This window comes from Lynx rufus, unplaced genomic scaffold (genome assembly GCF_022079265.1).
Source record: "Lynx rufus isolate CCGP_SWC_20201006 ecotype Redwood Valley unplaced genomic scaffold, mLynRuf1.p SCAF_39, whole genome shotgun sequence".
Taxonomy (NCBI): domain Eukaryota; kingdom Metazoa; phylum Chordata; class Mammalia; order Carnivora; family Felidae; genus Lynx; species Lynx rufus.
Genome location: NW_025814855.1, coordinates 941,938 through 1,014,026, shown reverse-complemented (window position 1 = coordinate 1,014,026; position 72,089 = coordinate 941,938). Strand labels below are relative to the sequence as shown.

Genomic DNA, 72,089 nt, shown 5'->3' with positions numbered 1-72,089 from the left:
CAGTATTCTGAGTTGGCTGAAATGCCTTTGTATCCCTGGAGTTTGTAACTTCCTTGTAGAGGAGAGACGTTTCTGGAAAATACATTCGACCTGGTTGTGTTGAAATCTGTGGCATTGGCAAAGACTTCCCAAATCCCAGATGGGAAAAGAAAAGTTTCTAAGTCATTTATTCTTCTCCTGTGTAAACATTCTCCAGGAATCAGACTATCTTTTGATTGAGCCAAGAGATGCAAAAACTGGTTGGAAAGAGGCCAGTAGACCTGAGTTAAAAATATTTCAAGATTAATGAAATTTTATTGTTTAAAAAACAAAAGAACTGAAAATGTTTTGAAACCTTTACAAAGGATACTTGATAATGTAAGAGAAAATTATTGTGCAAATGTAGCATAAAGGAAAGATAAATATTAATCTTCTAATGTTTTGAAAATGGTTGGCTCTTTATATTACTAAACATAACCATGCTCAAAGCAGTTTTAAAAAAAAAAATTGCTAAATTGTGATTTTGAATAATGACCTTGACCCCTAAGTTACCAAATAAGAAACAGGAGACCCTCAGAGCCTTTGTATAATATCAAGTGATTTTATACATTGGTTAATGTATGTAGATGTTTACAAATTATATATTTTTAAAAGTTCAGGGGCGCCTGGGTGGCTCAGTCGGTTAAGCGACCAACTTCGGCTCAGCTATGATCTCACGATTCCTAAGTTCGAGCCCTGCATCGGGCTCTGTGCTGACAGCTCAGAGCCTGGAGTCTGCTTTCGATTCTGGGTCTCCCCCTCTCTCTGCACCTCCCCTGCTTGTGCTCTGTCTCTCTCTGTCTCTCAAAAAATAAATAAATGTTAAAAAAAATTTTTTTTAAAGTTCATATATCCATATCAATTTGACTTTTTGAATCAATTAAACTGATTTAAAATTTTTATTTTTAGAAAAGGAACTACATGGGGCGCCTAGATGGCTCAGTCGGTTAAGCATCTGACTTTGGCTTGGGTCATGATCTCACGGTTCATGAATTCAAGCCCCACATTGGGCTCTGTGCTGGCAATGGAGCTTGGTTGGGGTTCTCTCTTATCATTCTCTCTACTTCTCCCCCATGTTCTCTCTCTTTAAAAATAAATAAACTTAAAAAAAAAAGAAAAGGAACTACATCTTTTCACTGATTTTTTACCAGGTAAAAAGTGTCACTGTATTGCAATCTATAATAAGATAAAGTTTAATTACTAATGATTTCAAATATATAAATTACATCCACTGGGTTTAGGAGTCAATAAGTTATCATTCTCACAAAGTAGTCTATCCTTCCAGTTCAGTGTCTGCAGATGAAGTATACTTCATTCTGTTCAGGCTTTTCTGTTTCCTGAATGGAAAACATGGAAAACATTTCCTCACATGGATTCCCAGGACCATTCCTGGTCAGACACTCCTGGAATACTCTTCCCAACACTCTACACTTAGTAAATCACTGCATAATAATCATTCCAGTCATAAAAATATATCCTCAAGGAATGTTTCCTTGAACCCTCAGACTAAGTCGAGTACACTGGTTGTACTTTATCATATTCACCTAGTTGACCTTCCAGCATTCATAGTAATTTAAATTTTGTATTGATGTATGCGTATAGACTGTGTACTAGCTAAACTATCTTTTTTGTTTGTTTTATTTTTTAATTTACATCCAAATTAGTTAGCATATAGTGCTATAATGATTTCAGGAGTACATTCCAGTGATTCATCCCCTATGTATAATACTCAGTGCTCATCCCAACAAGTGTCCTCCCTAAGGCCCTTACCCATTTAGCCAATCCCCCACTGAAAACCCCTCCAGCAACCCTCACTTTGTTCTCTGTATTTAAGAGTCTCTTATGTTTTGTCCCCCTCCCTGTTTTTATATTATTTTTGCTTCGCTTCCCTTATGTTCATCTGTTTTGTATCTTACATTCCTCATATGAGTGAAGTCATATGACATTGTCTTTCTCTGACTAATTTCGTTAGCATAATACCCTCTAGTTCCATCCATGTAGTTGCAAAAGGCAATCTTTCATTCCTTTCGATTGCCGAGTAATACTCCATTGTGTGTGTGTGTGTGTGTATGTGTGTATATATATATATATATATATATATATATATATATATATATATATCACATCTTCTTTATCCATTCATCCATTGATGGACATTTGGGCTCTTTCCATACTTTGGCTATTGTTGATAGTGCTGCTATAAACCATGGGGTGTATGTGCCCCTTCAAAACAGCACACCTGTATCCCGTGGATAAATGCCTAGTACAGCAATTGCTGGGTCGTAGGGTAGTTCTATTTTTAGTTTTTTGAGGAACCTCCATACTGTTTTCCAGAGTGGCTGCACCCGTTTGCATTCCCACCAGCAATGCAAAAGAGATCCTCTCTCTCTGCATCCTCACCAACATCTGTTGTTGCCTGAGTTGTTAATGTTAGCCATTCTGACAGGTGTGAGGTGATATCTCACTGTGGTTTTGATTTGTATTTCCCTGATGATGAGTAATGTTGAGCATTTTTTCATGTGTCAGTTGGCCATATGGATGTCTTCTTTGGAGAAGTGTCTATTCATGTCTTTAGCCCATTTCGTCACTGGATTACTTGGTTTTTGGGTGTTGAGTTTGATAAATTCTTTATAGATTTTGGATACTAACCCTCTATCTGATACGCCATTTGTAAATATCTTCTCCCATTCTATTGGTTGCCTTTTAGTTTTGCTGATTGTTTCCTTCACTGTGCAGAAGCTTTTTGTCTTGATGAGGTCCCAATAGTTAATTTTTGCTTTTGTTTCCCTTGTCTTAGGAAATGTGTTGAGTAAGAAGTTGCTGCAGCCGAGGTCATTGAGGTTGTTGCCTGTTTTCTCCTCTAGGATTTTGATGGGTTCCTGTCTTCCATTTAGGTCTTTCATCCATTTTGAGTTTATTTTTGTGTATGGTGTAAGAAAGTGGTCCAGGTTCATTCTTCTGCATGTCACTGTCCAGTTTTCCCAGCACCACTTGCTGAAGGGACTGTCTTTATTCCACTGGATATTCTTTCCTGTTTTGTCAAAGATGAGTTGGCCATATGTCTGTAGGTCCATTTCTGGGTTCTCTATTCTGTTCCACTGATCTGAGTGTCTGTTCTTGTGCCAGTACCATACCGTCTTGATGATTGCAGCTTTGTAGTATAGCTTGAAGTCCAGGACTCTGATGCCTCCTGCTTTGGTTTTCTTTTTCAAGATTGCTTTGTCTATTTGGGGTCATTTCTGGTTCTATACAAATTTTCAGATTATTTGTTCTAGCTCTGTAAAGAATGCTGGTGTTATTTTGATAGGGAGTGCATTGAATATGTAGATTGCTTTGGGTAGTATCGACATTTTAACAATATTTGTTCTTCACATCCATGAGGATGGGATATTTTTCCATTTTTTTGTGTCTTCTTCAATTTCTTTCATAAGTTTCTGTAGTTTTCAGTATATAGATTTTTCACCTCTTTGGTTAGGTTCATTCCTAGGTATTTTGTGGTTTTTGGTGCAATTGTAAATGCGATCAATTCCTTGATTTCTTTTTCTGTTGCTTTATTACTGGTGTATAGGAGTGCAACTGATTTCTGTGCATTGACGGGATATCCTGTGACTTTGCTGAGTTCATGGATCAGTTCTAGGAGTTGTTTGGGATGAATGTTTTGGGTTTTCCATATAAAGTATCATGTTGTCTGCAAAGAGTCAAAGTTTGCCTTTCAACTTGACAATTTGGATGCCTTTTATTCCCTTGTGTTCTCTGATTGCTGAGGCTAGGACTTCCAATACTATGTTAAACAACAGTGGTGAGAGTGGACATCCCTGTCGTCTTCCTGAACTAGGAGGAAAGCTCTCAGTTTTTCCCCCTTGAGGCTGATATGAGCGGTGGGTCTTTCATATATGGCTTTTATCATCTTGAGCTACGATCCTTCTATGCCTACTTTCTTGAGGGTTTTTAACCAAAAACGATGCTGTATTTTGTCAAATGATTTCTCTCATCTATTGAGAGGATCTTGTGATTCTTTTCCTTTCTTTTATTGATGTGATGTATCACATTGATTATTTTATGGATATTGAACCAACCCTGCATCCTGGGTATAAATCCCACTTGGTCGTGGTGAATAATTCTTTTAATGTATTGTTGGATTCGGTTGGCTAGTATCTTGTTGAGGATTTTTACATCCATGTTCATCAGGGAAATTGGTCTGTAGTTCTCTTTTTCAGTGGGGTCTTTGTCTAGTTTTGGAATCAAGGTTAGGCTGGCCTCATAGAGTGAGTTTGGAAGTTTTCCTTCCATTTCTATTTTTTGGAACAGCTTCAAAACATAGGTGTTGGGGCGCCTGGGTGGCTCAGTCAGTTAAGCGTCTGACTTAGGCTCAGGTCATGATCTCACAGCTTGTGGTTTTGAGCCCCAAGTCGGGCTCTGTGCTGACAGCTCAGAGCCTGAGCCTGCTTCGGATTCTGTGTCTCCCTCTGTCTCTGCCTCTCCCCTGCTCACACTATCTCTCTCTCTCAAAAAATAAATAAACATAAAAAAAAAAACATAGGTGTTAAATCTTCTTTTTTTTTTTTTTTTTTTTTTTTTAAATTTTTTTTTTTTCTTTTCTCAACGTTTTTATTTTATTTTTATTTTTGGGACAGAGAGAGACAGAGCATGAACGGGGGAGGGGCAGAGAGAGAGGGAGACACAGAATCAGAAACAGGCTCCAGGCTCTGAGCCATCAGCCCAGAGCCTGACGCGGGGCTCGAACTCACGGACCGCGAGATCGTGACCTGGCTGAAGTCGGACGCTTAACCGACTGCGCCACCCAGGCGCCCCTGTTAAATCTTCTTTAAATGTCTGGCAGAATTCCCCCAGAAAGCCATCCAACCCTGGATTCTTGTTTTTTGGGAGATTTTTTCATTACTAATGTGATTTCTTTACTGGTTATGGGTCTGTTCAAATTTTCTATGTCTTATTGTCTCAGTTCTGGTAGTTTATATGTTTCTAGGAATTTGTCCATTTCTTCCAGATTGCCCAATTTATTGGCATGTAATTGCTCATAATATTCTCTTATTATTGTTTGTATTTCTGCAGTGTTGGTTGTGATCTCTCCACTTTCATTCTTGATTTTATTTATTTGGGTCCTTTCCTTCTTCTTTTTGATCAAACTGGCTAGGGGGGTCATCAATTTTGTTAATTCTTTCAAAGAACCAGCTCCTGGTTTCATTGATATGTCATACTGTTCTTGTTTTTGTTTGTTTGTTTGTTTGCTTGCTTGCTTGCTTATTTTCGATCACATTGATTTCTGCTCTAATCTTTATTATTTCCTGTCTTCTGCTGGTTTGGGTTTTATTTGCTGTTTTTTTTCCAGTTCTTTAAGATGTAAGGTTGGGTTGTGTATCTGAGATCTTTTTTCTTTGTTTAGGAAGGCCTGGATTGCTATATACTTCTGTCTTATGACTGCCTTTGCTGTGTCCCAGAGGTTTGGGGCTGTGGTTTTATCATTTTCATTAGCTTCCATGGACTTTTTAATTTCCTCTTTAACTCTTGGTTAGCCCATTCATTTTCTAATAGGATGTTCTTTAGTTTCCAAGTATTTGTTATCTTTGCAAAGTTTTTCTTCTGGTTAATTCTGAGTTTCATAGCATTGTGGTCTGAAAACGTGCATGGTATGATCTCATTCTTTTTGTACTTGTTGAGGGCCACTCACTCAATTGGTGTCCCACTATGTGATCAGTTCTGGAGAATGTTCCATATGCACTGGAGAAGAATGTGTATTCTGCTGCTTTAGGGTGAAATGTTCTGAATGTATCTATTAAGTCCATCCGGTCCTGTGTGTCATTCAAGGCCGTTGTTTCCTTGTCGATTTTCTGTTTAGATGATCTGTCTATTGCTGTAAGTGGGGTGTTGAAGTCCCCCACTATCATGATATTATTGTCAATGAGTTTCTGTATGTTTGTGACTAATTGATTTATATATTTGGGTGTTACACGTTTGGAGCATAAATGTTTACAGTTGTTAGATCTTTTTGGTGGATAGACCCCTTAAGTGTGATATAATGCCATTCTTCATCTCTTGTTACAGTCTATATTTTAACATCTAGATTGTCTGATATGTCTACTCCAGCTTTCTTTGATGACTATTAGCATGATAGATGGTCCTCCATCCCCTTACTTTCAATCTGAAGGTGTCTTTAGGTCTAAAATAGGTCTCTTGTAAACAGCATATAGCTGGGTCTTGTTTTCTTGTCCATTCTGTTATGCTGTGTCTTTTTATTATAATGTTTAGTCCATTAACACATATAGTGAGTACTGAAAGATAAGAATTTATTGCCATTATGATCCTTGTAGAGTTGGAGTTTCTGGTGGTGTTTCCTGGTCCTTTCTAGTCTTCGTTGCTTTTGGTCTTTTAATTTTTTTTATTTTCTCCCCTCTGAGAGTTCCCCTTAACATTTCTTGCAGGGCTGGTTTAGTGGTCATGAACTCCTTTAGTTTTTGTTTGGGAAAATTTTAATCTCTCCTATTTTGAATAACAGCCTTGCTGGATAAAGAATTCTTGACTGCATATTTTTCCAATTCAACACCTTTAATATATCCTGCCACTCCCTTTCTGGCCTGCCAAGTGTCTGTGGGTATGTCTGCTCTGAACCTGATCTGTCTTCCCTTGTAGTTTAAGGACTTTTTTTCCCCTTGCTGCTTTCATGATTCTTTCCTTGCCTGAGTATTTTGTGAATTTGACTATGATATGCCTTGTTGGTGGTTGGGTTTTGTTGAATCTAATGGGAGTTGTCTGTGCTTCCTGGATTTTGATGTCTGTGTCTTTCCCCAGGTTAGGAAAGTTTTCTGCTATGATTTGCTCACATAAACCTTCTACCCCTTTTTCTCTCTTTTCATCTTCTGGGACCCCTATGATTTGGATGTTATTCCTTTTTTAATGAGTCACCGAGTTCTCCAATTCTTATATTGTGCTCTTTTGCCTCTTTTTTCTGCTTCATTATTCTCCATAATTTTGTCCTCTATGTCACTGATTGACTGCCCTGCTTCATCGATCAAGCCGCCATGCCATTATAGTATTTTTAATTTTATCCTGAGTAGATTTTACTTCTCATATATCCACAGAGAGGGATTCTATGCTTTTTTTCCAACCCCAGCTAGTATTCTTATTATCATGATTCTAAATTCTGGTTCAGACACCTTGCATGTATCTGTTTTGATTAAGTCCCTGGCTGTGATTTCTTCCTGTTGTTTCTTTTGGGGTGAATTCCATCATTTCATCATTTTGTTTTTTAAATTTTTTTTTTCAACGTTTATTTATTTTTGGGACAGAGAGAGACAGAGCATGAACGGGGGAGGGGCAGAGAGAGAGGGAGACACAGAATTGGAAACAGGCTCCAGGCTCCGAGCCATCAGCCCAGAGCCTGACGCGGGGCTCGAACTCACGGACTGTGAGATCGTGACCTGGCTGAAGTCGGACGCTTAACCGACTGCGCCACCCAGGCGCCCCCATTTCATCATTTTGAAGGAAGATAAAGAATTTTTAAAAAATGAAAGTTAAAAACAAAACACACAAAAAAATCAAATAAAGGATACTAGCTCCCAGGTGTGTTTTGGTCTGGTTGTTGAAGGAAGCTTGATAGAGTAGAGAAAAAAGGGAAAGAAAAGAAAAGGGTGGAAAAGAGGAAAAAAAGGAAAAGGTTTGAAAAATTTTAAAAATGAATACAATAAAAACAATAAAATGTAATTATGAAACTAAAATAGAATTTAAAACATTTACAAACAAGTTTAAAAATATAGTAGGAAAAATTATGTCTTTTTTAAATAAAAACAGACGATGAAAATAAAATTTTTCTCTTTATGTATTCAAGAATAAGAAAAGGAAAAGAAAAAAATTGAATAGATGGACCAGTGAACAGACTGAAATACCATTGAAATTACATCGATTTCTCCTAGAAGTCAAACTGTGAAGTACTTTATAGTCCGTAAACTAAGCAGGTGGAGAGACTCGTGTTCTTGAAGAGCTCGGTTGGCCCAATTGGGTGGGGCTGAGTGTAACAGCTTCATTCTCCCCACTAGATGGCGCTGCTTAGCTGATTTTTGTGGCGGACGTAGGCGTGTGCGTGCGCGCACCCGCGCGCATGCCCGGGAGGGGCGAAAATGGCGTTACCCAGATTTCCAGTCTCTAGTTTCAGAAGTCTGTGCTTTCGCCTCCTGGCAATTAAGTACTCCTTTGTTTCCTGCATCCGTCCGCTGCCCGCTTTTACGTTGTTCGTGACCAAGCCATCAGGCTGCCAGGCGGTACTTCCCTCCTGAGTTTTATCTCAGATGCAGCTTTTTCCCGACCCCTCACTTCTGAGGGACTGTGGCTTTGACCCGCTCAAACCTTCTGGGGGAGCGTCTCACCGAGCAATGGCCAGTGCCGGCCACACCCAAGAACATTCGGGGGACGTGCCACTGCCAATGCCCAGAGACTGTGGCCTGGTGCCAGGCCGCCCCAGAAAAAGTTGCCGTGCTTGTGCAGCAGCAACGTTTCAGGGACTATGGGAACTTACAACACACACCTGGCACCAGGCTTCATTCACCCTTAACGGCCTTGTTGCAGCACCAGCAAATGTGGCTGTTCTCCCGGGTCTGCGGGCACCTTTGCCTGTGGGGAGTGCTTCCAGCAGGGGAAACGTCTCCCATGTGGCCTGAGGACCCTCCTGGATCTCACTCTGCTCCTGGGGATTCACCCTTCCCACCAGAACACCACCAGGTAACGAGCTGATGAGTTTCACTCTGCTCCCCTGTTTATAGCATCTTAATGGAATTTAAGTCCTCTCCTTTCTCCTTTTTTGCTTCAGTCCCTTGCAGTCCCTTTCTCCTTTCTCTCTCTTTTTTTTTTTTTCAGTCCACTCTTTCTCTTTCCGTCCACCTGCTTTTTAGGGGGGGGGAGTGCTTTTCCTGTACTCCCTCCCTGTCTCTGTCCTCTCTCCACAAAAATAGCTCCCTACCCTCCGCGGCTTCTCTCTCCCCCAGTTCACCTCTCCACACCACGTACCTGTTGAATTCAAGTTGTGCAAGTTGTGTTAATCCTCACATCAGTTTTGTAGGTGTGCAAGATGGTTTGGTGTGGATCTAGTTGCATTTCGGGGAGGAGAGATGCAAAAACAAGTTCCACACTGCTCCGCCATCTTGGCCCACTCGTGTTGCACTTTCATACTTGGTTAAGATTTAAACTATCATTTTAAAAATTAATACAGGGATGCCATGCTGGCTCAGTCAGTGGAGCATGTGACTCTTGATATCAGGGTTGTGAGTTCGAGCCCCATATTGGGTGTATAAATTACTTAAAATAAATGAAGAAAATGTTTAAAAAAATTTTAATGTATTTATTTTATTTATTTTTAATTTATCTACTAATATACATCCGAGTTAGCATATAGTACAGCAATGATTTCAGGAGTAGATTCCTTAATGCCCCTTACCCACTTAGCCCATTCCCCCTCCCGCAACCCCTCCAGTAACCCTCTGTTTGTTCTCTATATTTAAGACTCTCTTATGTTTTGTCCCCCTCCCTGTTTTTATATTATTTTTGCTTCGCTTCCCTTATGTTCACCTGTTTTGTATCTTAAACTCCTCATGTGAATGAAATCATATGATATTAGTCTTTCTCTGACTAATTTAGCTTAGCATAATACCTCCACCTCCATCCACGTGGTTGCAAATGGCAAGATTTCATCCTTTTTGATTGCTGAGTAATACTCCATTGTATATATATACTACATCTTCTTTATTCACTCACCTGTCGATGGATATATGGGTTCTTTCCATACTTTGGCTATTGTTGATAATGCTGCTATAAACATGGGGGTGTATGTGCCCCTTTGAAACAGCACACTTGTATCCTGTGGATAAATATCTAGTAGTGCAATTGCTGGGTTGTAGGATAGTTCTATTTTTAATTTTTTGAGGAACCTCCATACTGTTTTGCAGAGTGGCTGCACCTGTTTGCATTCTCACCAGCAGTGCAAATGAGATCCTTTTTCTCCGCATCCTCACCAACATCTGTTGTTGCCTGAGTTGTTAATGTTAGCCATTCTTACAGGTGTAAGGTGGTATCTCATTGTGGTTTTGATTTGTATTTCCTGGATGATGAGTGATGTTGAGCATTTTTCATGTGTCTGTTGACTATCTGGATGTCTTCTTTGGAGAAGTGTCTATTCATGTCTTTTGCCCATTTATTCACTGGATTATTTGTTTTTTGGGTGTTGAGTTTGATAAGTTCTTTATAGATTTTAACCCTTTATCTGATATGTCATTTGCAAGTATCTTCTCCCACTCTGTCTGTTGCCCTTTAGTTGTGCTGATTGTTTTCTTTGCTGTGCAGAAAATTTTATCTTGATGAGGTCCCAATAGTTGATTTTTGCTTTTGTTTCCCTTGCCTCCAGAGATGTGTTGAGTAAGAAATTGCTGTGGCCATGATCAAAGAGGTTGTTGCCTGTTTTCTCCTCTAGGATTTTGATGGCTTCCTGTCTTATGTTTAGGTCTTTCATTGATTTTGAGGGGTGTGTGTGTGTGTGGTATAAGAAAACGGTCCGTGTTCATTTTTCTGCATGTCACTGTCCAGTTTTCCCAGCACCATTTGCTGAAGAGACTGTCTTTATTCTATTGGATATTCTTTCGTGCTTTGTCAAAGATGAGTTGGCCATCCAATTGCGGGTCCAATTCTGGGTTCTCTATTCTGTTCCGTTGATCTGTCTTTTTTTGTGCCTGTACCATACTGTCTTGATGATCATAGCTTTGTACTACAGCTTGAAGTTCCAGATTGTGATGCCTCCTGCTTTGGTTTTCTTTTTCAAGATTACTTTGGCTATTTGGGGTCTTTTGTAATTCCATACAAATTTTAGGATTGTTCCTTTTAGCTCTGTGAAGAATGCTGGTGTTATTTTGATAGGGATTGCTAAAAAATTGTTTTAATTAATCCGGGGCTCAGATGCCACCAATTATAAAAGAGACCATTATTTTATAGGAAACTCAGAAAGAAAATTGCTGTGATGAGGTGTCTTCATGATAGTTTTACTAATGCAGAAATCAGCTACAGTCTAACGTTACTTTCAGATTGCTTACTTTTTTAAGGACTTGACAATTTCTCCCTTTGTCATGTGTCTCACATGGAGCAAAGGACTGAGTCAAAACTCAGCCACAAGTGCAAGATGCTATTTGGTATATGATGCAGCCCAATTTCTGAGTTGTTAGACTATGTGTGTGTCCTAAGATCATTGCAATGTATGTCAACCCCTGGAAAGACTGGGGCCCCTGGTCAGTCAAATGTATTGCACCATTGAATTACCTAGAAGTCCCTGTTCACAGTAGAGGCTTAGCCTTACATAATGGGTGAATGGACATATGCATGTGTTGCAGAGAATCCAAACCACCGGACCTCATGAGAAATGTAGAGAAATTACCTTTTGCCCCAGCAGGGAACAGCCAGGGTTGTTGTTCCTGATGAGCACAAAGAGGCTAACCATGTGGAGGAACATGTTTCCTTAAGTGCAGTGGTGTTTATCAACCAAACTTTGGGTTATCAAATAGCCCCTTATAAACTACCAAGATGGAAGAAAGGGGGAAGGTGACAGAGATGCACGCCAGCATCCAGATGGTTTGGTTGGCTGTGGTGTCAGGGGAGTGTCAGGTGGCATGAATACTTTATTCTTGCCTCTTGTGCCCATAGTGGGGCTCGCCATGGAGCCACTAGCCCAGGCCATGAGACCCAAAGACACAACATCAATGAAGCAGAGCATGAACACATAATGTATTTTTATATAATAAGGAAAGAACCATTTTCCCTGTCGAAGGAGGGAACCAAAGTGTTTCACCCTAAAACAAGCCACTTTGGCATATTGAATTTTTTAAAATTCTTCTAACGTTTTCTTTATCTTTGAGGGAAGAGACAAAGTGTGAGTGGGGGAGGGGCAGAGAGAGAGAGGGAGACACAGAATCCGAAGCAGGTTGTCAGCACAGAGCCTGAAGCGGGGCTCAGACCCATGAACCATGAGATCATGACATGAGCTGAAGTCTGACACTTAACCGACCAAGCCACCCAGGCGCCCTGGTATATTGATTATTTTTCATTCAAAGCACTTAAGAAACAATGGGCACAAGGACACTGACTCTTCTGTTAATTCCCTGAAAGAAGGTAAAACTCCCACGCAGAAGGTGCCCTCTCTGGACCAGGAAGAAAGAAGACATTCTCATCGACCCAGAGAAGGCACCAGAACACCTACCCACAAGACTTCACTACATTAGTCTCCTCCCATGTTTCCTTTCTCACAAATGCCAGCCCTGGAACCCTAAGACTGCTCCTTTTTCTCTCATCATTTCACTACAGCATTTTCATTCTTTGTTGATGCTATAGAAGCTGGAATTTGAGCTGCCATTTTGAGTTACTTCTGGTTTAGATTTCCTCTGGCAATGTGCTCTGAATGCTGTAATAAATTTACCTGTCTCCCTCTCCCCCTCTCCCCACTCCCCACCCTGTCTGTCTCCCACTTCCTCTCCCTCTCTCTCCCTCTCCCTTCCTCCCTCAGATCTGTTCCATGGATCTCATCTGAGAACACAGGAGAGGAATAGAGGGAGCATCGTTTTTCTTTCCCTACACCTGCTGAGTGCAGACATACACACCAGAAGTCTTCCCCACCCCGTCACCCTTTCTGTACATCCTCGGACACACACAGCCCACCTCCATGAGCCCTGACCAAAGACTGGACGGCAGCTTTGGTTGCTCTGCAATGTTTTGATGCACTGTGTTATTCTGCAAAGAAATTACACATAATTTATAATGTAAATGCAGTGAAAGGTGATGGAGTATGCTTTTAAATGTCAGAAATTCTCCCTGCCTTTCCTTTTCAATTACAGGAACTACACCTACTGTCATTCACAGTTTTAATTCACTTTGAGAGGAAGAAAATTTTCCACGTTGCTGAACCCTGGTTTCTCACACTGACAGTGACCCTCTCTGAGAGGACTCCAGAACTCCCTTACTCCAGGTCAAAGAGAGGGTGTTCTTTTGGCTTTTAAAATTGTGGTAAGAATAGATATCACATACAATTTATCATTTTAGCCGTTTGTAAGCATTCAGTTCAGTGTCATTAAGTAAATTCACATCCTTCTTGTATTAACTCTTTTATTTTTTAAAAAAAAAATTTTTTTTTTAACGTTTATTTATTTTTGGGACAGAGAGAGACAGAGCATGAACGGGGGAGGGGCAGAGAGAGAGGGAGACACAGAATCGGAAACAGGCTCCAGGCTCTGAGCCATCAGCCCAGAGCCCGACGCGGGGCTCGAACTCACGGACCGCGAGATCGTGACCTGGCTGAAGTCGGACGCTTAACCGACTGCGCCACCCAGGCGCCCCAAGTATTAACTCTTTTAAACAACTGTTACAGTTAAAACAGCCCTTAGAGTCACAATTTGCCCAATGAGTGTCCTCTCTTCATTTGGAAGTTCCACATATGGGGATTCAATAAAGAAACCAAAGTATTTATTGAACTATAGACACTTAAAAAAGCCCCCCCAAACATCAGGTGCCTGAATGGTGCACTCACCTCCCCCTTTTTCCTTCCTGAAAACAGGAGATACCACCCTTTCTATGGAAGATGTCCTCCCTATGCCAGATGGAGAGTGACATTCTTGTCAAGGACAGGAAGCTGAGGATAAAAAAAATTCTGTACAGATTTTGTTATAAGTAATTATCATCTTCTTATAGTCTCTGCACAGTTTAGTTACTTTCCCCCAACCCCACTCTGTTCCACCCAATATAAATGCATTTAGGTTTTGCCACTTCTTTGGGTCTTTGTTTCCTTAGGAGGGCTCCCATGTCATGTAAAAGTTATAGGAAATAAATGTGTACGTTTATCTCTTAATCAGTCTTGTGTCCATATAGTTCTCAGACCCAGCTATAACCTTAAGAGGATTGAGGAACGGTTTCTCTGCAATGACATCTTCTTTAAGAGGGTTGAGGTACGGTTTTTCTGCAATGACATCTTCTTTTTTGGCATCTTGGAATTCTACCTCCTTCATTGGCTTGATTCCTCCATCTGCTGACGTGGTCTCAGCGACCATCTTAAGAAAGTCTATGAATATTTGCAGTGTCTTTCGAAATATAACATACTCTTACCATAGGATCCGACAATAAATCGGTATTTATTGACGCAAATGAGTCAAAAAATTATGTGCACACAGAAAGCTGAACGCTGATGCTTACCACAACTTTATTCATAACTGCCAGACCTTGGTTGGAGGCAACCAAGATGTCCTTCAGGAGGAACCAACACTGCTCTGGTGCAGGATGTTGATAGGATGGGGGGGGCAGGGTTCTCAGTGCCTCTATGTCTGTGTGTGTGTGTGTGTGAGTGTGTGTGTGTATGCTTGCGGTGGGCAGGGAGCAGTAAAGGCAGAGCAGAGGGCATATGGGAAATCCCTGTACTCCACTCAGTTTTGCTCTAAACCCCAAACTCTTAAAACACACACACACACACACACACACACACACACACACACACACACACAGCCCTATTTTTTTAAAGAATATATTCTTCTGTGACTAACTTGTCTTTTCAACACGCATCCTTCCAACCTCTTCACCTGACATCTGCTCTTTACTTCACTGCAGTCTTAAATCATCCCCCAGATTGCTCCAAAAACTACTCTCTCTTGCTGTGGACACCGGTGAGTTCTGTGGTGAACATCTAATGCCCACTTTCTATCTTCCATCTTCCTGCACATTCTGGCACCCGTGGGCGAGGAAAATGTCTCCTCTGCCCTCTTGGACTTTGGCTGGACCTGAGATAGAAACTGACTTAAGACAGATTAACAGGAGAACACATTTTGTTGAGTGTTTACAGGTACACAGGAGCCTTCACAAAGGAATGAAGACCTCAAGAAGTGACCAGAGCAGGAAAGAATCAATAAATTTGTGAGGAGATGACAAGACAAGGGGTTTGGGTTGGAGTAGTTCATGGTGAAGAAGTAACTAGGAAGATAGAGGTTAGTTTAGTAAAGTTTGTTGGTGTGGATTGCTTGGCCCCCCTGTTCCTGCTCCCATCTCCCATCTCTGGTGACTAAAATGTCTTCTTGTGGTATATGGAGGGCCCCTGATCAGAGCATTCTTCTTGCATCTGCTGTGTCTTAAGGGTCATGAATGTGAAATAGTCAATGTGCCAGGGGCACTTGGGTGGCTTAGTTGGTTGAGCATCTGACTCTTTTTTTGTTTAATATAATTTAAACAAATTGGTTTCCATACAGCACCCAGTGCTTATCCCAACAAGTGCCTTTCTCCCTGCCCATCATCCACTTTCCCCTCTCCCCCACCCTCATCAACCCTCAGTTTGTTCTCTGCATTTAAGAGTCTCCTATGGTTTGCCTCCCTCTCTCTCTGTTTGTAACTTTTTTTCCCTTCTTCCCTTCCCCCATGGTCTTCTGTTCAGTTTCTCAAGATCCACATATGAGTGAAAACATATGGTATCTGTCTTTCTCTGACTGACTTATTTCACTTTGCATAATACCCTCCAGTTCCATCCACATTGCTGCAAATGGCATGATTGCACTCTTTCTCATTGCCAAGTAGTATTCCATTGTAGGTATAAACCACATCTTCTTTATCCATTCATCAGTTGATGGACATTTAGGCTCTTTCCATAATTTGGCTATTGTTGAAAGCACTGCTGTAAACATTGGGGTACATATGCCCCTATGCATCAGCATTCTTATATCCCTTGGGTAAACTCCTAGTAGTGCTATTGTTGTGTCATAGGGTAGTTCTATTTTTAATTTTTTGAGGAACCTCCACACTGTTTTCCAGAGCGGCTGCACCAGTTTGCATTCCCACCAACAGTGCAAGAGGGTTCCCGTTTCTCCACATCCTCGCCAGCATCTATAGTCTCCTGATTTGTTTCTTTTAGCCACTCTGACTGGTGTGAGGTGGTATCTCAGTGTGGCTTTAATTTGTATTTCCCTGATGATGAGTGACATTGAGCATCGTTTCATGTGTCTGTTGGCCATCTGGATGTCTTCTTTGGAAAAGTGTCTGTTCATGTCTGTTGCCTATTTATTCACTGGGTTATTTGTTTTTTTGGGTGTGGAGTTTGGTGAGTTCTTTATAGATTTTCAATATTAGCCCTTTATCCAATATGTCATTTGCAAATATCTTTTCCCATTCCATTGGTTGCCTTTTAGTTTTATTGATTGTTTCCTTTGCAGTGCAGAAGCTTTTTATCCTGATGAGGTCCCAATAGTTCATTTTCACTTTTAATTCCCTTGCCTTTGGAAGATGTGTCAAGTAAGAAATTGCTGCAGCCGAGGTCAAAGAAGTTTCTTCTCCTGCTTTCTCCTCTAGGGTTTTGATGGTTTCCTGTCTCACATTCAGGTCTTTCATCCATTTTCAATTTATTTTTGTGTATGGTGTAAGCAAGTGGTCTAGTTTCATTCTGCATGTTGCTGTCCAGTTCTCCCAGCACCATTTATTAGAGACTGTTTTTTTTTTTTTTTCCATTGGATACTCTTTCCTGCTTTGTCAAAGAGTAGTTGGCCATACATTGGTGGGTCCAATTCTGGGTTCTCTATTCTATTCCATTGGTCTGTGTGTCTGTTTTTGTGCCAATACCATACTGTCTTGATGATTACAGTTTTGTAGTAGAGGCTAAAGTCTGGGATTTTGATGACTCCTGCTTTGGTTTGCTTCTTCAATATTACTTTGGCTATTCATGGTCTTTTGTGGTTCCATACACATTTTGGGGTTGTTTGTTACAGCTTTGAGAAGAATGCCAGTGTAATTTTGATTGGGATTGCATTGAATGTGTAGATTGCTTTGGGTAGTATTGACATTTTAACAATGTTTATTCTTCCAATCCATGAGCATGGAATGTTTTTCCATTTCTTTGTGTCTTCTTCAATTTCCTTCATAAGCTTTCTATAGTTTTCAGCATACGGATCTTTTACATCTTTGGTTACGTTTATTCCTAGGTATTTTATGCTTCTTGGTGCAACTGTAAATGGGATCAGTTCTTGATTTCTCTTTCTGTTGCTTCATTATTGGTGTATAAAAATGCAACTGATTTCTGTATGTTGATATTGTACCCTGGAACTTTGTTAAATTCATGTATCAGTTCTAGCAGTCTTTTGGTGGAGTCTGTTGGGTTTTCTATGTAGAGTATCATGTCATCTGGGAAAAGTGAAAGTTTGACTTCTTCTTTGCCCATTTTGATGCCTTTTATTACATTTTGTTGTCCCATTGCTGATGCTAGGACTTCCAACACTATGTTAAACAGCAGTGGTGGGAGTGGACATCCCTGTGGTGTTCCTGATCCCAGGGGGGAAAGCTCTCAGTTTTTCCCCATTGAGGATGATATTAGCTGTGGGCTTTTCATAAATGGATTTTATGATATTTAACTATGTTCCTTCTAAGATGATGTTTAAGTATCTTCCTTCCCGACTTTCTTGATGGTTTTTATTAAGAAAGGATGCTGTATTTTGTCAAATGCTTTTTCTGCATCTGTTGACAGGATACTATGGTTCTTATCCTTTCTTTTATTAATGTGATGTATCACATTGATTTGCAAATATTGAACCAGCCCTGAAGCCCAGGAATGAATCCCACTTGATTATGATGAATAATTGTTTTTATATGCTGTTGAATTCAATTTGCTAGTATCTTGTTGAGAATTTTTTCATCCATGTTCATCAGGGATATTGGCTTGTAGTTCTTTTTTTGCTGGGTCTCTGTCTGGTTGGGAATCAAAGTAATGCTGGCTTCATAGAATGAGTCCGGAAGTTTTCCTTCCATTTCTATTTTTTGGAACAGCTTGAGAAGGATAGGTATTAACTCTGCTTTAAATGTCTGGTAGAATTCCCCAAGGAAGCCATCTGGTCCAGGACTCTTATTTGTTGGGAGATTTTTGATAACTGATTCAATTTCTTCACTAGTTTTGGGTCTGTGCAAATTTTCTATTTCTTCTTGTTTGAGTTTTGGTAGTGTGTGAGTGTTTAAGAATTTGTCCATTTCTTCCAGATTGTCCAATTTGTTGGCATATAATTTTTCATAGTATTCCCTGATATTTGCTTGTATTTCTGAGGGATTGGTTGTAATGAATCCATTTTCATTCATGATTTTATCTATTTGGGTCCTCTCTTTTCTTTTTGAGAAGCCTGGCTAGAGGTTTATCCATTTTGCTTATTTTTTAAAAACAACAACTCTTAGTTTCATTGATCTGTTCCACTGTTTGTTTGTTTGTTTTTTGGATTCTATATTGTTTATTTCTGCTCTGATCTTTATTATTTCTCTTCTTCTGCTGGGTTTGGGGTGTCTTTGCTGTTCTGCTTCTATTTCCTAATCTTCTGTTTGAGTTTGTATTTGGTATTTTTCTTGTTTCTTGAGATAGGCCTGGATTGCAATATATTTTCCTCTTAGGACTGCCTTCACTGTATCCCAAAGGGTTTGGATTGTTGTGTTTTCATTTTCATTTGTTTCCATATATTTTTTAATTTCTTTTTTAATTGTCTGGTTGACTCATTCATTCTTTTTTTTTTTAATTTTTTTTAACGTTTATTTTATTTTTGAGACAGAGAGAGACAGAGCATGAACGGGGAGGGGCAGAGAGAGAGGGAGACACAGAATCGGAAGCAGGCTCCAGGCTCTGAGCCATCAGCCCAGAGCCCGACGCGGGGCTCGAACCCATGGACCATGAGATCGTGACCCGAGCTGAAGTCGGACGCTTAACCGACTGAGCCACCCAGGCGCCCCCATTCATTCTTTAGTAGGATGTTCTTTAACCTCCATGCATTTGGAGGTTTTCCAAACTTTTTCCTGTGGTTGATTTTAAGTTTCATAGCATTGTGATCTGAAAGTGTACATGGTATGATCTCAACTCTTTTATATTTATTGAGAGCTGTTTTGTGACCAAGTATGTGATCTATTTTAGAGAATTTTCCATGTGCACTTGAGAAGAAAGTATATTCTGCTGCTTTAGGGTGAAAAGTTCTAAATAAATCTGTCAAGTCCATCTGGTCCAATGTATCATTCAGGGCCATTGTTTCTTTACTGATTCTGTGTCTAGATGATCTGTCCATTGTTGTAAGTGGAGCATTAAAGTCCCCTGCAATTACCACATTCTTACCAATAAGATTGCTTATGTTTGTGATTAATTGTTTTATATATTTGGGTGCTTCCAAATTCGGTGCATAGACATTTATAATTGTTAGCTCTTCCTGATGGATCGACCCCGTAATTATTATATAATGCCCTTCTTCATCTCTTGTTACAACCTTTAATTTAAAGTCTAGTTTGTCTGATATAAGTGTGGCTACTCCAGCGTTCTTTTGACTTCCAGTAGCATGATAGATAGTTTTCCATCCCATCACTGTCAATCTGAAGGTGTCCTCAGGTGTAAAATGGTTCTCTTGTAGACACCAAATAGATTGGTCTTGTTTTGTTTTTATATCCATTCTGATACCCTATGTCTTTTGATTGGAGCATTTAGTCCATTTACATTCAGTGTTATTATTGAAAAATACGGGTTTAGAGTCATTGTGTTATCTTAGATGTCATGCTTGTAGTGGTGTCTCTGGTATTTGTGGTCCTTGCAACATTTCATTCACAGAATCCCCCTTAGGATCTCTTGTAGGGCTGGTTTAGTGGTGATGAATTCCTTCAGTTTTTGTTTGTTTGGAAAAACCTTTATTTCTCCTTCTACTGTGAATGACAGGCTTGATACATAAAGGATTCTTGGCTGCATATTTTTTCTGTTCATCACATTGAAGATTTTCTGCCATTCCTTCTGGCCTGCCAAGTTTCAGTAGGTAGGTCTGCTACTACCCTTATGTGTCTACCTTTGTATGTTAAGGCCCATTTATCCCTAGAAGCTGTCAGAGTTCTCTCTTTATCCTTGTATTTTGCCAGTTTTACTGTGATACGTCGTGCAGAAGATTGATTCAAGTTATGTCTGAAGGGAGTTCTCTGTGTTTCTTGGATTTCAGTGTCTGTTTCCTTCCCCAGATTGAGGAAGTTTTCAGCTATGATTTGTTCAAGTACACGTTCAGCCCCTTTCTCTCTCTTCTTCTTCTTCTTCTAGAACTCCTACAATACAGATATTGTTCTGTTTAATTGAGTCACTTAGTTCTCTAATTCTCCTCTCATGATCCAGAATGTTTTTGTCTCTCTTTTTCTCAGCTTCCTCATTTTCCATAATTTTATCTTCTAATTCACCTATTCTCCCCCCTGCCTCTTTAATCTGTGCTGTGACTGCCTCCATTTTATTTTGCACCTCATTTATAGGATTTTAAAATTCATCATTACTATTTTTAGTTCCTTGATCTCTGCAGCAATAGACTCTCTGCTGTCTTCTATGCTTTCTTCAAGTCCAGTGATTAATCTTATGACTATTATTCTAAATTCTTGTTCAGTTAGGGGCACCTGGGTGGCTCAGTCGGTTGGGCGTCCAACTTCGGCTCAGGTCATGATCTCACAGTCCGTGAGTTCGAGCCCCACGTCGGGCTCTGTGCTGACAGCTCAGAGCCTGAGCCTGCTTCGGATTCTGTGTCTCCCTCTCTCTGACCCCCCCCCCCATTCATGCTCTGTCTCTATCTCATAAATAAACATTAAAGTCTCGTTCAGTTATATTGCTTATATCTGTTTTGATCAATTCTTTAGCTGTCATTTCTTCCTGGAATTTCTTTTGAGGAGAATTCTTCTGTTTCATCATTTTGGCTAGTTTTCTGTCCCTTATGTGTTTTAAAAGCTTGTTATGTGTCCTGCACCTGCGAACACTGCTATATGAAAGAGGGGCCATACACTGTCCAGGGCCTGGCCCTTCAGGAGGTGTTTTTTGGACAGTGTTACTTGCTCTCTGTTGTTGTGATTTTGGTTATTTTATTTCCCTACTCATAGTGATGTTTTGGACCCTCCACCAGGTGTGCTTTCCTTTGTTCCTTGAAGTAGCCTGGGAAAGGAAAACAAACAAACAGAAAACAAAAACACGCAAACACACAAACAAATAAAAAAAGAAAAAAGAAACAAACTAAAAGCAAAAAACCAGAAGCATCAGCTACAAGTAAAGAACCAGGCAGAAGCAGTGCTGATGAAGCTGGCGTATGCTGAGCATACAAAGAGAGAAATGACAGGGGCGGGGGAAAAAGAAAAAATAAATATTGACCAGGCAGAGAGACTAAATGACTTAATCCAGAGAGAGAGAAAGGAAATTAAAGGAGGCAGGGAAAAAGAAAATAAGATAAAGTTGCCCAGACAGAGAAACTGTATGGCTTGATTATTCCGGAAAAAGAGAAAGGAATGTGAAGGAGGAGGTGTAGAACATGTATGAAGAGAATGGATTAAATATGTCTGTTTAAACAAACCAATAAACAGAGTAACCAGCCTTGAGTTGAAAAGAGATAAGGAGGAGAAATGGGGGGAGAATATATCTACATAGCAAGAATTGTCCTAGAATTAATCCAGGCAATGCAGCAGCGCTGGTCAAGCAGAGGGGTCTGCCTGGTTCCACAGAGTCTATTCTGCTCCAGTAGATACACATTTACCCGGTGCGGAGGGGCGTGGTTTGGTGTATGTGGGTCCCGACTCCACTGTGGGCCCTGCGGACCCATCCCTGAGGCCCTGCCTTGGTGGTGGTGGGGACAAAAACGGCGACCCCCCAGTCTCTCCTCCACGGACCGGTGTCCCAAATCACTCTGTCTGAGCCCTCCTCACTGTGCCACAGGCACAGATGAGGAGGTCTGTCTCACTCCACCGACTCCCATGCCCCGGTGCTTGGCCGGGATTCAGACTCCCGCTCCGTGCACCCTGGTACCAGGGAAGTGCAGTTCCACACGCCCAATATGTGGTCCAGCTGGTTTTGTCCTATCTTGCAGCACTCCAGGAAGGGGAGCGCTTTGCCTGCAGACTGAGCCCCCGACCTAGCCACCAAGCCCAGGGCTGGCTCCCCTCCTCTCCGGGTGTGCGATCCGGCAAGCTGGCCCCGGTCCAGAGAAAGCCCTGCAGTTAGAGACTGGGTCTTTTTTCATCCCAGTCGGAGGTTTTCCTCTTGTCCAGACATAGTCCTGTGCTTCCCCAGCTGCTCTTTCTCTTTCCTTTGTCTCCGCAGAACGGGATCCCTCATTTTCTCTCTCCCAGTTCGCAGTCACGCACCTATGGCCCGTCAGGTTGTCTCGGTGTATCCCTGGTAGCTGAGTCGTCTCTTTTCCTCCCAGACTTTTGGGATTCAAAGTCCTTTGGCTTCAACGCTTCTGTGTTTAAGAGACGTGGGAAGTTCGGATTCCCCTTCTTCTCTGCCATGTTCTGTGTCTTATACTGAGCATCTGACTCTTGATCTCAGCCTGCGTCTTGATCTCAGAGTCGTGGCTTCAGGCCCTGCACTGGGCTCTGTGCTGGGCATGAAGCCTACTGAAAAAAACACAAAGCCACATACCAAAGAGGCATCTTTTTGGGGTGTCATGTTCTGGTTTCCTTCAGAGGAGGCCAGGTAAGTGGCCTCCTTATCATTGTTCCACAAGACACTCTCATCTCTGGCTCCTGACAACCAGAAGGTTCTCCCTTCATTCCTACTTTTCCTGACGGCCTCCACGGCACCGTTTGCTGGCACAGGCTCCACTGCCTGGGTGTTAAACTTTGAAGCGCACCCTTTGCACAACCCAGGGCCCTTCAGAGTCCGCCATTGTTAATGATTTTTTAAACCAACCTCTGTGTGATCTAGTCCCCTTGTAAGACGTTAATTGTGAACTCTATAAACACTAGACTTCATCTCCATCCAGATTTGGATATACAGCCACCTAGTTGGTTTTCTGAATCGGATGTCTCATAGTACATCATACTAAAAATGGTTTGGCCATAAAATCTTGACCTTCTTCCTTCCTTGCGTTGGCTGTGCCCACAGACTTCCCACGTGAATGGATTTTATCATAATTTACCTACTGCCCCTGTTCCAAACTCTGGAAGCATTTCCTTATCCTGTATCACCCTGCACAATAGACAGTTCGTTGTCCAGTCATGGCCATTCTCTCCCTTGATACGTGCATCCACACGCTTTATTTCCATTTCCGTAACCATTCTCCCCACTGTTTAACCACGTGTTCCTTAAAGGACATCGTTGTTGATTCCAGTTCAGGGTTATGATGACCAGAGCTGCTAACAAGATTCATGTCCAGGATTTTCTCGGAACATGTGTCATCGGGCCCAGGGAGGGGTCCTCCCGTCCACTCTTGGGTTTGATGCCTCACTTCCTAGAAGGACTTACAGGACTCTACAAAAGCTGACTTCCTGGAAGTCAAACTGGTACATGGCCCAGGGCCCCCCACCCTAAAATCACATTGTTAGCCTTAACTACCCAAGGGCTTAGAGGTTTCCTCTCTAAGAGGAGTGAGATCAGACCTTTCTTTGGAATATGTAGGTTCTGAGTATTCTAGACCTGCTCAGTCAACCCTTCACTGTACAACGTGTTTTCATTTGTCTGGGACAGAAGCCCAGGTTGAGGTTCTGGGTTGTAAGTTATTTACAAGTTTGTCGTTTTTGTTTTCGTCGCGTGTCCAAGACTGCCACACTTTCCAGAGCAGGCGTGCCATTTTACATCACTAGCGATGCATGAATGGCCCAGTTTCTCTACGAGCCCGCAAGCATTTGGATGCTGTTCCCCACCTATCCTGATACCTGCTGGGATTTACTTGCGTTCCCAGGAAACAGCTCTCAGCTTTTCAAGTGCTTACTTGGCATCCAGCGGCGTCTCTCCCCCTCCGTGAAACGTTCTGCGCCTTTTGTCTCTTTCGCTTTTGGGTGATTTTGTGTACTGGAGGTAACATTGTTGCATTCTGAGAGCTCTTTACACATTCCTCTTGGATGTTTGGCCTTTGTCCTTTGTGGTTTTGTCTCTTTGGCGGTGTTTTATGGGGGGTGGGGAAGGGCGGGGGAGCGCCTTTTCCCGGCAGCACAGTTGCATTCCAATTGTTCCTGCCTGGCCTTTCCGCGTTGCACCGTGCTCTCCGAGCTGCCCTGCCGGTCCCTGCGCGCACTTTCCAAGCACGCCAGACCGAGCAGCCCCGCCTGCTGCCGGAGCCAGTTCTGCCACACGGGTGTCGGCCCAGCCCCCCCCCCCCCCCCCCCCCGCTGTCGGTGTCCCAGGTGCAGGCACCCTGCCCGCGCTGCAGACCAGGGGCGGCCGGGCGTGGGCGGTTGTGGGGGCGGAGCCTCAACCGGGACAGGGTCGTCAAAGGCCGGTGGGCGTTCTGGGTTCCTGGGGTGTCTTCTCCTGGCCGCCAACTTGCAGCCAAGATGTCCCCGACCCCTCGCCGCACCCAAGGTCCCTTGCTGCCCCTGCCGTGTGGTGCCCACCCCGTCATGCTGTCAACCTGGGGCCGCGCTCACCAGGCCCCTGTGGCTCCCTCCGTGTCCAAGCTGCGGCTCCACAGCAGTGGTGTGTGTGGGCAAAGGTGTGTCCCGGGCTGCTCCTTATTCTGACACCAGAACCTGGGTCAGGTCCCGTCTAACCTGACCTGTGGCCCTGCTCTTCCAGGAGCAATTGCTGTGATGATGGGGACCCCAGGGGTTGGGCAATCTGGGTACAGTTCCGGAAAGGGAGCCTGAGAAAGGACTACCAGGTCCAGGGAAGGCAGCAGGCACCCAAAGCACCAGCTGGGGCCACAGACCATGGTGAGAAGTGATACAGGATGCTCCCCGGGGCCCTGGCCTCAGAACGAGTCCACTCCAAGTCCTTAGCGCGGACCCACTGGAGGGTGAATCTGGTGCCAGCAGCCGTGGGAACCCCAGCTCCAGGAGAGGGTATTGTTGAGAAGTTGGCGCTTGGGAGCAGGTGGTCACTTGGCCCTGGGGGTGGCTGCTGCTGCTGCCCTCAACAGTTGAGTGTCCTTACTGGCCTGGAAGCAGTTACTTTGAAATTGGATACCACAGCTGGGTATTCATGAGCTGTGGGACCATGGCTCTGTGTGGTTCGTTTGCTGGTTCTTTATTTAAGTAGGCTTCACGTCCACCTGACCCTCAGATCAAGACCTGAGTGTGAGGTCCAGTCGGTCGCTTAAGTAACTGAGCCCCCAGGCTCCCCCGTGTGGTTCTTTTCTGGACTTGAGGCCATGACTCGGGAGGGACGGATTGGGGCCCTCCTCCTCTGCGGGCGGAGGTGGGCTTCTTGGACGCGTGCAGGTCAGCGGTTTGAGGAGCTGGTGCCCTCTGTGCTAGGTCTACCGCATGCTACCCCCTGACCACGCGGGGGAAGCTGCGTACATGGAGTCTGCTCTCGGAGGCGCGCGGCCACTCAGCTGGAATTGGGACCAGAGCAGTGCCGGGAGCGGAACCTGCAGGGTCATCGGTGAGGGCGGCGGCAGCTCCGAGCGAGCGCTGGGTCGTCCCCGAGGTCACCGTGTGAGGGGGTGCTCCGTGCCTACCCACCGCCTGTGGCGTCCCCCTCCCACCATGCGTGTCACGGGTCCCACCTTTGCTTCCGCGCAGAGCTACCTTCGCCCTCGTGGTGCAGGGTCTTTGGCCCTGTGCCCAGATCCCGCCCCCGAGGCTCTTCCCCCCACACCCCACCCCGGCCCCGAGCCTTGTGTCTGGCTTCCCGCCCCGAGCCCTGTGCGCCCTCGGTGGTGAGGGGAGCAGGTGCGGAGAGGGACTGGGGGTCGGACCCCAGAAGCTCTGGCATGGTTCGGAGGGGAGGCCCGGGCAGCTCGTACTGGCGTGGAGACTTAAAGGCCCTTGGGGATGCCCTGTCCACCTCGGGTTGCGGTGCCCGCGGACAGTCGGGAGGCCCCGTCCTCTGCCGGACTGTCCCCCAGGTCAGGGGTGACACCACTGAGCACACGGACACTGCGCTCTGCGGAGGGGGGGGGGGGGTGCTTCCGAGCTCGGGCTCCTGGTTAAGCCTTCTGACCTCTGGGGTCTGATCTCGGCGGGGGGAGGGGGCTGCCAATGAAACTCCCGCAGCTGTTAGGGTGCAGCGGAGGGTGGAGTGAGTTGCAGGCCACGTTGATCGTGGACCCTTAGAACGTACTCCCGCCCCGGGCTGCACCCCCTCTACTCCCGGCCCTGCTGGAGAGCTATGTCCGTGGCCGAGTCGTGCGTGGGCCTGCGCCTGGGTATGTGCGTCCTGCGCCCGCGGTGGTGGCGCGGCAGGGTCCGCTGGCCATGGGGACCCCTGGCGCACGTGTCGGGGCGGATGGGCGGGAGGCCGGAGTCCTGCTCCACACCGTGTATGGTGCCGTCCTCTTTCCCCCGCAGGAACTCCGGTCCGGCCGGCTCGTGACCGCCTGTGTCCCCTTCTCCCTCAGGGCATGGGGGGGTGAAGATGGGCGTAGACGGTGGCTCTCTGCGGCGTCTCTCCCTGCACTGCCGGCAGTTGATCACGGTGGCCCGGCCTCCCAAGGGAAGTGGTAACCCGCTGAATTTGAAGCACGAAGTCGGTCTAACGATGAGAGACCAGGGAGGAGCCTGCCTCCGGGTGGGGCGCGGCGAGTGTGGCGTCGGGAGGCCCAGTCCCGGGGCCGCCGCTGGGGCCTCCTGGCCAGTGGGGCCTTCCCGGTGTCGGGTCGCTTGGGACGCAGAGCGCCTGGTTAGGGTCCACTTGAGGCTCAAGCCGGCGTGAGGCCGACCGCGGAAAACAGGTGCGCAAGTTGAAAAGCACTCGGGAAGGGCACCGGAGAGGACCCGAAGCGCGGCGCAGGGAAGCGGGAGAGTGCACAGCCCGCCCGGCGCACCCCTCCCGCCCAGGGGCTCCGCGGTAGCCCAGGTGCGCCCCGCCCTGGTGGTGGCTGAACCGCGCGGGCTGTCGCGCTGTTCCCCGAGGGGCGCCCGAGGCGATTGGTGCCACGTGGAACAGGGAAAACTCTAGAGGCGAGTTTTCGGCTGCTCTGGTTCCTGTGTTTTGGTGTTGGTGTGGCTGTCTGTGAAAAAGACTTTGCTGTGTGTAATTAATAAGGACCGATGAGAGCCAAGAAGGTTTAGCAGTAAAGGTCATCCTCGATTGGGTTAGGGTTAGATGTGCCATCTCAGTATGAATACATGCGGCAATCCCTACTTAATCCAGACGTCCCCTTCCTTGGGGACAGGTTTAATAAAGCTGTCCAAGGGGTGCCTGGGTGGCTCAGTTGGTTGGGAGTCCAAGTCCTGATTTTGGCTCAGGAGCCTGTTGGGGATTCGTTCCCTCCCCTGCTCTCCATCTCTTAAAACAGACTTTTAAAAGAATAAAAGTGATCTGTCCGAAAGTAAAAAGGGAAAGGGTGACGTACTGAGCGTGAACCACCCATGTTAACCCAGCGCTTGGGGCCAAGACCAACTCCTTTTGTGATTTCACTTCAAAAAGAAGTATGTACACCTCCGTGGACGTAATCTTGTGGAGGGGCATTTAAGTTCCAAGTGCATATTCAATTATGTTCAGAATTTGTTAAAAGTGGGTGTGCGCTGTGAGTCCATTCTTAACACACTGCCTAATTTATAGTTGTGATACCTCTGGCCTGGTGGTTCTTTATGATCTTGTGATGCGCTCACCCAAAAACCATTGGCGGGGGGGGGGAGGTTAGAATAGGATTTGTATGACTCAGTGTGACTCGTGGGATGGCTCACAGCATAGCGGCAGGGCTCTGAGGGGGGTCTTGGGTTTGGTGGGTTTCACTTGTCACTGGTAATTTCAGGGAGAAGACGGGGTATCTGCCCACCAGAAGTGGGCGTGTGGGTCTGTGGGTCGTCAAGGTGTTTGCCGGCAGAAAGGATGCTATCGACAGATTTTATACAGGGGTAGCAACTTAAAAAGTAAGCATTAAAGATTTTGTACCTAAGTATTACGATTGCAAGAAAGAAGGTATGCCTTATTGGTTGTTCTTGCCACTGTTGGAAACAAGCAAAATCGGCCTCAGAATTCGAATTGAAGGTTATAATCACACTGTGTGAACAATCCGGTGAAGACAAACAGGGGAAGAACTTGCTGCTGTGAAGGGGCTGAATTTAGGAACCAGTAACAGATCATAAGCTTCTAGTTTTGGAATCCTCTCCACATTGTTCCTGAGTTGATGAATCCCATTTTGAGTGCGATTTTCCTGGTGTGAAGGAAGGGAGTGAGGCAGGCAGGCAGTCTGCTGCAATGTTATTTTTCTTAGTTTTAGAAAGGCCATCGTGTATACAGAAATCCCAGTGGGAAACCAAATGCTAATGCGTTTCTTGCAAGAATTCCCCGGTGTGTGTGAAATTTTTTTCTTGAACATGCTTACCAGTCTTCCATTTCATGGTTTGGGGATAAGAATTTCTCGGGGCGCCTGGGTGGCTCATTCAGTTGAGTGTCAGACTTTGGCTCTGGTCTGGATGGATCTCACTGCTCGTGGGTTTGAGCCCTGTTTTGGGCTCTGTGTTGTCAGCTGGGAGCCTGCAGCCTACTTCGGATTCTGTCTCTCTCAAATACATATAAACGTTAAAATTTTTTGTTAAGAATTTCAGGTTTTTACCTAAGACAGTAGTAGTTCTGTGGGTAATCTGTTAAAGTCTACAGTATTTTCAGTGGCAACATTGCTGCACAGAGTCTCCACTGACTTTGAAATGATTTTTTCGTGGTGGTAATGGGCTGCAGGGTCAGTAATATAGTAGGAGCAAGGCAATAAACAACGAATGGGGAAGGTTCAAAGAGGTTCAGCAAAACGTACATTTGAAGTTTTATTTGTGGTGATCAGCAAGCGCATAGGTAAGTGGGGTGTAAGCAAAATCATGGTACATCCATACAGAATAGCATTCAGCAATAAAAAAATGTGCTCTCTCAAAATTATTCAGCATAAAGGAAACCACAATTTAAAAAAGTAAAACATTTGACTCTAATCATGTAAAAAATACAAAATAATTTACTGTGCAGGGTAGAGGTTTAAAAAGGGCACAAAATAAAAGGAGTTATATAGATTTATAACCACCCATGGTTTTGTATACAATTTAAATATGTGCAGTTTTACAGCATGTTAATTATACCTCAATAAAGCTTTTTTTAAAAATCAAATAGAGGTCTGGGTCCCCTATATTTTTGCACAAGAGTCCGCCATCCTTCCTCATGCCTGGGGAAGGGATGCCCTGCATCAAAGAAGAGTTTCAAGGTCATTTCTATCTGGGTCAGCAACTGGTCAGAAAAGCTACAGATCTCAGTGGGATTTTCTAATCCTATTGCCATTTTCTTGCCTACGCAGCAAATATCTGTGAGATGGGCTAAAAATTAAGATTGGCACGATGGCCTCGATTTCCACAACTATAGGAGGAACACTGGTGTGGAGTGTACAAACCAGCATGTCAGTGGACGCAAGTTTTGTTAGATGTTTATATATCCTAAGTCCTGCCATCTTCTGTTTCTGTACAATCACGGGTTTTCAACCTGGCTCCTATCGTAGTTTTACAACCAGCCAATGACACCAGAAAGTGAACTTTACACATGAAGGCACATGATTCCTTTGCAGTGCTCGGGAACAGCTTCCCCATGATAATGCTCGACATCGTGGGACAGCCCTGGGAAAGAGGAACCACTCTCGCGGGAGCCCTACAGGTGGTCAGAAGAGAAATACGATGTCCTCGTGGTGCACTGCAAGGAGGTCTACAAGGTAAACAGTATTTTCATTTCAACCCCTTGGCACTGTCAAAACTGGGTCAGAACCCGAATGAGGAAGAAGGGACTTGCTGTGTTACATGCCCCCCCCACCCATCACTGACAGTGGTTGAGAAAGGACCTCTGCCCTGAATGAGGAACCTGGCAGAGCAGAGTAAGAATATGCAGGGCTCCCGGAAGCTTCCCCACAAACCTAGGAGTTTTGGGGGATCTCCCCAGTGTGGACGTTCACACGTGTGTGACGTTCAATTGCCAAGAGCTGGCTCCCTCACAAGGTCTCTAGTTCTGTGAAATACCATATTCTGGGCAGGACCTTCTGGGGCCCAACAAGGCCGGACGTTTAGATGAAGGCTTTCCACCGACATCTGCTGCACATATGTAACATATATGTAGCTTACGAGCCATTTCCCCACAGTTGTTGAGCTCATGAGGTTATCTGGTGTGAAGTTTTCGGTGCTGAATGATGTGGGAGCTTTGGCTGAAGGATTTCCCACATTCCCCACACTCGTAAGGCTTTTCTCCTGTGTGGACTCTCCGGTGCTGAATGAGGTTGGACTTTTGGCTAAAGGATTTCTCACACTCGTTGCACTTATAAGGTCTGGCTCCAGTGTGAATTCTCTGGTGTTGATTGAGAGTGGACCTGTGGCTGAAGGATTTCCCACATTCACCACACTCATAAGGCCTTTCTCCGGTGTGAATGCGCAGGTGCTGAACAAGTTTGCATTTGTAGCTGAAGGATTTTGCACATTCGTTGCATTTATAAGGCCTTGCTCCACTGTGAATTTTCTGGTGTTGAATGAGGTTGGAGCTTTGGCTGAAGGAATTCCCACACTCGCCACACTTGTAAGGCTTCTCTCTCGTGTGAACTCTCTGGTGTTTAATGAGGGTAGAGCTGTAGCTGAAGGCTTTCCCGCATTCGCCACACGCATAGGGTCTCACTCTGGTGTGAATTTGCAGGTGCTGCACAAGCCTGAATTTGAAGCTGAAGGCTTTTCCACATTCGCTGCACTTGTAAGGCCTTGCGCCAGTGTGAATTCTGTGGTGTTGAATGAGGTTGTAGCTTTGGCTGAAGGATCTCCCACATTCGTTGCACTCGTAAGACCTTGTTGCTGGGTAAGCTCTCTGGCAATTACTCAGGATGGAGCTTTGGTTAAAAGGTTTCGCACAGTTCTCCCAGGCATGGGAACTTTCTCTAGGGTCAAGCTGCTGAGGCTGGAAAAGTTTATTATAGTCACAGCTGAATGATTTCCCATAGTCGCTGCATGCGTGCGGACTTTTTCCGCCCTGAAAGGACTCCCCGTGCTCGAAGCTGCTGTATGGTTTTGCCCCTTTGAGAGTGGCCTGATGCTGGAGGAGACTCAATATGGCCAGGAAGTCCTTCCCTATCTCCCCGCAGGGGAAGGGCTTCCCTGACACGTGCAACTTGTAGCTTGTCACAACCTCCATGTCCCACCTGAATGGCTTCTCTTCGTTGTGCTTCTGGTGCTGGTGAAGGCTTGTGCTGAACCACAACTGCTTCCCGCATGCCTCACAGGTGTAGGATTTCTCGCCCGGATGTGGTCCTTGGTCCTCTGCCAGGTACAGAATATCTCTCCCAACCAAGACACACTTCTCGCAGGGATGAGATTTCCACACGGGTGGACCTGGATCTGTAGCCTTGCCCAGTGACATTCGTGGCACAGAAAGTGCCTCCTCGTCCTCCATTCCGTACCAGCAACCTGAAAGCCCAGAGACGCTGGTGTGAAGTGCATGCTATCTTTGGTGGAAGGGGAAGGCTCAACACAAATGTCTGTCGGGCACACTAAAGAACGAGTCCACTGGATGTGTTTTCAAGATGAGGGTGCTGGGGTCGGGTTGGTAAAAGGGTTGCAGTCCTGGAACTCTAATGTCACAAGACTGGGGGCGGGGGGGCAGCAGCACAGGAAGAAGCAGGTTCTCCAATGCACCCCTGCCACTGGCCTGCAGCTGGGAGTGCTGTGTGGGAGTTTATGTCCAGGCACCAGAACATCTGGTTGCAACTGACTAGATGGTATTCAAAGACTAAGGACGCGTAACCTAACATTGGGAACAGTAGCGAAGAAAGGTTGATGTATGGAAGACGGAAACAGCAAGGGACAAAACCTGAGGAAGGGGGAAGGAAAGATAGAAATGACGTGTGCGACCACTGGCATAAATACACCGGTGGGCCATCCTGCTAAGACCCTGGACTCTTCTAAACCCCGGGTGAGCGAAGCGGGACTTGGATGACACAAATCCCTGAGGCAAGGACAGGCAGGAACTAGCAATGCCCCAGAGCAATTCTGCACACGACCAAAAACTGGCAACAAAAATAATACTGTGTGTACAAACAGTCCCTGGTCCTCCAAGCAACTGCTGCCAGAGACCAGAAGAAACATGAGCTAGAAGGAGGGGAAAAACCTGGGCAGGGGCCACGGATGTGGACAACAGTGCTGGACGCTGATGTTGCGGGCTCGGCAAGAGGGCAGTTGCTGAGCCCGGCCCTGGTGATGGCAGTCCCTACAATCTCTACAACCCAAATGTGAGGGGCAGGATACCACGGAGTGGGGGTGAGGGTCTTACCCAGTGAGATCACAAGTGCAAAGTTCTCCAGCATCACATCGTGGTACAGGCATCTCTGAGTCTCATCAAGGAGACCCCACTCCTCCCAGGAGAAGTACACGACCACGTCTTCAAAGGTCACAGTATCCTGTCGTAATGGGGGAGAGATGAAACTACAAACAGTCCCCTCTCCACAGGACCCACACATCTATCCCACACTCATCCTCCTCGCAGGCCGCCCGACTGAGAGGAGATACCAAGCCCTGCTGCCAGTAAATCACTATGTCCAACCCTCTACAAGAACAAGGACGATGTGGGCAGACAGACATAATCTTAAGCTCGGGTGGGCATGGCCTCTCCAGCCCCCAACCAGGCAATGTCCCTGAAATCCTCCATAGTGTACCGGCCGGGTACAACCAAAAATAGACTCCACCCTCCCACCTAAGTCCCTGATACTGAAGGCCTGGGGGGGGGTCCCTCAGTTCACACACCTCTTTTACCCCGTAAGTGCCTCTCCCTAGTACTGAGCCCACAGCATCAAGAGTGCTTGGCAAGATGGACCCCACTTTCCAGGGCAACCTCAAATCCACTATGAAGACCTGCCTTTCATTGTATGTGTTCCAATTTCCTCTTCTTTTAAGGATACTACTAATCATATTGGATTTAGAGCCTCACTTTATAAGGTCTTTAAAGACCCTATATCCAAATACTGGGAATTAATGATCTTTGCCCCTGAGCTCACCCACCAGGCTCCATGAGAGCTTGCCACAAATAAGCAGCAGCCTGCTCATGTCCACTCTTCCCCTGAAAGTCTTCTGTCCCTTACCCGTGTTTGAGAGGCCACTTGCTCCAAGAAACAGGTTTGAACTCAGTGCCCAAATTCCTGGCCTCTTAATAATGTTATTGCCATAATCAGAAGTTCCCTTCCTAAATGCAACACAAAGCGCCACCTACACATCTAATGTTGAACCACCTCAAATTTTTAGACTTTATATCCAGCTGCCCACTTCGTGCCTGCACTCAAAGCTTTCTGGGACAAAGAGACAGGGGTGGCCCCTAGGGCTTTATTCTAACTCACTCTCCACAGTAGAAAATCAGATTGGGTCTACCTGAAGAAGGAAGTTAAAATCCAACAACTCCCCTTACCTCCATGGCCACAATTTACATCTACGTAGCCTCCCCGCTAACCTTCCCAGGATGTTTTCTGCAGCTACGAAGCATGGGTAAGAGAAGATCCAGACCATCAGAACGAAAGAACATTTGCATTTCTCTGAATACTCACAGCTCCGGCAAACGGGTAGCTGTGCCCCAGGACCTCATCTTACCGCTAGAATGGAGAAGGCCTCCCCCCACACAACCTCTAGTTTAATGTCTCTCCAGGGTCCTGAACACCCTCCTCCTACTTCGATAGGTTCTAAAAGTGCTTCATCTGTAGAGGGTGGGGCGCAAAGAGATCTGGTCTCTACTGTTCCTCTAACCCCCCACCCCCACCCCTGGCCTGTAAGTCTAGGCATGACTCTGCCTCATATTCTGCTTACGCACGCACAAAACTCACACCTCGGTTTGGAGCTTGCAAGCGGGTGCTCAGACACGTGGCCCCCGTCCACGAGCGCCTCCCTGTCTGGGACCCCGGGGTCTGGACCGCAGGGAAGCCAGCGGGTGCCCAGAGCTCAGGCCCAGGGGCTGTGCATTTACCTGAGCTGAGTCCCTGGGCGTGGCCGCCGCCATCGGACTCTGTGGGCAGAGCAGGGCTGGGAGCGGTCCGGCGTCTCAGACCCTCCTCTGAGCAGTGGGGACACCTCCTCTCGGGCCGCTGCAGTCCTCACCTCGTCTCGACCCAGCACTCTGGAGCCTCTGACCAGGAAATGGACTCGAGAGCTGCCAAAATGACTGCCACCAGGACCCCGCAAGTTCCACCCTGAGGAGTTGGCACACGTGGAAACGCCCGTCTCCTGGACCTTCATTGGCTCCACGCTGACGTCGCTTGGTGCAGGGTCCTCTGGGCAGTGTGGTTCTCACAGCCCCGTGGGCCTCTGCGAAGGGCACCGCACATCAGAACCTCCTGGAACACGGGTGAAGCAGCTTCGCTCCTCAACAGGCCAGGCCAGGTTCCTGGGGAGTTGCCGGCAACTGCTCACCTAAAGAGTTAGCAACAATGATGCTGCTTCAGACTTCGTGAAGTCCACGTGCTCCCAGAGGCGACAAGTTCTATCCCAGATGCCCCCAAAGGTTACAGATCCAAACGCACACCATTCCATTGTCACTCACATAGCGTGTGGGACCTCATCTGCCATGGTTTTGTTTTCTCAAGGGTCACCGCCCAGTCAGTGCTTTTTTCCAACACCCGAAGGCCATGGATTCTGGTATTTGGTCCAGTTTTACAGCCACTTACAGAGGAGTGTGACGGAGACCATTATAGCCTCACACACTTGGAAATGAAAGGGATTCCAAGGCTTTCCAAGCCCAATTCTCCATGCAGAACTTTCTCCACACTCTGCAAATGTTATTAGGGTTTTCAAGAGATGTGGGTTATAAAACAGAAGGCTCCAAAGCGAATTCTATGTCACGTTAGAGATTTGACCGACACCAGTTGTGCTCACTAGCTCCTACGGCTTTACGTAGCACCTACCGTAAGAGGATTACCTATGCAAGGACTGAGAAGAGAGAACAGAAAGACAGGAGCACTGTGCACGAGTACTCACTTCTGTAGAGGTAGTTCTGAGTTACTCCCTGTGTCTGAGAAAGCAGCAAATAAAACCGTATATTTCATCTATGTAGGGGGCTTAAACAGATGAAGATATAGACTCATTAAGGATATTTTGATGTATATACTCCTGAATCGAGTTGGCAAAGAACATGATTTGTGATTTGATAGTTAACATTTTTTTAATGTTTCTTTATTTTCAAGACACACAGACAGAACGTGAATGGGGGAGGGGCAGAGACAGAGGGAGACAGAATCCGAAGCAGTTCCAGGCTCTGAGGTGTCAGCACAGAGCCTGATGCAGGGCTCGAACTCACAAACCAGGAGATCATGACCTGAGCCGAAGTCGGACACTTAACCAACTGAGTCACCCAGGTGCCCCATGATTTGCTACTTAAAGGATATGGTATGAAAGGCTGAGAGAAACCTGTTGTGTGTTGATGCTAAGAGTTTCTCACAGTTCCGGGGGGGCGGGGGACAAACAGTACATGCACCAAGAATAATCTTTTTGGACATTCAATTAGAAAACATCCTAAACCTCATGACTCTCTTGTGAAATACTTAACAGGTTTGGGATTTGCAGGTAATGAGGCCCTATTCAAAGGGCCACCTAGAATTTATGAATGCTGTGGTATTTGTTCTGACTGCTCTACCCTCAGGCTTCCTTATTGAGACACAATATTGAAACTATCCCAATTAATAATCCTACAATAGCTTCTAGATGAAAAGAAGAGTTGTAAGTCTCTCTCATTGAAATCATAAGCTAGAAATGATTAAGATTAGTAAGGAAGGTATGTCGAAAGCCGAGACAGGCCAAAAACTATCCCCATAGCCAAGTTATGAATGCAAAAAACCCACAAAGTCTTTAAAGGAAATTAAAAGTGCTATTCCAGGGGCGCCTGGGTGGCTCAGCTGGTTAAGCGTCCAACTTCAACTCAGGTCATGATCTCGTGGTTTGTGAGTTCGAGCCCTGCATCAGACTCTGTGCTGACAGTGCAGAGCCTGCTTTGGATCCTCTATCTCCCTCTCTCTCAAAAATAAGCACTTAAAAAAAAAGTGCTACTCCAGTGAACACACAAATGATAAGAACACAGGACAGCCTTACTACGGATACAGAGAAAGTTTTAGTGCTCTGGACAGAAGCTCAAAGCAGTCACAGCATTCCCTTAAGCCAAAGCCTAATCCAGAGCAAGGCCCTAACTCTCTCCCTTCTATGAAGGCCAGGGGAGGTGAGGAAGCTGCTGAACACAAGTTTGAAGTTAGCAGAGGTTGGCTCGTGACACTGAAGGAAAGAAGCCGTCTCCTAACCGCAAAGGACCAGGTGGGGCAGCAGGTGCTGACGCAGAAGCTGCACAAGTGCTCTGGTAGCCCTAGCGGAGATCGTTCATGAAGGTGGTGACACTGAACCACGGATTTTCCAAATGCAGACCGAGCGGCCTTCGACTGCAAGATGGCCATCTAGCATTTTCATAGCTGGAAAAGTCAAGCTTGTTAGGGCCAAGGCTCACGTATCATTCTGAAAAGCCCAGGGCCCTTAGGAATTCTACTCTGCCCGCACTATAAATAGAACAGCAAAGTCTGGATGACAGCACATCTGTTTATAATATGGCTTACTAAATAATTTTTTAAAAAATATTTATTTACTCTGTGTCTCCTTCTCTCTCTGCCCCTCCCCCCTTCATGCTCTGTCTCTCCCTGTCTCAAAAATAAATAAATGTTAAAAAATTAAAAAAATATATATATTTATTTACTTTGGGGAGAGCACAAGTGGGGGAGGGGCAGAGAGAGGGACAGAGGATCTAAAGAGGCAGGCCTCTGCACTGACAGTCTGACAGCGGTGAGCCTGATGTGGGGCTCAAACTCACAAACGGCGAGATTATGACCTGAGCCGAAGTCGGACACTCACTGATGGAGCCACCCAAGTGCTCCTGGTTTACTGAATATTTTAAGCCCATTGCTGAGACACAGTGCTCAGAAAAATAGATCTCTTTCAATTCACTGCTCAGTGACAAAGCATCCTGATGGAGATGTATGATGAGACTAATGTCTCATGCCTGCTAACACGACATCCATTCTGTTGCCTGTGGATCAAGGAGTAATTTTGACTTTCAAGTCTTAAGAATATGATTTGTAAGGCCAGAAAAGTAAACTGAAATCCTTCTGGAATTCCATTTAGCTGTCATTCATCGGTAGCAGGAGTTTGGAAGAAGTCACTGCAGATGCGCTGGCAATGGCAAGAGAACTAGAATTAGAAGTAGACGAGATGCGGGGCGCCTGGGTGGCTCAGTTGGTTAAGCGTCTGACTTCGGCTCAGGTCATGATCTCGCTGTGCGTGAGTTCAAGCCCCACGTCGGGCTCTGGGCTGACAGCTCAGAGCCTGGAGCCTGTTTCAGATTCTGTGTCTCCCTCTCTCTCTGACCCTCCCCCATTCATGCTCTGTCTCTCTCTGTCTCAAAAATAAATAAATGTTAAGGAAAAAAAAAAAAAAAGAAGTAGACAAGATGTGACCAAATTGCTGCAAGGGACAAGCTCACAATAAAACCGGAAGTGGGTGACCAGAGAACTGGTTGCTTGAGGGGGAACCTACTCTGGGGAGAGGCCTGAAGACTAGAGAAATCCAGTTGGTGGATAAGATGCTATCAAACAGCATCGTGTGCTTTGGCAAAATTGTGACAGGAAGATCCACTGATACGGCAACTTCACTGCCTTATTTTAATAAACTGCCATAGCCACCCCCACGTTCAGGGTCATAAACAAAAAGATTATGACTCACTAACAGCTCAGATGAGGGTTAATGTTTTTTTTTAGAAGACAGTATTTCTCAAGGTATGTATACTGTTTTTAAGACATAATGCTATTATATACTGTAAAGACAACAGTTATGTATGTACTGGGAAACCAACGACTCATCTGACTTGCTTTATTGCAGTGGTGTGGAACCAAATTTGTACCCAAAGTGTTTCTGTTGATGGCCTAAAATAAGCTACTTTGGCATAAGAATCAACACAGGCAGAAAGAAGCCTTCCTGAGCATCCATCTGATAAAAGCAGAAACTTTTTAGAAATGAGTAGCGTTCTCAATCCACCCTCCCTCAGAAGAAAGTTGGAACTGAGCTCAAACTACACAAACCAACCTCTAGCTTTCTCACATTTTTACCTTCTTCTGCTAAGAACATAAAGGGAAACAGGTCCCTACACAAGACATGTGACCTTTTCTGCATCATTCATAGCATTAGATTAAAATACTATTGAGTCAATTTAGAGATTTATACTCCTCAAGGTCCACATGCACTGTCCATACCTTCACACAAAACATTTTTCACCCAATGTTTACAAAATAAACATTTTGGGCGTTAGCTTAAAATTCAGATCAGCATTGGATTCCTACCGTTAAACTCTCAAAATCTGCAAAAGACATACATTTACATTTTCATGAAATTCTGTCTTTGGATAATTGCTCATACAACAGCTTCTTTTGTATCCTACAATGGCTATTCAACACTGAAAGCAAAATTCCCAGCAGCTCAAATGACAGTTTATATTCTGGAAGGAACTTAGAGCCCAGAGCCTGTATTTGGAAAAAGATGTTTTCCTTGCCCTCAAGCAGAACTGAGAAACAAGTTGTCACTGCTAATGAGCACAATGGGAGGAAATGCTGAGAAGCATGCAGACACAAGAGAAGAGAGGTGTTTGTGAGTCAGGGTTACCCAAAAGGAAAAAACACAAGTAAATGAGTAAAAAGAGTCAAACATACCAGGATCAGGATGGTGCATATGGCTCTGGCTTCACAGGAAAAGAGTCCACTGCTGAGAAGGTACTGAACCCACTGCTTGGACCTGTAAAGAACAAAGACAATGTGGAGTCAAAAGCCCAGACCACGAAGCTCAAACACATTACATTAGTATCACAGATGCTGACTAAATTTCCTATGCCTCCTAAGCCTTCCAATCTGCAATATCCCAGGAAAAATGTATACATTCCCACCCCCGCCCCCCACTCCTGTTTCTGCTCAACAAACTGGCACTCATGGGAATATCAATATTAAGTCATAAAATTATAGAGAAAACTGCAAGGAATTTCCAAAGATATCAACTCTAGTCTGAATGAGGAAGACAATATTTAAGTTAAAAGAAACTACTTTATCAACCAATTTAGAGAGTGTGCTAGAGGCTGATTTAATTGAATGAGAAGACTCTAGTGACAAAGAAGGAACACTGGGTCGTTATACCAGAAAATTTCTTTGCTCACATAACAAGTTGTTTCAATTTAGTAATAATCATAAGACCAAATCTTTCATAATTACAAAGCTATTTTATGTACATTGTTTTTTAATGACAAAGATGAGAATCACAGAATCAACCTAACATCTATCAACTGGGAATTGAATAAATCCTCATGGAGCATTAGGTAGTTGTGGATGTGATCGGTAACTTTCCCACTGCTGAAACTTCAGGTCATAATCTTCTATTAAGTAAAGCATGAGAGGGGGATGTGTGCATGTTTGTGTTTGAATATTTGTGGTTGGGTAGGGCATGGAAAAGGGAAAGTAAGGCGTGTTTCTGGGTGCTCCTAACGCTGATCAAACTGTGATTCATAAACGATTTGATTATTCTGACACTCAGTAGTGCATCTGCATACCTGTATCAGGGCCCCAGAATGTTCTCCAAGTCACTCACAAGGTTCTCCTAATAGCCTGAAGCTAACTGGACACTTTTGTGTACACTTTCAGATCTTATCCTAGGTTATCCTACCAGCAGTCAGCTAAGTAATAAATGTATTTGTTTTATCCTTCTTCATCACAAAGAATAACCAGGATTCTTAAAATAGCAAAACATGCTCACAGTGCTTTCTAATATATCTAGAATTCCCTAACAGAATAGGATACCCAGTTTAATGTGAATTTCAGATGAGTAATGAATAACTTTATAAGCTCTATTGCATGGGACATACTTATAGTAAAAAATATATATATTATTTATTTTCTAAATCTGGCAACCCTAAGTATACTGATAATGCACAATTTCAACTGGGTATCACTTTAACATGTGAAACTGGCCTTTTGACTTTTTTGTTGCTGCTTAAACAATACAAACATTGAATTACAGTTCTGGAAGTCAGAAGTCCACAACGGGTCTCCACTGGAGTCAGCAAGGCTGCCTTCCTTTCTGGAGGCGCTAGGAAAGAATTTATTCTTTCGCCTTGTCCAGTTTCAGAGGCCACACACAGACCTGGGCTCATGGCCCCTTTTCATCTCAAAGCCAGAAACGGCCAGCTGAGTCTTTCTCACCCTGCATCACTTGAACTTTTTCCATTTTCTGCCTATCGTTTCCCCATGTAAGAACGCTTACAATCATACTGGGCAGGCTCAGGTAATCCAGCATAATCTCCCCATTTCTAGGTCAGTGGATTAGTACTCTTAATTCTACCTACTACCTTAACTCTCCTTTGCTGTGTAATCCGACATTAAGACATAGACATTTAAGGGACACCTGGGTGGCTCAGTCAATTAAGTATCTAACTCTTGGTTTCGGCTCAGGTCACGATCTCCGGGTTTGTGAGATCGAGGCCTGAGTCGGGCTCCACGTGCTGACAGTACAGAGCCTGCTTGGGATTCTCTCTCTGCCCTTCCCCAACTTGTGCACGTGCCCTTTCTCTCTCTCTCTCAAAATAATAAATAAATAAACCTAAAAAAGACAAGGACATTTAAGTGGGGCAGTTTTCTGCCTATCCCATTGGCTTAAAAATGACTATAATTCCCAAAATCCAGCACAAACTTCCCTCTCATTAGGAACATTGGGTTATATGGTTTTAGGCGTATCTGGTGCTGGATCCCCCTCAAGCCCTAATGGTATGATATTGACTCCAACAACTCTTATCTTTTTAGGGGGGTTTCTGCTTTATCCTTAACTGCATACTGATACCACTGGGCAGAGGAAGAGAAAGCAGAAACAAATGCAGTTTCCTCTCTTCTTCAGGATGTGATGCTGGTAGCTACAGTTTCTTCTCCTTATTGCTTTCATTCCAACCATTCTCCTCAGATACATTCTTTATTTTGCTAGAAGCAAAAGTATTTTTTACTTATCTGTATTTTCATGGCTTTATTGAATTATAATAACTGAATACAGTTAAAGTGTACAATGTGGTGAGTTTTAACGTAGACCTATACCACTGAAACCATCACCACAATCAAGACAGGAAACATATTCATCACCATCCAAAATTTTCTTACAACCCTTTCCACTACATCTCTCCCCCATTCAACCACCATTCTCAGGAAACAACTGATCTGCCTGTGTTATAATGCATTAGTTTGCATTTTCAAGAATCTTAAACAGAACCATGCTGTGTGTTCACTTTGTCTGAATTTTTCCACTCAGCATAGTTATTTAGAGATTCATCCACGTTATTACATATAGCCACATTTCATTCCTGTTATGTAGTGGGTACGTGCCCCCCAAATTCATAGGCTGAACCCCCCAACCCAATGTAGTAGAATTAGAAGGTGGAGTACGGACAGGTAATTATGTCAGATAAGGTCATCTGGCTGGGACTCTCATCAAGAGATTAGTGATACCACGTAAGAGACAACAGAGGAAGATGGCAGAGCAGCATGGCTCACCTCCTCCCACAAACGCAACAAGGCAACAACTAAGTATAATCCAACTCACTCTGAAAATGACTTTAAGGCCAGCAGAACACTTATTCCACGGCTCAAGACAAAAAGCCAAATCGAGAAGGGTAGGAGGAGCAGAGATATGGTCCATAACCAAACCCCAAGCATGGCAAGCCACAAGCAGGAGGGATACCACAGGCACAGAGGTCCTCTCTGAGGAATGAGAGGATCGATCCCCACATCCGGCACCCCTGGTCCTGGGGACCTGTACCAGGAAGATGAGCCCCACAATGTCTGACTTTGAAATGAGCAGAGCTTAACTCTGGTAATGGGAGAGCCAGAAGGCTATATAGGAAACTGAGATTCTGTTCTTAAAGGGCCAGCATACCACAACACTCAGGCTGAAACCCAAAAATTCTGCCTGAAAAGGCAGAAGTTTGAAAAATAACTGTATTACATATGAAGATTTACTGACTAATTTTAGAGCATATGCCAGAGGAGCAAGGATCTGTAGAAGCCCTTTTAAGGAAGAGAAGTGCTGGCAGGAGCCATTTTTCTTGACCTTCTGTCAGGGCTACCTTGCTAGACCCTCCCCCCTTCCTGGCATCCCCCTGCAAACCCACTCGACCTAAGCTACTCACCCCAGCAGGTACCCGTCCAAAGCAGCTCCTGCCCTGCCTCAGCCGGCAGGCAGCCCCAGACAGGCACCTCTCCAAAGCATCTCCTGTCCTGCCCCAGGGAGGAGAGATCGGCCCCCCTCACCAGCATACCAGCAGCAGCTACAGCTTGGCCTCTCAGCCAGCCACACCAGGGACCAGCCCTGCCCACCAGTATGCTTGTAGTAGTCACGGCTGGTCACTGCACACAGATGGGCTGAGGGCCAGCCCCACCCACTAGCATGCCACAGCAGTCCTGGCCCAGTTACAAAAGAGCTCATAAAGCACACACGGGGGACACACCCTGCAGCAACTGGTCCTGGTGACTGGGGGACTGGGCTACTGGGCCCCACAGGATGCTTTCTACATAAAAGGTCATTCTTTTCAAGACCAGAACCCCCGTAGCTGATCTACTAATACATACAGATGAGACCAGGCGCATTCAGGGTGGTATGGCTGTACACTCTACCTGATACATACAAACAAACACAAGGAGTCAGACAAAATGTGAAAAGAGGAGTATGTTTCAAATATGAAACACAACAAAACCTTGGGACAAGAACTAAATGAAACGATCTACCTGATAAAGAGTTCAAAGTAACGGTCATAAAGATGCTCACTGGTCTTGGCGGAAGAGTGGATGAATTCAGTGAGACCTTCAATAAAGAGATATAAAAAAGAACTAGAGCTGAAAAATACAATAACTGAAATGAAAACTATACTAGGGGGAATTTACAAATTAGAAGATGCAGCAGAATGGATCAGTGAGCCAGAAGATATGGCAGTGGAAATAAGCAGTGCAAAGCACTCAAGCTGAATAGCAAAAAGAAAAACGTATTTTTTAAAACTGGGATAGGTTAAGGGACCTCTGGGACAACCTCAACTGTACCAACATTTGCAGAGTCTCCGAGGAAGAGAGAAAATGGTGTAAACTTCCCTAACCTGGGGAAAGGAAACTGATGACCAATCCCAGGAAACACAGAGAGCCCCAAACAAGATGAACCCAAGCAGGTCCACACCAAAACACATAACAGTTAAAGTAGAAACAAAATCTAAAGAGATGATCTTAAAAGCAGCAAAAGCAAAGCTAACAGTTACCTACATACAATGGAGACTCCATAAGGCTATCAGCTGAATTTTCCGCAGAAACACTTCTGGCCAGAAGGGAGTGGCATGTGGCATGATACTGAAAGGAAAAAAACCTACAACCAAGAACTTTACCAAGCAAGGTTATCATTCAGAATTGAAGAAGAGATAAAACTTTTCCAGACAAACAAAAGTTAAAGTTCATCACCACTCATCTGGCCTTACAAGCAATGTTAAAGGGAATTCTTTAAGCAGAAAAGAGAAAAACATATAACTAGAAGAAAATTATGAAAGGAAAAGTTTTACTGGTAAGACAAGTATATAATAAAGGTAGTGGATCAATGACTTATAAAGCTAGTATGAAGGCTAAACAGCAAAAGTAGTAAAATTTTGGTTTTATTAATTTTCTTTTACAAAAATTGGTTAAGCAATATATACAAAAAGATGTAAAATATGACATCATGTACATAAAACTTCGTGGGGGGAGACAGTAATAAATGTAGTGCTTTTAGAATTTACATGACCACCAACTTAAAAACTTGTAATACTAAAGAAAGCCAACAAATCACAAGGGAAGAGCACAAAAGAAAAAAACAAAATGCAGTTAAGTACATACCTACCAATAATTACTTTAAATGTAAATGGACTAAGTGCTCCAATCAAAAGATGTAGGGTGACTGAATGGATAAAAAAAAACAAGACCTATCTATACGCTGCCTTCAACAGACTCACTTCGGATCTAAAAACATACACACTGAAAATAGAGGAATGAAAAAACATATTCCATGCATACCGAAGTGAAAACAAGCTGGGGTAGCAATACTTATAATAATAAAGTAGACTTTAAGACATGGACTGTTAAAGACAAAAGTCATGCATAACTATAAAGGAATTAATCCAACAAGAGAATAGAATAACTGTAAATATCTATGAAACCAACATAGGAGCACCTACAAATATAAAGCAAATATTGGCAGCCATAAAGGGAGAAACTAACAATACAGTAATAGAAGGGGACTTCGGGGCTCCTGGGTGGCTCAGTCGGTTGAGTGTCTTGACTTCGGCTCAGGTCATGATCCCACGGTTTGTGAGTTCAAGCCCCGTGATGGGCTCTGGGCTGACAGCCCAGAGCCTGGAGCCTGCTTTGGATTCTGTGTCTCCCTCTCTCTCTGACCCTCCCCAGCTTGTGCTCTGTTTCTCTCTGTCTCTCAAATATAAATAAATGTTTAATTTTTTTTTTCTTCTTAAAAAAGGGGCTTCAATGCTCCACTTACATCAATGGACAGATCATCCAGAGAGAAAATCAATAAGACACATAGACTTAACAGATATACACAGAACATCATTTCCAAACAGAATACATTCTTTTCAAACGCATCTGGAACATTTTCCAGGATAGATTACATGTTAGGCCACAGAACAAGTCTCAATAAATTTAAGATTGAAATCATATCAAGTGTCTTTTCCAACAACAACAGTATGAAACTAGAAATCAATTACAAGAAAAGAAAATGGAAAACACAAACACGTGGAGGCTAAACAACATGCTACTAAACAACCAATAGGTCAAAGAAATTAAAGAACAGCTGGAGACATATAAAAATGGAAATGCAACAGTTCAAAATCTTTGGGATGAAGCAAAAGCTGTTCTGAGAGGGACGTTTATAGCAATACAGACCTACCAAGAAACAAGAAAAATCTCAAACAATCTAACCTTATATTTAAAGTAACCAGAAGAACAAACAAGGTCGAAAGTTAGTAGAATGAAAAAAAAATAATAATAAAGATCTGAGTAGAAAGAAATGAAGACTGAAAAACAATAGAAAAGATCAGGGACACTAAGAGACAGTTCTTTGAAAAGATAAAAGAGATAAGCCTTTAGACAGACTCATAAAGGAAAAGAGAGAGGACTCAAAATCAGAAATCAAAGAGGAGTTACAACTAACACCATAGAAATATAAAGGATTAATTATATGCCAACAAATTGGACAACATAGAAGAAATGGATAAATTCCTAAAATATATATATATAACCTTCCAAGACTGGATCACAAAGAAATAAAAAATTTGAACAGACTGTTTACTAGTAACAAAACTAAATCAGTAATCAAAAACCTCACCACAAACAAAAGTCCAGGACCAGATGGCTTCACAGGTGAATTCTACCAAATATTTCGTTTAGGGTTAATACCTATCCTTTTCACACTACTCCAAAAATAGAAAAGGAATGCTTCCAAACTCATCCTCAAAGCTAGCATATACCTTGATACAAAACCAAACAAAGACACCACAAAAAATGAAAACTACAGATCAATATCCCTGATGAACGCAGATACAAAAATCCTCAACAAATTAGGAAACTGAATTCAACATATGAAAAAGGTCATTCACCACAAGTGGGATTTATTTCAGGGATGTAAGGATGGTTCAATATCTGCAAATCAATCAACATGATACAATATATTAACAAAATGGAAAGTAAGAATTATATAATCATCTCAATATATGCAGAAACAGCATTTGACAAAATTTAACATCCGTTCATAATAAAAACTCTCAACAAAGTGGGTTTAGAGGGAAAATTCCTCAACACAATAAAGGCCATATATGAAAAAACTCACAGCTAACATCATACCCAATGGTGAAGAGCTGAAAGCTTTCCTCACCATCTACTCTCACCACTTTCATTCAATTCAGATAATAAAAAGAACTAAACAGCATCCAAGTTGGAAGAAAAACGTAAAACTGTCACTATTTGCAGGTGATATGCTATATACAGAAAACCCTAAAGACTCCAACTAATAAATGAATTCAGTCAATTTGCAGGATATAAAATTAATATGCAGAAATCTGTTGTGTTTCTACACACTAATAAAAACCCAGCAGAAAGAGTAATTAGGAAAACAATTCCATTTATAATTGCATCAAAAAGTGTAAAGAACCTAGGAATAAATGTAGATAAGGAGGTGAAAGACTTGTTTTCTGAAAACTGTAAGACACTGATGAAGACAGCACAAATAAATAAAAAGACATACCATGTATCATGTTCATGGAATGGGAGAATTAACATTGTTAAAATGTCCATACTACCAAAAGCAATCCACAGATTCAATGCAATCCCTACCAAAATACCAATAGTATTTTTCACAAAACTAGAACAAGGAATCCAAAAATCTGTATGGAACCACAAAAAAACACAAATAGCCAAAGCAAGCTTGAGAAAGAACAACAGAGCTGGAAATACACAACACCAGATTTCAAACCATACTACAAAGCCATAGTAATCAAAACAGTATGGTACTGGCACAAAAATGGAACAGAATAGAGCTGAGAAACCTATGCTTATATGGTCACTCTGTGACAAAGGAGGTTAGAATACACAATGAATAAATGGTGTTGGGAAAACTGGACAGCTACATACGAAAGAACGAAATTGGACCACTTTCTTACACCATACACAAAAATAAACTCAACACGGGTGGGGGGCACCTGGGTGGCTCAGTTGGTTAAGTGTCTGACTCTTGGACTTCAGCTCAGGTCATGATCTCATGGTTCATGAGATCAAACCCCAGAGTACATGCATACACTCTCTCTCAAAATAAAACAATAAAACAGAACAAAACAAACTAAAAACTCAAAATGGATTAAAGACTTGGATGTAAGTCCTGAAACCATAAAATTAAAAGACATATGCAATAATTTCTTTGACATCAGCCTTAGCAACATTTTTCTGGATATGTTTCTTCAGGGAGACAAAAGCAAAAACAAAAGTAAAAGGGACAAAAGGGAAACAAAAGCAAAAATAAACAATTGGGACCACATAAAACTAAAAAACTTTTGCAAAGCAAAGCCATCAACAAAACAAAAAGGCAACCTACTGAATTAGAAAAAATATTTGCTAATGATACATCCAAAAAATATAATATATATATGTATACATAATATATATAACATATATATTATACTCCAAATACCCCAATACTAAATATCCAAAATATATAAAGAATTCACACACCTTAACACCAAAACACCTGAAACAATTCAATTAAAAATTAGCAGAAGACCCAAATGGGCATTTTTCCAAAGAAGACATACAGATGGCCAACAGACATGAAAAGATGCTCAATGTAAATCAGGGAAATGCAAATCAAATCCACAATGAGATATCACCTCACACCAGTCAAAACAGTATCAAAAAGACAAGAAATAACAAGATGATGAAATAGAGGAAAGAGAACTCTTGTGCACTGCTGGGTGGAATGTAAAGAGGTGCAGCCACTCTGGAAAACAGTATGGAGGGTCCTTAGAAAACTAAAAATAGAAAAACCATATGATCCAGTAATTCCACTTCTGGGTATTTACCTGAAGAAAATGAAAACACTAATTCAAAAAGATATATACATCCCTGTTTACTGCAGCATTATTTACAATAAATAGGATATGGACACAATCTAAGTGTCCACTGATATATAAATGAATAAAGACATGATACACACACACGGGAATATTACTTAGCCATTAAAAAAAAAAAAGAAATCATAGGGTGTCTGGCTGGCTTAGCTGGTAGACAGTGCAACTCCTGATCTCCAGGTCATGAGTTCAAACCCTATACTGGGCATGGAGATTACCTTAAAAAAAAAAAAAAAAAAAAAAAGAATCTTGACATTTACAACAAGGATGGACCTAGAGGGTATTATGCCAAGTGGAATAAGTCACAGAAAGACAAGTAAGATAGGATTTCAGTTATCTATGGAATGTAGAAAACAAAACTATCAACAGCAATAACAGAGGCCGACTTATAAATACAGAGAACAAACTAGTGGTTGCCAAAAGGGAAGAGTGTGGGGTGATGGACAAAACAGGTGAGGTAGATTAAGAGGCACAGCCTTCCAGCTCTAAAACAAGTTACTAAGGTGAAAAGTACATTATAGAGAATAGTCACTAACATTGTAATAACTTTGGTGAGAGATAGTACACTTATAATGAGCATTCTGTAAAGTATGTAATAGTTAAATCATTATGTTGTACACCTGAAACTAAAATTAATGTCAACTATACTTCAATAAAAAAAGAGGGGAGTGGGAACACCAGAGAACTGTCACTCCCTGTCTTTCCATCATGTGAAGACACAAGAGAGCCATCTGCAAACCAAGAAGAATCCTCATCAGGAACCAAAGCAATAAGCACTTAATCTGGACTTCCTTCCCAGCTTCCAGAACTCTGAACAATACATTTCTGTTCTTTAAGCCACCTAGTCTATGGTATTTTGTTACAGCTGACAAAGAAAATTGTTTATTCCTGAGTGATATTCCATTATATAGAGGTATTACAATTTGTTTATTCATTCAACTGTTTTTGATGGGCTTTGAGTTTTTTCCCCCTTTTCCATTAAAAGTAAAGCTGTTTTAAACATTTGTTCACAGGTCTTTGCATAAACATATGCTTTTATTTCCTTCGGATAAATACCTAGGAATGGGACGACTGGGTTGTATGAAAGCTGTACGTTTAATTTTATTTATTTATTTATTTTTTTTTTTTAATTTTTTTTTCAACGTTTATTTATTTTTGGGACAGAGAGAGACAGAGCATGAACGGGGGAGGGGCAGAGAGAGAGGGAGACACAGAGTCGGAAACAGGCTCCAGGCTCTGAGCCATCAGCCCAGAGCCCGACGCGGGGCTCGAACTCACGGACCGCGAGATCGTGACCTGGCTGAAGTCGGACGCTTAACCGACTGCGCCACCCAGGCGCCCCTAATTTTATTTATTTTTAAAAAATGTTTATTTAGGGGTGCCTGGGTGGCTCAGTTGGTTAAGTGTCCAATTCTTTTTTTTTTTTTTTTTAATTTTTTTTTTCAACGTTTATTTATTTTTGGGACAGAGAGAGACAGAGCATGAACGGGGGAGGGGCAGAGAGAGAGGGAGACACAGAATCGGAAACAGGCTCCAGGCTCTGAGCCATCAGCCCAGAGCCCGACGCGGGGCTCGAACTCCCGGACCGCGAGATCGTGACCTGGCTGAAGTCGGACGCTTAACCGACTGCACCACCCAGGCGCCCCAAGTGTCCAATTCTTGATTTTGGCTCAGGTCATGATCTCAGTTTGTGAGTTTGAGCCCCACATCAGGCTCTGTGCTGACAGCAAGGAGCCTGCTTGGCATTCTCTCTCTCTGCCCCTACCTGACTCATGCTATCTCAAAATAAATAAACTTTTTTTTTAACGTTTATTTATTTTTGAGACAGAGAAAGACAGAGCATGAACGGGGGAGGGGCAGAGAGAGATGGAGACACAGAATCGGAAGCAGGCTCCAGGCTCTGAGCCATCAGCCAGAGCCCAACACGGGGCTCGAACTCACGGACCGCGAGATCGTGACTTGAGCTGAAGTCGGACGCTTAACCGACTGAGCCATCCAGGCGCCCCTCAAATAAACTTTAAAAAAATGTTTATTTATTGGGACACCTGGGTGGCTCAGTGGTTAAGCATCCAACTTGATTTCGGCTCAGGTCATGATCTCACAGTTCATGAGTTCAAGCTCCACATCAGCCTCTGCACTAATGGTGTGAAGCCTGCTTGGGATTCTTGCTCTCTGCCCCTCCCCTGCTCACACATGCATGCATTCTCTCAAAAATAAACTTAAAAAATGTATATTTATCTTGAGAGAGTGTGTGCACCAGGGGAGGAGGGGCAGAGAGAAGGAGGGAGAGAGAATCCCAAGCAGGCTCCATGCTCAGCACAGAGCTCAATCGGTCTCACGACCTGACATCAAGGGTCAGACACTTAACTGAGCCACCCAGGCACCCCTGTATGTTTAATTTTAAAGATGCTGCCAAATTGCTTTACAAAGTGCTTGTACAATTTCCCTTCCTACTATCAGTGGATGAGAGTTCCATTTGCTCCACATGCTTAACAAAAGATGGTATGGCCAGTTTTTAATGTTACTGATAGGGAAAAATCTGTTATAAGATGGCCAACAGGACTGATAGGAAAATTCCAGTCCTCGACTGAAGACTTCCCTTCCGGGTTCTTCTTCCCACCCCACTTGCCACGTTCACAGACACCAAATTACTACTAATGCGGAATGCAGAAGTAACAAACTATAAATTATTCCCTCTGCTTATGCTTGGGGCTCAGACCTCTGGAGAGGGATCTCCTCTGAGCCTGCCAGCATAAAATAAACCTCCAGCCTTCCAACATCTCGGAGTGCTGCTTGGTTCTTCTGCCGGGTGATCCAGAACAGGTTCCATGACATTATCAATTCTAAAAGTGCACAGTGGTTAAGTCATTATGGGTTTTTCATTTTCCTAATGACTCTTTCCAGCATCTCTTTATGTAAATTTTTGCCAAACTTTTTTTTGAAATATCTGTTCAGATCTATTGCCTGTTTTTAAAAACTGTTTCTAACTATCGAGTTATAAATGTTCTTTATGTATTTTAGATACTTGTCCTTAGATACGTTTTGCAAATAAAGTCCCTCTCTTCTCCTTCTGGGCCTGCCATAATGCATATATGGGTCAGCTGCTAGTATCCTACATGCCCCTTAAGCTCTCTTTACTTTTCTTCTTCTCCTTTTTTTTTTTTTTTTTTTTTTGCTCCTCTGACTTGACAATTTCAAATGACCTGTTTTCAAGTTTGTAGATTCTTTACCTGATCAAGTCTGCTACTGAACCTCTCTAGTAAAGTTTTCAGCTTGTTTTTCAGCTCTAGAATTTCTGGTTGGTTCTCTCTTACAGTCCCTATCTCTTTATTGACATTCTCACATTGTGCATGAATTGTTTTCTGACATTGTTGTTTGTGTTCTCTTAAGTCACCGAGCATCTTTAGCACAGCTGTTTTAAATTTTTGCCAAGTAATTCAGAGGCCTACATTTCTATATGGCCAGTTTCCAGACATTTATTTTGTTCCTTTGGTTGGGACATGTTTCCTTATTTCTTTGTATGCTCTGTGATCTTTTGTTGAGATGTAGGCATTTGAATTTAAAAAATAAATAAATAAATAAAAGCCAACTTTTCCAGTCATTAAGAACTGGCCCTGTGCAGGGGAAGACCTTCACTAATCTCCTTACCTCAGAGGTTCTGGGATCACTCAAATCTTTTCTGGGAATGCATATTCCCTGTGTTTGAGTGTGTGTGTTAGCTACAGCATATATGATTGCCTTTAAATACCTTCATTTCCTAGAGAGGTTCTCCCTTGCTGCTTCTCAGAAGCCACAGCCACTTCGTGCTCCACAGGAAGGTACAGGCATCTCCCTGGCCTCCCCATGTTACTTGCTGCATGGTACCCAGAGAGTTTTTTGTAAATTCAATCAAGATTCAATTGATCCTCTGATGATCCTCACTGTCAGAGGCAGCTGTGAAGCCTGGTATGTAGTCCTTCCTGCTTAACTTGGTCTCTTGCTACAACCTCCACAACCCAGACTGACCTGCAGATTGCAGATACCCATGACCTCATTCCATTTCTGTGCTGCCCTTGCTGTGCCCTCTGCAGTCAGAACTTTCTGATTTTGACTTAACCCCTCATTCAAAGCCCAGCCCTACTGGTCACCTACCTGAGTCCCAGTGTTTCTCCCAGATTTGCCCCTAATCTCATCCTCCATACTGAATGAAATATCCCAGGCCCCACCAAAGTTGCCACAAAATCCATGAAGTCCCTTAAGTGGAATAAACACTAGCTCCAAGGACTGAGTATTAATGGGCCAACTCCTATGCTTCTGTGTCCATCTCATGTCCACTCTTCTCCTGGTACCCTTCATCGGCTATGCGTCTACGCCATCCTCAGTGTTTTCTCCCTTCATGTTACTCACTTCTGTTAACTTCAGTATGTAAAACTCAATGCCATCAACCAGATATCCAAGCAAGAGGCCCAGTCCTCGGCTACTTCCCTTTCCTAGTCTGAAAATGGTTTTACCATCATAGCCTAGAGACTGCTTCTTGTAATCACAGCTCACTTACCTGGACATATACAGTAGCCACAATATTTTGGATGTCTCCATCCCGAAGCCCTCCCCAGATTTCCAAACATGGGTGTTCAGCTGCCTACTTGATGCTTTTACCCAGTGGTGTCTGAAACACCTCAGATCTTAAAATAGCCACAACAAAGTTCCCAATATCCCCAGTGAAAATTACTCTATGACCAATTTTCCCATATCAATTGATGGAATTTTCATCCTTCCCGTTGCTTAGATCAAAACCCTAGGGTCATCTCTGAAAGTGCTTCACTCTCCCACTGTTATAGAATGTGTATGTCTCCCACCCCAATTCATATTTTGACATTCTACCCCCCACAAGCTGATGGTATTAGGAGCTGGGGCCTTTGGGCTGAAATTAGGAAGCAGGCCCTCACCAGACACAGAAACTGACCAGCCTGATCTTGGACTTCTAGCCTCCAGAACTATGAGAAATAAATTTCTGCTGTTTATAAATCACCTAGTTTATGGTATTTTGTTACAGCAATAGCAGCAGACCAAGCATGCGACTTCCCTTCCACATTAGGAAATCTAGTTGGCCCTTAATAAAAACAGATCCAGAATCCAGTTACTTCTCCTAAGCCACCACTCTGTTCTGTGAACCCTGAACTGGAATGTTACACTGGGCTCCGCCTTAGTTTTCCTTCCTCTTCCCTCATCCTCACGATCTTTTCTCCACAGTGAAGCCAGAGGAAGACCCGGGTAAGATCATCTCCGTCCTCTAATCCAAAGCTCGAGTCACCTCCAGAACAGATAAGCAACTTCTCAGGCAGCCATTTCGGTCCTGAATCCTGTCTCACTGCTCTTTGTTCCCACCTGAAGGAAAAGGAATCTGTGGTTTCCTTAACGCTCCCAGCTTCCCTAAAGCTCTAAGCGTTCTTGTGTGCCAGTATGGAGATAACCTTTCCTCGGCTGTTTCCCTCAGGCGCACAAAACGGAAACACCCCTATATAATCCCTGGTATGGACCCAGGGCGGGGGGAAGCCTGGGGTTTCTCGAGGGTCCCTCTACCCAAGGTCTGGAAGGTCTGGAGGAACGGCGCCGAGAGTCCCCAGGCACTACGGGACAGAGAACACAAGAGGGGGAGGAGCCAGTGTGGGCCCGGGACACCGTACACGGACCGGTGCAGGTTCCATGAGAGCGTCCGTAGCCATGTTTTAACAGGCAGGTTCCAGAGGAACAGGGCCACGTCAGGTTGAGTGCGCTCAGGCCGGCATGTGAGCCAGGTGAATCTGGGACTGGATGCCTCACCTCTGTGCCTCAGGGTTTCCTCTTCCTAGCTCTGCGTCCTTGAAGAGTCAACCTTCCGGCGCCTCAATGTTTCCACCACCCTCCAACCAACTACCTTTGAGAAGCTCTTAAAGCCCTGACGTAATTCGTGTCGCTCCTTTCTTTACCGTTCTCCACAGCTTCCAGAATCCCGAGATGCAGGTAGAACCCTCGGCCTGCTATTCCAGGTGTGACTCCGCCTCAAACACTGTTCCTCGCAGGCACACCGGACCCCAGCTTTCCCGAACGCTGCCAGCTGAGTCGCACCTCCCAGCCTCGGCACGGGTCGGCTCCTCTGCCTGCAACACTCCCCCGCTCCTCATCACAACCACAACAGTAAAGCTGAACAGAGAAGCGGAGATGTCATGTTCGTTCACGGCCATTGTCAGAAACGGGACCCCACCTACCCGTGCCCTATTGTCCCAGACAGTCAGGCCTGGGACGTGAGGACGTGAGCCGGCGCCCCTCCGCCGGCGCTTTAGGACCTGGGAGGCGGTGAGGGGCCGGGGAACGCAGCGTTTACCTGAGCCGGGTCCCTCAGCGTGGCTGCCGCCATCCGGGCCTGTGGGCGGGGCGGGGAGCGGGCAGGCCCTCGTGCGGGGCGCCCCGGGCGGTGTCGCCGAGCCTCAGACCCGCCTCTGTGCGGCGGGGACAACGGCTCCTCCGACTCCTTCTCCCGCACGTCACCTCCGCGCAGACCCACCGCTCCGGAACTTCTGCCCGGATGAACACAGAGGAGAAGCCAAAATGACCGCCCGGAGGAGGACGCCGGAAGTCCCGCCCCGCGCTGGGTGTCACACACGGAAGGCCCCTGTGCTAAACCTTCATTGGCTCGGCGAGGGGGCCGTTAGACGCGGAGCCTGCCGGGTAATGTAGTTCCCACGGACTCGGGTGCCTCGGGCAAGAGCGCTCCCCAGCAGACCTGCGGACGAGTTTGGAGCCGCGAGCTGCCCTGGGGGATGGCGTCTGCGAGTCCAAGGGAGTAGAAGGGTCTTTGTCCCTTCCTCAAGGAGCAGAACTCAAGTTTCTGGGGCGTGTTGTGTATTGTCTGCAGCTGTTCACCCAAGCGTTTGGAAAAGTGTTAACTTCGGACTTCGTGAAGTTCAGTTTGCTCCCAGAGGCTACGGATCCAAATGCACTTATCCGTAGTCATTCAGACAAAATGTGTCCACTGGTAGCAGAAGCTAAACTTGTCACGTTGCAGTTCAAATCCATACACTGTGCAGTGTATGAAGAGTCGTTGTATCGGTTTATGCTTGATTAAGGACAAGAGAAAAAACAGGTTGCGTCATGACAGGAAATATTGTAGAGGGAGGCTGGGCTACCCTGAAGCAGGAATAAAAGGTGAGCTCTGTAATTACTACAGAAAATGTCTCCCTTGACTGTAAATTATTGTGTCCAACCTAGTGAGCGACATGTTTACCTCTTTTTTAAAATCTAATCTTTTTGGATAGCCTGATAGTCATTTTCAAAAATGAAAATAGTCTGAAAAATAGAACTGTGAAGAACCTGCTACTTTGATAGCTTCAGTGGCTTGTGTTCACAGGTGTAGCATGTATGAAAAGGGTGTTGTGAACTTCAAAATGTAGGGAGCAACTTAAATCCATGATTTCATCTCACTACTGGAAAGTGGTTATCATTTCCCCTATGATTACAGGGAATATTCTGCATGAGGAATTGACATTATCTGAGAAAAACAGTTGTAAAATGCAAATTACAGAAAGCTATTAATAGTGGCTATGTAATGATTCAGAATTTGTGTCAGAATTGTGATATTAATGGAAATATCAGCGGATGGTAAAAAGATCTCAGAGAAATTATATCAGTGTTGTCTGAGAAGAAATACAATTAAGCTGAGCATGTGACTGTAACAATCATTCTGAAGACTTTGTCTCCAAAATTTGATTCTTACTCATTCTTGAAATGAAGCGATATTGGCATTCAGGGAAAGCTAACAGGCACATGAGGAACAGGCAGAACTGTAAAACTATAAAGGGAAGCTAAAGTGTCTTGTTTTTTCTCTGTTCTAACAAGTGATCAATGAGTATTTGGCTTCAAGAACTTACTGTACACGCATAGGAGACATTAGGACACAAAAGGGACAAAAGATTTCTGTCCTCCTGGGGGCTATATTATATACAAGGAGGTCACAGAAATCATGAAAGAAGAAATACTAAATCATACGGCATGTTAGAATGTGGTAGGCACAAGAAGAACATAAGGTGAATGTGCTTAGAAGTATGGTATGTGTATTACATACAGCAGTAAGGCGGGCCTCTCTGGAGGGTCATTGAGCAAAAACTTGAAGGATAATATATGAGGGATAACTGGGTGGGCATTTTTGAAATAAGCTCTAGGCAAAATACGCAGGTGGTTAGATAGCTTTGGTGGATAAAGCACTCAAAGGGCTCCACAGTGAAGGACTCTAGCCAAGTAGGCCATTAGCCTGACTTGCTCCTGCACAGATGCTCAGGGGATGTACGTGAGAAACCTTGGCTCTGCTTCTGGGAGCCTGCATTTCTTCATGGTGGTGGACTCGAAGGCCTGGAACTAGGCAGCCTCATTTTTCATAGAACCCTGTTTTTCAAGTTTGATTCCTAGACCTTCACCATCAGTGTCACCTGGTGACTTGTTAGAAATGCTCATTCTCAGGGCTCCTGGGGGGCTCAGTCGGTTAAGCTTCCGACTCTTGGTTTCAGCTCAGGTCATGATCTCATGTTTTGTGGGTTTGAGCCCCACATTGGGCTCTGCACTGACAGCACAGAGGCTTCTTGGGATTCTCTCTCTCTCCCCCTCTCCCTGCACTTTCCCTGCTTGCTCTCTCCCAAAATAAATAAACATAAACAAAAAAAAAAAAAGAAAAGCTCATCCTCATTTCAGAAACTAACCTAGTGAAATAGAGACTCTGGGGATCAGGACCTAGAATTTGTGGTTTAACAATTTTCCAGGTGATTCTGATACATTTGATAACATTCCACTGTACTGTTGTGATTTTCAGGTCATGGTGTTTCTCACAGTAATTGGAGTCCTCTCTAAATCTGCAGGATTTTTGAAAAGGAGGAGGGAGAGGGGGAGAAGAAGAGATCAGTACAGGTTACTTTCCCTAATACAAAACATTATATACAATTATAAAATAGCATGTGAAAAGTCTATGACAGTTCTCCCTCTTGGAGAAAAACACGTGCAGTAGAGCATTATCTTTTCAGAATTGTATCTGCACGTGTGTGTCTGTTCAAATGTATGCTTGTATCAACTGTTTTTCTCAGGAAAAATTAAGTCAGACTTTGTACACTGACCCATGTTTTGATTTTCTCACTTAATACATCTTGGACAACCTAAAGCTACTTTCTCATTTTACACCCATTACCTGATACTTCCCTCTCTTGACACCTTGTAGACTGAAAGCTGCCTTCTTTTAATTTTTTCATAAAATTTTTTAAATATTTATTTTTAGAGAGACAGAGCGTGAGCAACGGAGGGGCAGAGAGAGAGGGAGACACAGAATCCGAAGCAGGCTTCAGGCTCCTAGCTGTCAGCACAGAGCCGGAGGGGGGTCTCGAACTCCTGAACCATGAAATGATGACCTAAGCTGAAGTCGGACGCCTAACTGCCTGAGCCCCACCCCCCCAGGCGCCCCTAAAGCTGCCTTCTTTTAAAGACTGTTATGCATTTTGTGCACTGCATGTACTAAACCCGGCCAGCTGCTGTGAGGAAGCAGGGCTTGTGGCTATCCGTCACCTCCCAGGCCCGGCAGGACCCCTTCTCTAAGGCCAAAGAAAACTCCTCTGTGAGGAGAGTCCTCCAAGGGCTGGTCAAGCCCCTCTGCAGCTTCCCATGGGAAGAAAAACCAGACCAAGTAACGACAGCATGAAGGCCTAGAGGCTGGCAACCATGTCCCAGGGCTCAGGTTCACCTGAGATTCCTGATGCAGAGTCTCCTGACCCAAGGGCAGGTCCCCAAGATTGCATGAACGCATGTGCAAGAGAGGCACCAGCACTGCTTGGTTGCCACAGGTGGGGCATCACCTTCTGGAGTAGGAGGAAGTGGGGCCCCGGCTTCTGAGCCTGAGGCGAGGACACTGCCTCTGTAGGAGGAAGCCGGGATGCAGCGGCTGGTGGCGGCCACCTGCACCTGACCTCTGATGCTAGCCTCTGGGGCTGAGGTTTAAGGGCGGCCAGCCTGAGGTTTCAGAGCACGCCTGTCTGGGTAGGACTCCGCGGAGAAGACACAGACACAGAATCCAGAACTAAATAAATGGAGAGACATACCAGGTTCATGAACAAGAAGACTCAATATTGTCTAGATGTCAGTTTTTCTCAAATTTATCTACATATCCAATACACTCTTAGTAAAAATCCCAGCAAGTTATTTTGTGGATATCGACAAACTGATTCTAAAGTTTGTATGGAGAGGCAAATGAACCAAAGTAGCTAATTAATTCAATATTCAAGAAAAAGAACAAAGTCAAAGACTGGCACTACCCAACTTCAAGATTACTACAGCAACAGTGACAGGGGATGCCTGGGTGGCTCAGTCAGTTAAATGGCCAACTTCAGCTCAGGTCATGATCTCACAGTTCATGGGTTTGAACCCCACGCTGGGCTCTCTGCTGACAGCTCGGAGCTTGGAGCCAGCTTCAGACTCTGTGTCTCCCTCTCTCTCTGCCCCTCCCCCATTCAACCTCCGTCTCTCTCAAAAATAAACATTAAAATAAATTAAAGCAACGGTGATCAAGACAGTGTGTTGCTGGCCAAAGAATCGATAAAAAGATTAATGGAACAGAATAGTGAGCTGAGAAATAGACCTATGGTCAAATGATCTTTGACAGAGTAACAAATGCAATGTAATGGAACACAGATAATCTTTTCCTTTTCAACAAATACGCTGGAACAACTGAACATCCAGATGCAAAAAAAAAAAAAAAAAAATCTAAACATAGTCCTTATTCCCGTCACAAAAATGAACTCAAAGTGGATAACAGACCTGAATGCATAACAACAACAACGACTATAAAATTCCTAGAAGATAACATAGGAAAAAACTTAGATAACCTTGGGGATAGTGATAACTTTTTCAATACAAAACTAAAGGCACAATACATTATAGAAATAATTGATAAGCTGGGCTCCATTAACATTCAAAACTTCTGCTCAGCAAAAGACAATGTCAAGAGAATAGAAGACAAGCCACAGACCAGAAAAAAACATCTGCAAAGGACACATCTAATCAAAGACTGTTATCAAATATATACAAAGAACTCTTAAAACCCTACAGTAAAACACTTGATTTAAAAATGGGCAAAAAATACCGTTTAAAAAATGGGCAAAAGACCTTAACAGACAGCTCACCAAAGAAGATACATATATCACCACCGAGCATATGAAATGATGTTCAACATCACGTCATTAAGAAATAGCAAATTAAGAGTGAGATACTACTACACACCTTACACAATTGCCAATATCCCAAACCCTGACAACATCAAATGCTGGTGAGAATGTGGAGCAGCAGGAACTCTCATTCACTTCTGGTAGGAGTGAACAGTTGCATAAGACACTTTGGGATACAGTCTGACAGTATCTAACAAAACCAAACATACTCTTACCACACAATCCAGTAATCACACTCCTTCGTATTTACTCATATGGGTTGAAAACACACGCACACAAAAACCTGCACACAGATGTTCACAGTAGCTTTATTCATAGTTGCCAAACTGAGAGGCAACCAGGATTTGCTTTAATAGATGAATGGATACATAAACCCTAGTACATTCATACAATGGAATATCATTCAGCACTAGAAAGAAATGAACTTTCAAGCCATGAAAAAGACACACAGGAACCAAAAAAATATATTGCTAAGTGAAAGAAAATAATCTGAAACGGCTACATACTGTGTGATTCCAATTATATAACATTTAGGAAAAGGCAAAACTTTGGAGACCATAAAAAGATCAGTGGTTTCCAGGGGTTAAGGCACGGGGTGGATGAATACGCAGAGCATGAAGGACTGTCAGGGCAGTAAAATTATTCCATATATTATGATGATGGATACGTATCATTACACATGCACCAAATCCATACAATGTACAACACCAAAAGCAAACTCTAACTTAAACTATGAAAAAAAAATGAATTATGAACTTCGGGTAATAATGATGTGTCAGTTTAGGTTCATTGATTGTAACAAATGGACATCGCTAATATTGAATGTTCATAGGAGGCTGTGCATCTGGGGACAGGCAGGCAGTATACAGGAACTCCTCGAACTTTCTGCTCTATTTTGTCTTGAACCTAAAGCTGCTCTAAAATAAATTTCTTTTAGGGGTGCCTGGGTGATTCAGTTGGTTAAGTGTCCAACTTTGGCTCAGGTCACGATCTGGCAGTTTGTGGGTTCTAGCTTCGCGTCGGGCTCTGTGCTAACAGCTCAGATCCAGGAGGCTGGCTTCAGATTCTGTCTCTCTCTCTGTCCCTCATGTTTACACTGTCTCTCTCTCAAAAACAAACATTAAAAAAAAAAACAAAAACAGATAAGTTTGTTTTGATGGGATGCCTGGGTGGCTCAGTTGGTTGCACGAATGACTTTTGATTTCGGCTCAGGTCATTATCTCACAGTTTGTGAGATCGGGCTTCATGCTGACAGTGTGGAGCTTGCTTGGGATTCTCTCCCTCTCTCTCAAAATAAATAAATAAACTGTAAAAATAAGTTTATTTAAAAATTAAAAAGAGATCATCACAATTTTAATTAAAAGCTTTTACACATTTAAATGGGGAAACGTACACATTTAGGGGCATGGAATACATGAGTGTCAGTAGCTCTTCTTTCCCCTTTGATCTCTAAGTGAAAGTCGATATGAAAAATAGGTTTATAATAAAAATGTCCTGCAGCTAGTTACTTGAGAAAAAAATTTTAGGCACTCTCTACATACGTTAGATTGTAGGCTGTGAGGGCAAAAGTCTTCACTGCTTATTCTTAGCTCCTGACAGTTATTCAGAACCTTGAAAGTAATTCTAGATTCTAGAAACTGATCGATGATGAATTCTCATCCAACTGTATTATGAATCTGAGTTTCAGGACATTAGCACATGATTCTAGAAGATGGGAAAGGGTCCTAGTCACATACATACAGACCTTCAATGCACAGCTGTACCATCTGTTCTCTAACAACAGAAGCTTGGACGTTATCCTGATGAGAGGGGGAGTGCCAGGCTCAGAACCCAACAGAGACTAGGACTCAGAAAGGAATACCCCAACAAGCAGCACAGCATCCCAGGGCACTCCTGTAACTGCTGTCTGAATGCATGCTTTCCTTTGCGAATCCACTGTGCTTCCAAAAACTGTTCTTACCAATTCTTTTTACATAGGGGCACGGAGACACTTTGCTGGCTCAGCAAAATAAATCTTTATCAGAATTCTGTATTGATTTGTCTCCTTTTAAGTCCATTTCAATTGTTAGAAAATGTACTTTCGTTCAGTTCCTGACACGCAGTCCTTTTCGTCACTACTGAAGACTTATACATCTGTCCTATTTTCCTAGAACTGTGCCACTTTCTGATATTTTTTTAATCTTTGGCTTCTAACATGATTCATCTCTTGTTCTCTCTTCCCCTCCCTCTTCTCTCACCTCTGTCTGCTGTATCACTCTCTCTTGCTTTACCCTATGTGTCTGTTCTCTAGCTCTCTGATCCAAGATCACACCTGGCCACGCGTAACTTACTAAATGTATCCACTTGTAAAAGTGTACTAAACTTCCAGAAACCGGGACACAGGAGAACGATGAGCCATCTGGGAAGGCTCCTCAGACTTGGAATATTCTTCATATGGCTTTATTCCTGACAAATGAAGACGAAATGTTATGGAGCTGAATTTAGGACAGCTCCTAGATGTCGGACATCTTTTGTTTTTCATACGATTTGGTAGAATCCTCAAGAATGGAGTGTAGTTTTGATGTAGTTATGAAACCTCATCTTCACAGTGCAATCAGATTGCATCTGTCTTCCGTCTGCTGTTCCGTCTGCCTTTTGGAACCTTCACGTTGCCTGTTCCCGCTGCAGAGCCGCGGCCGTGTCTGTCACGTACTCTCACAGATGAAGGGAAGATGCACAGTGTGTGGGAAGCTCCCAGTCCAGGCGGAGGCTCCACATCTCATGACACCACCTGGATTATGATGAATGCTTCTGTAGCTGGCTGAGAACATGCTTAAGAAATCGGGATTGTGCTTCCACAGGAAAAAACCCTGTGACCTGCAAAAGAGAAAAATCTTCCCTCCCCCCTTAAAGGGAGAACACATGAATTTCAGGAAAAGACTGAGTTACTTCAGAGAGCAAAGGTTTTAAGTGATTTTATGAGTTTCAAAATTCAAATGTTTCCCTAAGATGTTTTTCCTTACGTAAGCAGCTTTCATCTAAGCTCATCCTGTCTCTCAACCCCTTTGTTCTTTGCATTCCTCCTACTCACAAATGTCTGTGCTTTAGGGAAACCTTTTAAATCCTGTTTGTGGTCTGAGTGACTGGATTCCAGGGATGAGGCAAATGGTTTGCTATGAGTTCATTTGTGTTACAAATGGGTAAGTGGTCATGAATTATGAATTAAAAATCTTGTAGGACTTCTGTGTTTGAGGGAAGAAATACTGTTTCAAATGAAACAAAACCTAACACCGAAGGGACTGTGGAATTCTGTCTTGACAGAATGTACAAGAACACACACGTCATTTGTGATGTGGAGAGCTCTCTTCCCAGATTCCGAAAAATATGTGAATGTTTGGTTTTCTCCCTGTAACTAGAATTTCAACAGCTCTCATCTAGGGCACAAGGACAGTTTTTCAGTCATTGCTGTCACCAGATGGACCTCAAAACCCCAAACCTTACTGCTTTCGTCTTTTTTTTTTTTAACATTTATTTTTGAGACAGAGAGAGACAGAGCATGAACGGGGGAGGGGCAGAGAGAGAGGGAGACACAGAATCTGAAACAGGCTCCAGGCTCCGAGCTGTCAGCACAGAGCCCGATGCGGGGCTCGAACCCACGAACCGTGAGATCATGACCTGAGCCGAAGTCGGACGCTTAACCGACCGAGCCACCCAGTTGCCCCGCTGCTTTCGTCTTCTTACTCAGTGCTCTATACTTGCTCACAGTAGTCTTGTGATCCTTTTATTTCTGTGGTATTAGCTGCAAAGCCTCCACTTTTTATATAATTTTAATTCGATCCTGTTTTTTATCTCCGCTAATCTAGCTAGTTTTGTCAATTTTGCTTTTCTTAAAACAATTTCTCTCAAAATAAATAAATAAACATTAAAAAAAAAAGGAGGGGCACCTGGGTGGCTAAGTCGGTTAAGTGTTCAGCTCTTGATTCGGCTCAGGTCGTGACCCCGTGGTGAGATTGAGCCCCACAATGGGATTTGCACTGACAGCACAGAGCCTGCTCGGGATTCTCTCTCTCCCACTCTCTCTGCCCCTCCCCTGCTCCCTCTCTCTCAAAATACATAAATATTTTAAAAAATTATTCATTTCATTGATCATTTCTGTTGTTTTTCTAGTCTCTATTTCATTTATTTCTGCTCTAATCTTTACCATTTATTTTCTTCAGCTAATTTGGGGCTTATTCTTCTAATTCCTGGCAGTGTAAAGTAAGGTTGTTTATTTGAGATCCATCTTTTATCTTAATGTAGGCATTTAGATCTATAATCTTTCTGTGTAACTGCTTTCCCTGCATCCAATATGTTTTGGTATGTTATGTTTTCATTTGTTTCGAGAGAGAGAGACAGAGCATGAGCAGGAGAGGGGCAGAAAGAGAGGAAGACACAGAATCTGAAGCAGCCTTCATGCTCTGAGCTGTCAGCACAGACCTGGACATGGGGCTCGAACCCACAAACCATGAGATCATGTCCTAGGCTGAAGTGGGACACTCAACTGACTGAGCCACCCAGGTACCTCTAACCTTTTTTTAAAAAAAGCAGGTAAGGGGCGCCTGGGTGGCGCAGTCGGTTAAGCGTCCGACTTCGGCCAGGTCACGATCTCGCGGTGCGTGAGTTCGAGCCCCGCGTCGGGCTCTGGGCTGATGGCTCGGAGCCTGGAGCCTGTTTCCGATTCTGTGTCTCCCTCTCTCTCTGCCCCTCCCCCGTTCATGCTCTGTCTCTCTCTGTCCCAAAAATAAATAAACGTTGAAAAAAAAAAAATTAAAAAAAAAAAAAAAAAAGCAGGTAAAAGATATGAACCAACATTATACCAAAGACGACATGTATCTGGCAAATATACAAATGAAAAAATGTTCAACATCATGAAACATCAGGGAAATTCACCTAAAACCACAGTGAAATACTGCTAAATATTCATTAAAGGGGTCAAAATTTTTAAAAACTGTATCTACTACTGGCAAGGATATAGAGGAACCAGAACTCTCATACACCGCTAGTAGAGAGAACCATTTTTTAATGTTTATTGTTTGAGAGAGAGACAGAGACAGAGCACAAGCAGGGGAAGGGCAGAGAGAGAGAGGGAGACACAGAATCGGAAGCAAGGCTCCAGGCTCTGAACTGTCAGCACAGAGTCCGACACAGTCCCACGAACCGCAAGATCATGACCAATGCTCAACCGACTGAGCCACCCAGGCACCCCGAGAGAACCATTTTAGACCAGTTTTGACACTTCTTTTTTTTTTTTTTTTTTTAACGTTTATTTATTTTTGGGACAGAGAGAGACAGAGCATGAACGGGGGAGGGGCAGAGAGAGAGGGAGACACAGAATCGGAAACAGGCTCCAGGCTCCGAGCCATCAGCCCAGAGCCCGACGGAGGGCTCGAACTCACGGACCGTGAGATCGTGACCTGGCTGAAGTGGGACGCTTAACCGACTGCGCCACCCAGGCGCCCCCAGTTTTGACATTTCTTAAAAAGCTAAGACATTCACCTAGCCTGTGACTCCAGCACTGCACTCTGAAGTACTAACACAAGAGAAATGAAACACAGCCACATAAAGAATTGTATTAAAATGTCTAGCAATTTTATTTGTAACCACCCAAACTGGAAAGAAGTCAATATCCATAAAGAGACGAATGAAAATACAAATAGTGGTAGTTCATAGAACATCATACTCTCAGTAATATAAAAATAATGAACGATCATGTAAGTATCATTGCTGAATCTGAAAATAAACATTCTGCAGAGGGCATCCATGGCAGTAAAAGAAAAAGGGTAAACAATGTATTACTTCAATCATGTAGAATTCCAGACAATGCAAATTAATCTGTTATAAAGGAAAGTAAACCAATGGTTGCCTGACAGGCAGGCAAGCGAGAGAGAGAGAAAGAGAGGGGAAGAGAGAGAGAGAGAGAGAGAGAGAGAAAGGCATCATTATAGATATGGGCGTGATGGGCAGGTCCATTATCATGACAGTGAGGGGTTTCCTGGGTTATTTAGTTGTACAGTTTACTGCATGCCATCTACACCTTATCAAAGCTTTAGAAACATGGTTTGAAATAAAAATCTGGACTTCCTACTATTTTGTAAAATCCTCCAATATCCACTCTACCATCTCTCCTCATGCTCCTGGAGCAGATGCCCTCCTCAGTGATAACAAATATTGGTGAGCAATGAAAGCCATTTCCACTTGATTCAAAAGGACAGCAGTCTGAGGCACAAAGGCCACATCACTGACCAAAACATCTCCTTTCTCTCTACCCCTCCCTGCCCCCAGTTTTCCTCCCTGCACAGCAACAGCCTTGAGATAGCCCAAAAAGAGCTGTAAGATTCGTAAAACCTTCAGATTATTCTTTCTGACAGGCCCTCAGCTACACAAGATATACTCTTCTGGAAATCCTGAGAATTTTGGATTCTCATCCTTCACAGCCACAGGAACTAAACGTCGTGGACGCTCTTTTAGAAGAGGCACAATCCAACCAGTCTATTGTAGTCTCCTCACTCCCTGTAAGTCCAGTCTTTTATAATAATTATGAGTACCCCTATAATTTTTCTTTAAAATGTTTATTTACTTATTTTGAGAGAGAGAGAGAATCCCAAGCAGGCTCCACGGTGTCTGTGCAGAGCCCGATGTGGGGCTATATCCCACAACCATGAGATCACGACCTGAGCTGAAATCAAGAGTCAGATATTTAACCAACTGAGTCACCAGGAGCCCCATCCCCCTATAATCTTTCAACCGGTACCACTAACCTAAAGAATTCTGGACACCAGGGCACATGCTCCTTTGCAGGAATCTGTGGAACAGATTTCCCTTACCAGTGCTGAGCAAAGCGCAACATCCCCTATGAATGAGTAACAGAATACTCTGTTACTCCCACAAACACCAGACGTCGTCACAATGGTCTCTTCCTCAGGCTGACCTCTGAACCGACAAAACACCACAACATCGAAGCTACATATAAGGACCAGAAGGCCCTGCAGTCTTTCCGGGAGGCTAAGAGCAGCAACACAAACTAGGCCAAAAGGAGAGAGCTACACGTATTCTGCTGTAATATTATCCCATCTGAGGTGCACCAAATTTGAATCCCAACAAAAGCCGGTCACACCTTCATGCTAGCACAACTCAACTGTTCTCAGCAGAACAGCTCAAAAGGTTGTTTTCAAGCCGCCACAAACACAGGGACTGGAACCCCCAAGATTAAAGGTGCCTGAAATAAGGCCTTCATCACACAAACCAGAACAGTGGAAGGCAGGCTGTTCCCAGGTTTGTGCTTTGGAGGCTGGAAAATTCCATCACAAGAGCCACATGAAGGGGATATGTGGGTGGGTCAATTGGTTGAGCAACTGACTTCAGCTCAGGTCACGATCTCACAGTTCCTGAGTTCGAGCCCTGTGTAGGCTCTCTGCTGTCAGCACATGGCCCTCTTCAGATACTGTCCCCCTCCCTTTCACTGCCTCTCCCCAGTTTATGCACATGCACTCGCTCTCTTTCCCAAAAATAAACAAACACTGGCACAAAAACAGACATTCAGATCAATGGAACAGAATAGAGAACCCAGAAATGGACATACAAACATATGGCCAACTAATCTTTGACAAAGCAGGAAAGAATATCCAATGGATTAAAGACAGTCTCTTCAGCAAGTGGTACTGGGAAAACTGGACAGCGACATGCAAAAGAATGAACCTGGACCAGTTTCTTACACCACACACAAAAATAAACTCAAAATGGATGGAAGACAGGAAGCCATCAAAATCCTTGAGGAGAAAGCAGGCAAAAACCTCTTTAATCTTGGCCACAGCAACTTCTTACTCAACACGTCTTCAGAGGCCAAGGAAACCAAAGCAAAAATGAACTATTGGGACCTCATCAAAATAAAAAACTTCTACATAGTGAAGGAAACATTCAGCAAAACTAGAAGGCAACTGACAGAATGGGAGAAAATATTTGCAAATGACATATCAGATAAAGGGTTAGTATCCAAAATCTATAAAGAACTTATCAAACTCAACACCCAAAAACCAAATAATCCAGTGATGAAATGGGCAAAAGACATGAGTAGACACTTCTCCAAAGAAGACATCCAGATGGCCAACCGACACATGAAAAAATGCTCAACGTCACTCATCATCGGGGAAATACAAAGCAAAACCACCTCATACCTATCAGAGCGGCTAATATTAACAACTCAGGCAACAAAAGATGTTGGAAAGGAGAAAGAGGATCTCTTTTGCGCTGCTGGTGGGAATGCAAACTGGTGCAGCCACTCTGCAAAACAGTATGGAGGTTCCTCAAAAAATTAAAAATAGAACTACCCTACGACCCAGCAGTTGCACTACTAGGTATTTATCCAAGGGATACAGGTATGCTGTTTCAAAGGGACACATGCACCCCAATGTTTATAGCAGTGCTATTGACAATAGCCAAAGTATGGAAAGAGCCCACATATCCATCGACAGATGAGTGAACAAAGAAGATGTAGTATTTATATACAGTGGAGTATTACTCGGCAATCAGAAAGGAATGAAATCTTGCCATTTGCAACTATGTGGATGGAACTAGAGGGTATTATGCTAAATGAAATTAGAGAAAGACAAACATCATATGACTTCATTTATGAGGACTTTAAGACACAGAACAGATGAACACAAGGTAAGGGAAGCAAAAATAATATAAAAACAGGGAGGGGGACAAAACAGAAGAGACTCTTAAATATGGAGAACAGAGGGTTACTGGAGGGGTTGTGGGAGAGGGGATGGGTTAAATGGGTAAGGGGCATTAAGGAATCTACTCCTGAAATCACTGTTGCACTATATGCTAACTAACTTGGATGTAAATCAAATACTAATAATAAATGATTTAAATAAATAAGCATTAAAAAAAAAAAAAGTCATGTGAGACCAATAACATCCCTGAAAAAGGAAGTCTGTTTTCAAGTCATGAGCAAAGTCTTCCAGGCCCAAACTGGATCAGATCCATGGCCTAAATCATCAGAGAGAAGGAAATGAGAAAGGAATGAAAGCTCAGGCTTCTCAGACACCCTTCCACCAACAGGAAAGTGGTACTTCCCTGAACACAATGTAGTTAGTGAATGATACATACCATGGGCACCTTCCACAGGGTAGACGTAGAACAGGTTCAGCAACAGAACTGGGGGGCATAAATCTGGCAAAGGCAGATTTTAAAACATACCTCTCCCAGAGGTACCTGGGTGGCTCAGTCATTTAAGCATCTGACTACGGCTCTGGTCACGGTCTCACGGTTGGGGAGTTTGAGCCCCACATTGAGTTCGAGCTCCACATCAGGCTCTGTGCTGACAGTTCAGAGCCTCGAGCCTGCTTCAGATTCTGTGTCTGCCTCCCTCTCTGTCCCTCCCCTGCTTGCACTCTCTCTCTCTCAAAAATAAAATAAACATTAAAAGTTTCTTTTTTTTTTTAATGAAAAAAGAAAACATACCTCGCACATACCTGGAATTTGGTGGCTGTTCAGATGTAGGAGTTTAAATTCAGGTGGAATTTAGATCCCTCACAAGGGACCACCTCCAGGGTTCTCAGCAGTACAGAGATCGCACATCCCCTGCACATCTACGGTAATGACCTAAGTTTCCCATGTGACTTTCTGGGTGCTCAGTGAGACGGGGCGTCCACCTGAGTACTCCGCACATGCAGGAAGCCTCCAGCCAGTGTGAGCTTTCTGATGCTGAAGGAGCACAGAGCTTCAGTTAAAGGATTTCCCACATTCCCTGTCCTCAAAAGGCCTTCTCCAGCATGAATTCTGATGCTGAAGGAGCACAGAACTCTGGCTACAAGATTTCCCCCATTCCCCGCACCCGTGAGGCCTGGATTCAGTATGAAACCTCAGGTTCAAGAGACTGGATCTGTAAGTAAAGAGGTGCCCACATTCCCTGCACAAACAAGGCCTTTGTCCAGTGTAACCTCTGTGATGCTCAGTGAGGTTGACCTTGCTAAATAATCTCCCCCGTTCCCTGCACCCCTGAGGCCCTCTTCCAGTGTGACCTCTCCAATGGTGACTGAGGCGGTGCCTTCTGCTGCAAGACTTCCACACATGGAACACGCACCACACATGGAAGGTCTTCCTCTAGAGCGGTCTCTGGTGTTGGACAGATGTGTATCTGTTCTTGAAAGCTTTCATGCGTCCTCCGTTTCGAATGAGTTTTCATACCACGTGAGGCCACTGCACACTCGGTACTCTCTTGGGCTTCTCCACAATGGGAGGGACTTACATCGAAGAGACACTGAGCTGCTCAAGAAGTCATTCCTGAGGTCCTTCCCGACCCCCCCCACCCCCGCCCCGCCTCGCCATGTAGGTAAAGCGCTTCTGGGACACAGAACCTGTAGCTCTTCACAAATGAGACTCTGCTCCGCAAGTGTTTCTCTCCAATGTGCTGCTTCTGGTGCTACAGGAGGTCTGCAATAAAACATTCACTGCCCACCTGCCCCATGGGTGTACAGCCTCCGCGTGGTATGTGCTCCCTGGTGCACATAAATGTCCCTCGAGACGAGGCTTCGTATCTCCTAGGAGCAGGCCTTCTGGGCAGACACACCTGCCTTGGAGTCCTCACCTGTGGCACGCCTACAGAAATGCTCCTCCTCGTGGTCTCCTCCACACCAACCACCTGAAAGGAACCAAATGAGGAGGATCCATGCTTACTGCGGTTGGGGGGACCGCCCACGCACAAGAATGTGTTTGACAAACTCAGGACAAGTCCAGGGATTGTCCACAGAACCCGAATCGGCTCAGGCTGAGGACAGAGCTGCTCTGTTGCAAGGAAATAAAGAGCAGAACACGGGGAAGGGGTCCAATGGCGAGGGACATGGCTACGACGTGTGACATGCAGGAGAGCAGGGCCTATAACCGGTTTCTCCGCAAAGAGCTTCAGCAGGCCCTTGTTACCAGTGACATGTCACCACTATGAAGAAGGGTACGTCCAGGACCAAGAAACTCCAACCGCGACAGAGCAGCTCATGGTCAAGTACTATTTGAAGACACATGCACACCTCATGACACAATGCGGAGCGGTCGATGCCGCGAAGCACTGCAGAGGGGAGCAGCGAGGGAAGTCGGTAAGACATAGAGTCCCAAAAGGGACAGATTGGTCCCGCCCAGGACATGAGAGCGGAAGTGACATGCAGAGCTGACAAGGAGGCCAAGCATTGAGACTGGGGAAGAAAGAGCAGACATGAGAAGTACTCGCCGGCACCAAAACACCAATCACAGAGCATAGACTCTTGCTGCAGTTTCAACACAGCCCCGGTGTTATACCCTGACCCAGGCACCCCCGCTCAAGATCAGGGTCTCCCTGAACCCATGTTGCTGTGGCTGAACAGCCACTTGTGAACTGCTTAAAGGTTCTCCACCCTCCCCAGATGAGCAAATACATGGCACCTGTGTAACGCAACTACGAAGGGAAAGACCTTACAAAAGAGCAGACGGTACTGGGCCACAGCTCAGCATGTGACAGACCACGGGGGGGGGGGCGAAACCGATTACAGAAAACTTCAGAAGAGTGTCTCGCAAGACAGCCGTAACCGTGTCAGTGTTAGCAATTCCTGGCACAGCAGGCATGAGGAAATGTCAGCTAGAGGAAAGAAGTAGCCGCTGGTGTACTCTGGTGCCTCGGATCTGTACAAAGTCACAGGCCAGGAAGAGGGCAGGCGAAGCAGAATCAACTACAGTGACTGCTAGATGCCTGACCCCATGCTGGGACTGCTGCAGGAGAGGGCAGTGCACATACCTCAGCCTTACCAGCCACAGCACATACTTGGGGAGCTGGGGCAAGAAGCAGTGTCCATGGTCCTGATACAGGAAGCACAGACGAGCCCCTGGGAAAAAGAGGAAGAGCAGAGAACGTCTAAGGGTACAGGGGTGGTGTGAGGGCCTTACCCAGAAAGACTGTAAGTTCAAAGTTTTCCAGCATCACATCGTGGTATAAGTGTCTCTGAGACTCATCAAGGAGACCCCACTCCTGCCGGGACAGGTACACAGCCACGTCTTCAAAAGTCACAGTGTCCTGTCATGATGGTGACAGATGAAACCACCAAGAGCCCTTCTCCTGGGTACCCAATCCCTCCTGTACACATCTACCCCAAGATCACCCTCCTCCCAAGCCTCCAACCTAGGAAACAAACCAGGCCTTGGGACAGCTTGCACTGCTGGTTACTCGTGGGCTCATGAGTCATGAGGTCCGATCATCAGCAACAACACACAGGTGAACAGATGTCTGAGCTGTGGTCCTGGGTGGATGAATGCACCCACTTCTGTCAAGCTACTCCTCCACCCTGATATGATCTGTCGTGTGAGTGTCATTCCTAGGGCCCTGGGACCTTCAGACATACTCCCTCTCCAAGTATTCTTCAGAATGCACAGCCTCATGTTCCTGGACACTGGTGGCACAATGCCACGTGGCACAGGCATCTCCTTGGCCTCCCTATAAGTCACTTTTGTTTGAGAATTCCTGTCCTAGGCTTATGGGGACGGCCAAACACAAAGTACCGGACACTGGACAGATGAGATCAACAGCAGTTTACTACATATATTCACAGCCCAGAGGGGAGGACACCACACGCCTTACAGGGCCACGTGAATGCTGTATACTAGAAAAGAGCGAACGACCAGGGGCTGTGAGATGCAAGTCTCACAAGATCAAGAGTTGGGGTACCATCTGGTTCCCACAGGATGATGTGAACGGCTTGTGTGAATAACTCCATGGGCCGGTAGACAAGTGAAGCCCACTTCAAAGGCCGAAGCAGGAAGTGCTCTGGTCCTCTCAATGAAAAGGGATGCCTGGCTAGGACACTTTACCCAAGAATACACTCTTGGCCACATCAGCCACTTGGGGCTTCAACAGGTGTCAAGGCAGCACATAAAAATGGGCCTTCAGGGGCGCCTGGGTGGCGCAGTCGGTTAAGCGTCCGACTTCAGCCAGGTCACGATCTTGCGGTCCGTGAGTTTGAGCCCCGCGTCAGGCTCTGGGCTGATGGCTCAGAGCCTGGAGCCTGTTTCTGATTCTGTGTCTCCCTCTCTCTCTGCCCCTCCCCCGTTCATGCTCTGTCTCTCTCTGTCCCAAAAATAAATAAACGTTGAAAAAAAAAATTTTTTTTAAAAATGGGCCTTCATTTTAAGTCATAAAATGAACTTAACAGAAAACATCCAGAGCTACTTGGAAAATTCTAACAGAACCCAATACAAGCCAAGGATGCCCATGGCTCCCA

The 72,089-nt window shown here is 44.3% G+C and overlaps 1 protein-coding gene across 1 annotated transcript; it reads right to left on the bottom strand.

The window, feature by feature from the left end:
- Positions 1-28,646: 28,646 nt before the first annotated feature.
- LOC124522790 (zinc finger protein 501-like) lies at positions 28,647-54,179 on the bottom strand. Its single transcript, XM_047094419.1, has 6 exons — positions 53,964-54,179; positions 53,569-53,782; positions 38,613-38,694; positions 33,851-34,293; positions 32,177-32,303; positions 28,647-31,314 (listed from the first exon to the last, which is right to left on the bottom strand). Exons 4-6 carry the CDS (start codon positions 33,881-33,883, stop codon positions 30,029-30,031), a joined length of 1,446 nt encoding a protein of 481 aa, XP_046950375.1. The 5' UTR covers positions 33,884-34,293; positions 38,613-38,694; positions 53,569-53,782; positions 53,964-54,179; the 3' UTR covers positions 28,647-30,028.
- Positions 54,180-72,089: the final 17,910 nt, after the last annotated feature.

Excerpts from the sequence above, each read along its gene's own strand:
- LOC124522790 (XM_047094419.1), bottom strand. The coding sequence starts at position 33,883 with ATGGCGGCGGCCACGCCCAGGGACTCAGCTCAG. Across the intron at positions 32,304-33,850 it reads CGCCCAGGGACTCAGCTCAG|GATACTGTGACCTTTGAAGA; the intron begins GTAAATGCACAG and ends CCATTACGACAG. Across the intron at positions 31,315-32,176 it reads TGCACTTGTGATCTCACTGG|GTTGCTGGTACGGAATGGAG; the intron begins GTAAGACCCTCA and ends CTGGGCTTTCAG.